Source organism: Ornithorhynchus anatinus, chromosome 4 (genome assembly GCF_004115215.2).
Source record: "Ornithorhynchus anatinus isolate Pmale09 chromosome 4, mOrnAna1.pri.v4, whole genome shotgun sequence".
Lineage (NCBI taxonomy): Eukaryota > Metazoa > Chordata > Mammalia > Monotremata > Ornithorhynchidae > Ornithorhynchus > Ornithorhynchus anatinus.
In genome coordinates, this window is record NC_041731.1 from 101,341,238 (window position 1) to 101,401,786 (window position 60,549).

General features: G+C 44.3%; 1 protein-coding gene across 1 annotated transcript; it reads right to left on the minus strand.

Annotated features, from left to right (window-relative positions):
* Positions 1 to 9,405: 9,405 nt before the first annotated feature.
* LOC103167695 (calcium-activated chloride channel regulator 1-like) lies at positions 9,406 to 59,411 on the minus strand. The gene is made up of 14 exons (XM_029063474.1): positions 59,256 to 59,411; positions 55,220 to 55,360; positions 52,984 to 53,131; positions 52,002 to 52,110; positions 46,819 to 46,996; positions 41,144 to 41,362; positions 39,818 to 40,045; positions 35,742 to 35,919; positions 32,290 to 32,396; positions 26,914 to 27,135; positions 23,945 to 24,215; positions 19,113 to 19,283; positions 13,056 to 13,283; positions 9,406 to 9,838 (listed from the first exon to the last, which is right to left on the minus strand). Exons 1-14 carry the CDS (start codon positions 59,409 to 59,411, stop codon positions 9,453 to 9,455), a joined length of 2,742 nt encoding a protein of 913 aa, XP_028919307.1. The 3' UTR covers positions 9,406 to 9,452.
* Positions 59,412 to 60,549: the final 1,138 nt, after the last annotated feature.

Below are 60,549 nucleotides of genomic sequence, written 5' to 3' on the forward strand. Positions count from 1 at the left end.
AATTAGCAGACATGTTCCTTGTCCATAATGAGCTTACAGTTTAGAAGTACTCTACTAAGTGCTTGGGAGAGTACAATATAGCAGCCCTGGTAGACACATACGTTGCCCACAAGGAGCTTACAGTCCAGAGGATGTCTTTGGGGAACATAATCAACTTTGGAATAGAATAATAGTGGAAAACTTCAGTAAAAAGCAATCTAACCTTCTCACTGTACCTCGATCTCATCTATCTTGCTGCCGACCTCCCGCTCCCCTCCTACCACTGGCCTGGAATGTCTCCCTCCTCATATCAGACAGATAATTGCTCTTCCCCACTTCAAAGTCTTATGGGAGGCACATCTCCTCCAGGAAGCCTTCCTTGACTAAGTCCTCCTCTCCTCTTCTCCCACTCCTTTCTGTGTTACCCTGACTTGCTCCCTTCATTCATCCTCTCTCCCATCCCCACAACATATATATATGAATATATATGAATTCATATATGTGTGTGTATATAAATATCTGTAACATTCATTTATAGTCAAGTCTGTCTCCCCTTCTAGACTGTGAGCTTGTTGTGGGCAGGAAATGTGTCTGTTGTATGGTACTCTCCCACATGCTTAGTACAATGCTTTGTACACAGTAAATGCTCAAATATGATTGAATGAGGTGTCAAGAAATTAAAATTAGTGTCAAATATATAAAGTGTCAAGTACATAAAGACACTCCAGTAATTTCCCTTTACTCCATCTAATTATTAATAGGTTTCTGCATATATCATGGGGGGCTAGATTTACCTGGACTCATTCTGAAAATCAGGGGCTAAGGTTATTATCAATCAATCAAGGGTATTTACTGAGTGCTTATTTTGTGTAGAGCACTGTACTAGGCTCTCGGGAGCGTGCAGTACAACAGAACTAGGAGACATTCCCTGCCCATAATGAGCTTACAGTCTGGAGGGGGGAAACAAATGTTAATGCGAATAAGTAATATATAATTTAAAGATATGTGCATAATTTAAAGATGATTATCTTGACATAATTTGAGCATAATTACTCCTTCGGAAAGGGGGGTGATGCCACCTTTGACATCTACTATCCACTAAAATGATGATTTCTCCTTGGAATTAGGTGTGGGGTTTTCATTAACTGAAAAAACCCATGTTCTAGAGGTGCTGAAGAAATGGAATACTGTATTCATTGTCATATTTATTGAGTGCTTACTGTGTGCAGAGCACTGTACTAAGTGCTTGGAAAATACAACATAACAATAGAGACAATCCCTGCCCACACTGAGCTTAGAGTGTAAAGCGGGGGAGACAGACATCAAAACAAGTAAACAGGCATCAATATATATGAATAGAATTATAGATATAGACATATATTCATAAGTACTGTGGGGTTGGGGGGGAGAACAAAGGGAGTGAGTCGAGGTGATGCGGAGGGAGGGGGAGCTGAGGAAAAGGGGGCTTAGTCTGGGAAGGCCTCTTGGAGGAGGTGCAACTTCAGTAGGGCTTTGAAGGGCCGGGGGAAGAGTGATTGGCGGATTTAAGGAGGGAGGGCGTTCCAGGACAGAGGTAGGACATGAGCCAGAGGTCTTTGGTGAGATCGAGGGACAGTGAGAAGGTTAGCACCAGAGGAGAGAAATGTGCGGGCTGGGCTGTAGAAGGAGAGAAGGGAGGTGAGATAGGAGGGGGCCAGGTGATGGAGAGCTTTGAAGCCAGTGGTGAGGAGTTTTTGTTACAGAGGTGGATAGGCAACCCCTGGAAATTTTTGAGGAGGGGGATGACTTGCCCTGAATGTTTCTGTAGAAACATAATCTGGGCAGTGGAGTGAAGTATGGACTGAATGAAGAGAGGCAGGAGGTTGAGCGGTCAGAAAGAGCCCGATGCACTAATCCAGTCAGGGTAGGATAAGTGATTGTACTAGTGTGATAGCAGTTTGGATGGAGAGGAAAGAGTGAATCTTGGCAATGTTGTGAAGGTGAGACTGACAGGGTTTGGTGACAGATTGCATATGTGGGCTGAATGAGAGAGTGAAGTCAAGGATTCATTCATTCAATAGTATTTATTGAGTGCTTACTATGTGCAGAGTACTGTACTAAGCGCTTGAAATGTGGCCCTAAGGTTATGAGCTCGTGAGATGGGATGAATGGTTGTGCCATCTATGGTGATGGGAAAGTAAGGGAGAGGACAGAGTGTGGGAGGGGAGATGAAGAGCTCTGTCTTGGACTTGTTGAGTTTGAGGGGGCGGGAGGACATCCAAGTAGAGATGTCCTGAAGGCAGGAGGAGATGTGAGCCTGGAGGGAGGGAGACAGACCAAGGGAAAAGGTATAGATTTAAGTGTCATCCTCATAGAGATGATAGTTGAAGCCATGGGAGCAAATGTGTGCTCCAAGGGAGTGAGTGTAATAATAATAATAGTGTTGGTATTTGTTAAGCGCTTACTATGTGCAGAGCACTGTTCTAAGCGCTGGGGTAGATACAGGGTAATCAGGTTGTCCCATGTGAGGCTCACAATCTTCATCCCCATTTTACAGATGAGGGAACTGAGGCACAGAGAAGTGAAGTGACTTGCCCGCAGTCACCCAGCTGACAAGTGGCAGAGCTGGGATTCGAACTCATGATCTCTGACTTCCAAGCCCGGGCTCTTTTCCACTGAGCCAGCATGCTTGTGTACTCCAAGGGAGTGAGTGTAGACTGTGAGCCCCATCTGGGGCAGGGAGTGTGTCCAATCCGATTATCCTGTAACTCCCACAGTGCTTAGCACGTTCATTCAATCATTCAGTCATATTCACTGAGTGCTTACTCTGTGCAGAGCACTGTACTTAGCGCTTGGGAGATTACAGTACAACAATAAACAGTGACATTCCCTGCCCACAACAAGCTCACAGTCTAGAGTTGGGAAGACAGACATCAGTACAAATAAATAAAATTGATTTTATTTTTAAAAATACAATTGAGAAAATTGAGAATAGAAGGGGACTAAGAACTGAACCTCGAGGGACCCCTACAGTAAGAGGATGGGAGGGGGAGGAGGAGCCTGTCAAGGAGACTGAGAATAAATGACCAGAGAGATGAGAACTGAGTGCCTGGAGCACAGTAATAATTATAGCATTTGTTAAACACTTGCTTTTTCTCATCTTCCACTCCGTTCTGCATCACCCTGACTTGCTCCCTTTGCTCTTCCCCCCCGCCCCCAGCCCCAAAACACTTATGTACATATCTATAATTTTCTTTATATTGCTGTCTGTCTCCTCTACTCTAGACTGTGAGCTTGTTACTGATGCAATTGGATTAAAAAAACTCATTTCCAATTCACAGCGACTCCACGGATACATTTTATATAGAACGTCCTTTCTTCTGCCATAATCCGTAACCGCTCTTACAGTTCTCCCATTACCGTTGTTATGGTCTCGATCCATCTAGATGCTCAAGCTCTAATAAATTCCAGGGTTTGATAATGGGGGAGATAGGGCAAACACAACATGCAGATGTAATTGGATTAAAAAATTCAAGCTCTAGACTCAGAAGTTCTCTCTTTATGTAGGTAATAATAATAATGTGTGGTATTTAAGTATTTACTATGTGCCAGGCACTGTAGTAAGTGCCGGGTCGGACACAGTGCAATTAGGTACACACTAATTGGACACAGTCCCATTAGGTCTACACGAATTATGAATGGATGTAGATGCCGTGGAAGGTGGAATCGATTGTGTAACCAGTTTCTGGGGTGGGGCAAGCTAGAAAGGCTACGTGAAGGAAATGAGTTTTTCAGTAGATCGTTGAAGGAGGGAGCGGAGTGGTTTGGCACTGCAGTTGAGGGTTTGATTTCAGAGAGCCCGCCTGGACCGGGGTATAGAGTGAATCATTACTGGCCAGAGCAACAAGGTAAATTTAGGGGCCTGTTTCATAGAGCTTTCAACACCCTGCATCAGGTTGATGGCCATAGAACTGCATGTTACTACTGAGCCTCAGTGTAGCCAATCTTTTCTTGAATTCAAAAAAATCATATTTGATAAGCGCTTACAATGTGCCAGGCACAGGTCTAAGCACTGGGGTAATTACAACATCATCAGATTGGACACAGTTTCTGTCCCACATGGGGCTCACAATCTGATTCCCCATTTTACAGTTGAGGTAACTGAGGCACAGAGAAATTAAGTGACTTCCCCAAGGTCACATCATAGACAAATGGCAGAATCTGGATTAGAACCAAGGTCCTCTGGCTCTTAGGCTCACGCTCTTTCAACTAGACCACACTGGTCTTCTGCGAGTAGATTTCATTTTGGTTGGTCTTCTCCACTAAACTGCAGGGAGGAGGTTCTCTGTCTGCTACTTTCAACTTGACTTCCCTTAACGCCTCCTTCGGTTACTCAGTATAGCCTCACTGACTAAGCGAGACCAACGTTTCTGATCTACTAAGTGCAGAATAGGAGGAAACACATTTTCAAATGCAGCAAGGAAAACATAGGTAAGAAAAACAATGTCACATTATAGTGAACAGTGCTCCTCAAATCAATTTGTCGCTTCATCAGTGTCATGTAATTATCAAAGTTTACTAAGAAACTGCCCTAAATCCGTCTTATTTAGTATATGAGCAAAAATGGCATTGGGAGGCTGGTTTTGTGAGTAAACATTCCAGAGAGAAAGAGATGAATGGACACAGTCACACCCACATTGTGATTAAGACTGGGATTGTGTCTGAACTGATTGTTTTGTACCTACCCCAGTGCTCAGTGCAATGCTAGACATATAGTAAGCCTTCAACAAATGCAGTAATTATTGTCATTATTATTACCTGTAAACAAGTGCAGATTTGTTAAAGCAAATCTAAAGATAAAAGGATAGCCACATTTTCATTCCTATCAGGTTGAACACAGTCCCTGTCCCATAAGGGGCTCACAGTCTGATTCCCCATTTTACAGATGAGGTATGTAACAAATGGTATTCGTTAAGCACTAGTTATGTCAGGCACTGTACTAAGTGTAGGGGTGGATCCAAGCTGATAGGGTTGGACACAGTTCCTGTCCCTCGTGGGGCTCAAATCTTAATCCCCATTTTACAGATGAGGCAACTGAGGCACAGAGAAGTGAGATGCCTTGCTCAAGGTCACACAGCAGACAAGTGGCAGAACTGGGATTAGAACCGATGCCCTCTGACTCCTAGGCCTGTGCTGTATTCGAATGGAGATTATACATCTGTTGAAGTTAAACTATTCAAATAACTTATCTAAATATCATCATCATCGTCATTGGTATTCGTTGAGCACTTACTCATGTGCACAGCACCATACTAAACCCTTGATTTAGTAAGATAAAACAGAGATGAGACGCATTCCTTACCCATAATGAATTTACAGTCCATTGGGGGAGATGGACATTAATATAAATAATTTGTAATATATAATTTAAAGATATATAAGCATCTGTGGGGTTGAAGGTGTGGTGAACATCAAATGCCCAAAGGACACAGGTCCAAGTACACAGATGACGCAGAAGGTAGAGGGAGCTGGGGAAAAGAGGGCTTAATCTGAGAAGGTTTCTTGAAGGAGATGTGACCTTAATAATATTCTGAAGGTGGAGGGAGTGGTGGTCTGGTGTATATGTAGATTGGGGAGGGTTCCCATGGAAGTCTTTACCTTTATTTTAATTTCCAGTTGTTTTCATGGCATTATTGAAGTGAAGAATTGTTGAAGGAAGCAGAATGGCGTAGTGGATAGAGCACGGGCCTGGGAGTCAGAGGATGTGGGTTCTAATCCCGGCTCCACCACTTGTCTGCTGTGTGACCTAGGGAAGCCACTTCACTACTCTGGACCTCAGTTACCTCATCTGTAAAATGGGGATTGAGACTGCGAGCCCCGTGTGGGACAAGGGACTTGTGTCCAACCTGATTTTCTTGGATCCACCTCAGTGCTTAGTATTGTGCCTGACAAATAAGCGTTTAGTAAACGCTTAACAAATACCATAATTATTATTAAGTAGTGTACTCTGTATCCACTGCAGTAGGGAAGTGCAGTGTGGTAGAGAAGGCTTGGAGTTCAGTTTTAGCCTCAGTTCTGCTCCTTAATCTCTTATCTCAGCGTTTCTTCAGGGAATATTATGGGATAAGCATTTACCAGGTCCATTTTGGTTCATTTCATCCGGTAAGTGAACCATTTACTTTAAAACCAGATTTTAAGCTATTTATGGGGCTGGGAGCTTGTCTGCCAGCTCTGTTCTATTGTACTCTCTCCCTAGTGCTTAGTACAGTACTCTGCACTCAAGGAATGCTCAATACATACAGTTGATTTAAAAATACATGCTTCCCTCAGTATGAATTTTTATTTGGATTCATATTTATATTTCTTCATCCCTTAATTTATTTCCGAGTTAAATGATTCAACCCTATGGGTGCTGATCTTTGTGGTCAGGGAACGTATTTGTCAACTCTGTTACACTGTACTATCCCAATGGCTTAGGACAGCGCCCTGCACACAGTAAACACTCAATAAATATGATTGACTCTGTGGGAAATAAGTAACAAGACCATTTCTTTTGGTTCTAAGATCCCTATAGAGGTAGCTGTGGGTGGTCAGGTTGTGGGGCCAGGTTAGGCAGGGGAGAAGTCAAATCCTCATGGCTCTTGCTGGGTTGAGGTCATTCCCAAGCTTCCTGCAGTTTCCCTCCCCAACTCCATCTCTCTTTTCTCACTGTCACCCCCTTGTTCATGCCCTTTGCCTGGAGCTCTCTCCCCTTATCTGACAGATCACTACTCTCCCCATCCCCAAAGCTCTCTTCCTCTTCCTCCTTCTCTTCCTTCTCCTCTGCCTCTTCCTCTGCCTATCGCCCTTCCTTCCCTCCCCTTCCTCCAGGAAGCCTTCCCTGAATAACCTTTCGTCTCTCCACCCTATTCTCCCTCCTTTCTGCATCAGGAATGCAGATCTGCACTTAAATCTATACTCTCTAAGCACTTTGATACTAACACCACCCCCAAAGCCATAATACTTAGGTACATTTCTTTAGACTTGGTTACTTAACAAATACCATAATTATCATTATTATCAATTATTTTAAATAATTATTACTTTTATTTATTAATAGTAAGTAACGATAATGATAATTATGGTATTTGTTAAGTGATTACTATGTGCCAACCTCTGTTCTAAGTGCTGGGGTAGATACAGGGTAAGCAGGTTGTACCATGTGGGGCTCACAGTCTTGATCCCTATTTTACACATGAGGGAAGTGAGGCCCAGAGAAGTTAAGTGGCTGGCCCAAAGTCACGCAGCAGACAGGTGGTGAAGCTGGGATTAGAACCCATGACCTCTGGCTCCTAAGCTCCTGTGCTCTTTCGACTAAGCTATGGTACTAGGCATTGTTCTAGGGTTGGATTCAAGCTAATAAATTTGGACGCAGTCCTTGTCCCACATGGGGCTCACAGTCTCAATCCCTTTCTTACAGATGAGATACCTGAGGCACAGAAATATGAAATGACTTGCCCAAGGGCACACAGCAGAGAAGTGGTGGATCCAGGGTTAGAACCCATGACCTTCCGACTCCCAGACCCCTGTTCTACCCACTATGCCATGTTACTTCCTCATTACGTAATTTATTTTAATGTCGGTCTCCTCTGCTAGATTGTAAAACCCTTGAGGGAAGGACTATGTCTACCATCTCTATTGTATTTTCCCACACATTTAGTACAGTGTTTTGGTCTCAATAATACCAATGATTGATATTTACTGAGTGCTTACTGCGTGCAGAACACTGTAATAAGTCCTTGGGAAAGTTAGAGAAAACAGAATGAATAATAGGGGTGAGAGGAGTATACAAAGGTTGTAAACTTGTTGAAAGCAGGGAATGGGTCTGTTTATTCGAGAAGCAACATGGCCTAGTGGATAGAGCACGGGCTTGGGAGTCGGAAGGTCATGGGTTCTAATCCCCGCTCTGTCTTTTGTCTAGTGTGTGACCTTGGGTAAGTCACTTGATTTCTCTAGGCCTCAGTTACCTCTTCAAAAATGGGGATTAAGGCTGCGAGCCCTATGTGGGACAGGGACGTGACCAGCCTGATTATCTTGAATCCAACCCAGCGTTCAGAATACTGCCTGGAACATAGTAAGTGCTTAACAGGTACCATAATTATTATTGTTGTTGTATCGTACTCTCCCAAGCACTTAGTACAGTGCTCTGTACATAGTAAGTGCTCAGAAAATATGACTGAATGAATGAGGAGCTACAATATGTGTGGGGTTGAAACCTTGCTAGAACTGGAGAAGGCTTAGATTTCAAGACATGCTATCCATCAATTCTCCAGACTGGAAACTTCTTCATTCCTTCATTCAGTTACATTTATTGAATGCTTAATGTTCACAAAACACTGTACTAAGCACTTGTGAGAGTACAATATAACAATAAACAGACACATTCCCTGCACACAATAAGCCTGTGTCAGGGAACTTGTCTATCAACTTAGTTATACTGGACTCTTCCAAGTGCTTAGTACAGTGCTCTGCACACAGCAAGTGCTCAATAAATACGATGGATTGATTTGATTATGGTTTGACCAGATAGTATTCTCAACTTCCTTTGGTTTCATTTCATATCTGCTAAAGTTTCTTCCATCACTGACTCAAGCTCAGCATCAAAAAGATGAGGCTTGTGAACCTTTTTTCTTCTTAATTGATGCCAGTTATTATTTCACCTCAGATGTATTCAATTTTCAATACTTAATTCTTCTGTCCAGATTGCACCAATATGCTTTGCCATTTTGAATTCTAATTGTTTTTCAAAAGATAAACACCTTTTTTGTGCATAAGAAAATTTTTACTTCGATATTGAACAATGTGTAGACTATAAAAATGCAGCACAAGAAGAATTTATATAGATATAGATGTGTTATTAAGCAGTATTTCCCAGTCAATATAAAACAATATATCTTCTGTAAGGTAAATAAGAAAAACAGTGTTGCCTAGTGGAAAGAGTTCAGTTCTGGGAATCAGAGGATTTGGGTTCTAATTCCAGGTCTGCCATTTGTCTGCTGTGACCTGGGTCAAGTTACTTAACCTCTCTGTGTCTTATTTTCCTCGTCTGTAAAATGGAGATTTAAAATCTGATTTTTTGGGGATTTATTTTCTTTTAATGGCATTTGTAAAATACTTACTACGCACCAGGCACTGTTTCAAGTTTTGGGGTAGATATAAGATAATCAATTTGCACTCAATCCCTGTCCCACCTGGGGATCACAGTCTTAATCTCCGTTTCACAGGTGCGGTAACTGAGGCAGAGAATATCTCTGTCTCCTATTTAAACTGCAAGCTCTGTGAGGTTCAGGGACTGTGTCTGATGTGATTATCGTATATCTGCACATTGTGAAGTGCGGTGTTTGGCACAGAGCAAACGCTTAACGAATGCCACAGTTATATTAGTAATATGTTTCCAGGGTGTTAAAATCAAATTTAGGCCATTTATTTTCAAGTAACTTCCTTTATATCTAGTCTCAGTGTCTTTTCTTATTCAAAATGCAAAGAGTGGCACTTACAGAAATACAAATAACCACAACCGATCCAACAACAGCCATTACTATTGTTGAAATGCTAACACCAGAGTTACTGCTACCGGGAGGTATATCCTTTGGAGGAACAAATTTAGCAGCTTGGGCGATATTGGATACATCTGATATCAGATTGGCTTGATTTATGGTTTGGATTGCAATGAAGATGTTGGTGCCATTTTCTATTGTGATATTCTCTGGTTCAAACATGTAGGTTTCCAAGGAGTGGGCATCCTTCGGGGTCAGATCAGTAGTGTTCACTTGGTGGGCATCGTCAAATTGGTCTCTTAGATCAGCGATGTTTTGACTTATTCTGATTATGTACTCTTTAGCTAAAAAGTAGAAGACAATACATTTAATTTTAACCATTCATATCCTGCTTCAATTGCTCCCTCAGATAATTGTAGTTCCCCATTTCAAAGTCTTATTGAAGGCACATCTCCTCAATAAGCCCTCCTCTCCTCTTCCCCCACTCCCTTCTGCTATGCTCTTACTTGCTCCTTCATTCATCCTCCCTCCCCTCCCTACAACACATATGTATATATCTGTAATTTATTTATATTAATTTCTGTCTCTCCCTCTACACTGTGAGCTCATTGTGGGCAAGGAGTGTATTGGTTGTTATATTATACTCTCCCAAGCGCTTAGTACAGCACTTTGCATACAGTAAGCGCTCAATAAATATGATTGAATGAATTCATGAATGAATTCTCATCCTGACTCTGTCACTTGTCTGCTGTGTGACCTTGAGAAAGTCCCTTCACTTCAGTTACCTCATCTGTAAAATGGGGAGTAAGACTGTGATCCCCATGTGGGACATGGATTGCGTCCAACTTGGTAAGCTTGTATCTACCCTGGCATTTAGAACAGTGCTTGGCACATAGTAAGGCCTTACAAATACCACAAAACCTCTGAAGCCCACAGCCGTGACATTATCCTTGACTCTTATAATGTCTCTGGACCTCAGTTTCTTCGTTTGCAAAATGGGGATTCAATAAGCGTTGTCCCTCCTATGTAAACTAGGAGCCCCATGTTGGACCCGATTATCTTCTATCTACCCCAGTTTGTAAAGTGCATGGTACATACTAAACCCATAACAAATACCATAATAATACTATTTATACTACTACTACTAACACATTCTCACTTTCGGTATGACCCTAAATCTCGTTGATAATAATAATAATAATGAGGTTGGTATTTGTTAAGTGCTTACTACGGGCCGAGCACTGTTCTAAGTGCCAGGGTAGATACAGGGTAATCAGGTTGTCCCACGTGGGGCTCACAGTCTTCACCCCCATTTTCTAGATGAGGTAACTGAGGCATAGAGAAGTTAAGTGACTTGCCCCAGGTCACACAGCTGACAAGTGGCAGCTTTGTTAGTTTTTCCATCAAATAATTTCCCAGTTTCTCCCTTCTCACTCCATCCACAAGGGCACCACTATCCTCCAGCAACTCCTTCTATCCCAGTTACACTATTCTTTGCTACTCTCTTGGTTCCAGCTTCTCCCTTCGTTCCATACTTCACTCTGCTGCTGGTTCCTGAAAATGCCACTTCACTCTTCAACCATTTTTGGTGGCTACCCATTCCTGTCCACATCAAATGGAAACTTTTGACCACTGGCATTAAGACATTCCATCAGAATCTTTCCTTATCAAATCTCGGTTCTTCCCCTCTCCCTCTCCAGCCCAGGATGCACTCAGTTCTTCCAAAACACATCTCCTCCCTGTGGTGTTCAAGAATCTCCTGCCTCTTACTCCTTGCCTATGATGATGTTGGTATTTGTTAAGTGCTTACTATGTGCAGAGCACTGTTCTAACCGTTGGGGGATACAGGGTGATCAGGTGGTCCCACGTAGGGCTCACAGAGCACTGCAGTGTGGCTCAGTGGCAAGAGCCCGGGCTTGGGAGTCAGAGGTCATGGGTTCGAATCCCGACTCTGCCACTTGTCTGCTGTGTGACTGTGGGCAAGTCACTTCACTTCTCTGGGCCTCAATTACCTCCTCTGTAAAATGGGGATTAACTGTGAGCCTCACGTGGGACAACCCGATTACCCTGTATCTACCCCAGCACTTAGAACAGTGCTCCGCACATAGTAAGCGCTTAACAAATACCAACATTATTAATCCCCATTTTACAGGATGAGGTAACTGAGGCTCAGAGAAGTGAAGTGACTTGTCCACTTGTCACACAGCTGACAAGTGGCAGAGTCAGGATTCGAACTCATGACCTCTGACTCCCAATCCTGGGCTGTTCCCACTGAGCCACCCTGCTTCTCTAATCTCCCTGACAATATGTCTCCCAAGTTTCAAAATCCTTCTGAAATCCCACTTCCTCCATGATTGATTTTTCTCTTTTCCAAGACATGTCATTCCATTTACTACCTTAATACTACTTCAGAATTTAAGAATGCACAGCCCTTTTGTACGTATAGCAGCGTGGCTTACCATTCATTCAATAGTATTTATTGAGCCCTTACTATGTGCAGAGCACTGTACTAAGCGCTTGGAATGTACAAATTGGTAACACAGAGAGAGACAGTCCCTGCCCTCTGACGGGCTTACGGTCTAATCGGAAAAAGCACGGGCTTGGGAGGTTGTGGGTTCTAATACCGGCTCAGCCACTTGTCAGCTGTGTGACTTTGGGTAAGTCATAACTTCTCTGGGCCTCAATTCCCTCTGTCAAATGGGGATTAAGACTGTGAGCCCCGCGTGGGACAAGCTGACTACCTTGTATCTATCCTAGTGCTTAGAACAGTGCTTGGCACATAGTAAGTATTTAACAAATACCATCATCATTATTAATATTATTATGAATACTCTACTATTTAAGCAGTTTTTATCCACATATCCTTCTCTCCATCACCTTTTTTTTCCCCTCTTAGCTGTACATTTCTTTGACTCCCCCATTAGCTTGTAAATTCCTTGGGGGCAGAGATAACATCACTGCCTACTATTACAAGTACTTATTACAGTGTACCGCACACTGCAAACTTTCAGTACTTTATATTGATTAATAATGATGGTATTTGTTAAGCGCTTACTATGTGCAGAGCACTGTTCTAAGCGCTGGGGTAGACACAGGGGAATCAGGTTGTCCCACGTGGGGCTCACAGACTTCATCCCCATTTTACAGATGAGGTAACTGAGGCACAGAGAAGTGAAGCGACTTGCCCACAGTCACACAGCTAGCAAGTGGCAGAGCCGGGATTTGAACTCATGACCTCTGACTCCAAAGCCCGGGCTCTTTCCACTGAGCCACGCTGCTTCTCTGATTGATTGATAGGTTGCTTGCTATTCAGCCGTTCAAAGACCATTCTTCTAGTTCACATTCTTGGGAATATTTAAATAAGAACTGGATTTTGATCGGCCTTCCAGCTCATTCTCTGAATGGAGTTTTCTTCAAGTAATCTTGCCATAATTTAATTTCAAATTTCTCAGGTAGAACCCCCCTCCCATAACATCATCGAAACCCAGCCCAATCATTTCCCCATTCCTACTGTCTGTGGACCCCTTTTCCAGTATAATACGAAATGAGACTTAAATTTACCTCGTCCCTCATCGTACTCATCCCCTGGAGCTGTCCATGACAGACGAATGTGATTGTCTTCCATCTTGGCCTCCAGGTCACTAACTCTACAGGGTGGGAAGCTCTGAGTCACAGATGTACCCGTGGCCACAAATGACCCTCCAGAGGCCGTTCTGCTGAAACTCTCCAGCTTTGCTTGAAGTTCACTCTCTGGAATTTCAGGCCTTGGTGGGTGCACTGTAACTTTACCTAAAAAAAAAAAAGAAAGCAAAACTCTCTCTTGTTTTCCAAGCATTTCTGCACCACAGATTTTACTTATTTTCTCTCATCCTGAATGTTTTTTTTTCCAGCGATTCCCATCTTAAGTTCCCTTAGCTCTGAATTATGCGGTCCATTTCCTACTAACATTACGAATGAAAATGTGAGTCGAGATGGTGGGAAAGGAAGAAATGAAGGAAATTCTACCCACAAATATTTCGTGGCGTTTCAAATACAACTTTATCGCCAACGTTATGCAACATGCTGTACTCATTTCTCTGGGGGATGACAAGAGAAATAGAAAATCAAACAATACTAACACCTATTAAGTAGTTCATCCTCCTCAGAGAATAAGGTCAAGGTGGTAAACCGGTTGTTAGTAGGGAAAGTGTCTACCAACACTGTTGTATTGTACTCTCCCAAGGGCTTACTACAGTGCTCTGCACACAGTAAGTCTCAATAAATACCATTGACTGATAGATTGTGAACAGGGGAAGTGTCTCATACTCTGGGCTACTTTCCCAAGGAATTAGTACAGTACACTGTAGTCAATGGGCACACAATAAATGACATTACTGCTGCTGTAACATACAATGTATTCTCGTTGTGGGCAGGGAACGAGCCTATCAACTCCGTTGCATTGTTCTCTCCCAAGTGCTTAGTATAGTGGTCTGCACCCAGTAAGTACTCAATAAATACCTTGAGTGATTAGAGTGAGTAAAACACTGTTTTAAACAAGAAGAATTCGTGGAGCTTAATTCAGACTGGTCCCTGGCCCATATGGGACTCAATCCACAAAGGGAGGAGAGACGAGACACAGTGGGAAAATTAGGAAGCCAAAATGAAAGAGCGGAAAGACCAACAGCAAAATGTCATATTTAATACCTCAACTCCTCACTGCTACAGGGCTGGCTACCATGTTCCAAACTGGCACAGTCTCCCTAACATCCTAAATGTTGGGATGAGACTTGGTTCCCATGACACTGGGAGAAAGTATGGGAACAATTCTGAACTTCAGGCTGCTCCCTGCTGATTTCAGAGCCCCACGGTAGGGAAAGGATGGACCTGGTTGCATAAGTCTAGGTCAGCCTGGCCTCTTGGGAAGACCACGGGCCTGGACGTCAGGGGACTTGGGTTCTAATCCTGCCCCCACCACTTACCTGCTGTGTGTGACCTTGGGAAAGTCACTTAACTTTTTGTACCTCAGCTTCTTCATCTGGAAAATGGGGATTCGATACTTGTTCTCCTTTCTACTTAAACTGGGAATCCCATGTGGGATGGGGACTGTATCCTGATTATCTTGTATTTACTCCCATGAGTAGTTCAGTGCTTAACAAATGTCACTATTGTTATAATTATTATTATTAGAGGCTCCTAAACATAAAGCACAATAAACAAATAATTACATTCTAGATTGCAAACTCAGTTGTGGCCAGGGGACGCGTTTGCCAACTCTTTTGTATTGTACTCTTCCAAGTATTTAGTACAGTATTCTTCACACAGTAAGCACTCAATAAAAGTCATGGATTGACTGATTACAGGAATGTTTGGAAATGCTGAGGAAGCTGAATCGGGGGTTATAGAAGTGGTGGATTTTTAGTAGATTTTTGAAAGAAGAAACAAGACAGAATGGAGTGGGGAGTAGATTTCTAGTTGGCGTTCGTGGTGTAAAAATTGGCTCAGAGATAGGAGAGTTGAGTTCTGGGAACAGTTAGGAGATTTTCTTGTGCAAAATAAAATTATGAGCTGGGATATGGTTTGAGTAGATCCTGGGGAACCAATTTCCATTATTGTTGGAAAGTAATTAAGAACTACTATAGGTTTCTGATGGAGTTATGGGATTCAACTAAAGTTTCAGAAAAATATTTTGTGCTGCAGCCCGAAGGATGGAAAGAAGAGGGATGAGACTAGAGGCAGGGAGATCAGCAGCTTGACTCCCACAGAAGCCAAAATGAAGTGATGAACTGGGGTAGAGACTATGATGGTGGAGTGGATTTGGTAAATATAAGAAGATATGAAATAGAAGATCGGCAGGATTTGGTGGAGGGGATGAGAAGGCAGAACATGGTGGCCTCAGACAGAACCTGGAAACTTCTAGAATGTCGGTGAACATCGGATTTACCCTCTCCACCTAACAGGCTTAGTCTCTGCTGGGCATGGAGTCCTGGCTCTTGTCCCCATGACAGTGGCAGGAACCTCAGCCCCAGCAGGGGACTTTCTCAATCCCCATCTCTGCCATGTCACGGTCTTTTCTTTGCCCCCAATCCTAGCTCATCAACTTAGCTGTGTCCTATATGGAGAAGTGGCCCTCTGGGACACCCAGGTTCACCCCCAAGTCTGGACATGGAAAAAAACTCAGAAGCAGTGTTGCCTAGTGGATAGAGCATGGGCCTGGGAGTCAGAAGGACCTGGGTTCTAATCCAACTCCATTCCTTGTCTGCTGGGTGACCTTGTGCAAGTCATTTCACTTCTCTATGCCTCAGGTACCTCATCTTTAAATTGAGGATTATGGCTGTGAGCCCTGTGGGAGACAGGGATTGTGTCCAACCTGATTGGTTTATCTACCCCAGGTCTTAATATGGGACCTAGCACATAGTAAGGGCTTAATGAATGCCATTAAAGAAAATGTTTCCAGAAAGGTAGTTGCTCCATCCTGGCTGACCACTTCCGGTTGCATGATTGGACCAAGCAGACTCAGATCCTCCCCTTCTCCCCTGGGGGGTGGGGGAGGAAGGAGCATAGTCCAGTGCCTGTGTGTGTGCTAAGGAGAGAATAGTAATAATAATAAAAAATAATTATGATCCTTGCTATGTCCCTGTCCCGCATGGGATCACACTCTTAATCTCCATTTTACAGATGAGGTAACTGAAGCACAGGAAGTGAAATGACTTGCCCAAGCTGACATAGCAGACAAGTGACTGAGCCAGGATTAGAACCCAACTCCCTTTGGACTTCCAGGCCCGGGTTGTATCCACTAGGTCACGCTGCTTCTCTGGTCCTGACTCGCAGATTAGGGGGGTTTATCTGGCTCCTGGTTGTCAACTGGAAGTGGCGGCTCCTTTCTGTCTTCATACATTACTAGGAGCTCACTAAATACCACTGTTACGTCTGTCTTGGCCTACCTCTTGGTGGCTCCCCTTGCCTCTTCCCTCTACATTTCCTCTCTCCTCTGCCCTCTTACCTTTTTTATTAATAATAATAATTATGGTATTAAGCAATTATTATGTACCAGGCACTGTACTAAACGCTGGGGAGGATACAGGCAAATCGGGTTGGACACAGTCCCTATCCCACGTGGGGCTCATAGTCTCAAGTCCCCCTTTTACAGATGAGGCAACTGAGGCACAGAGGAGTTAAATCACTTGTCCAAGGTCACACAGCAGACAAGTGGCAGAGCCCAGATTAGAACCCATGACCTTTTGATTCCCAGGCCCATTATCTATCCACTATGCCATGCTGCTTCACAAGCCCTTACTTCCCGCAAGCCTTGCTTCCTCCATCAAAATGGAAAGTTGGCACCACGATCAATCAGTGAATCAATCTGTTTTTTAATACGGTATTTGTTAAGCACTGTGCTAAGCATTGGTCTAAGCACTGGGGTTGATACAAGTTAATCAGATGGGACACAGTTCCTGTCTCACATGGGCTCACAGTCAAGTAAAAGGGAGAACAGGTACTGAATCCCCATTTTAGAATTGAGGAAACTGAGGCACAGAGAAATGAAGTGAGCGTAGCTCAGGGGAAGGAGCACGGGCTTGGGAGTCAGAGGTCATGGGTTTGAATCCCAGCCCTGCCACTTGTCAGCTGTGCGACTGTGGGCAAGTCACTTCACTTCTCTGGGCCTCAGTTACCTCATCTGTAAAATGGGGATTAACTGTGATCCTCACGTGGGACAACCTGATTACCCTGTATCTACCCCAGCGCTTAGAGCAGGGCTCGGCACATAGTAAGCGCTTAACAGATACCAACATTATTATTATTATTATTAACGTCATACAGTTGGCAAATGGCGGAACCAGGATTAGAACCCAGGTCCTCTGGCTCCCAGACCCGTGCTTTATCCATTAGGTCACGCTGCTTCCCCAGTTGTATTGAGCATTTACTGTGTGAAAAAATATTCGACTAGGAACTTTGAAGAGCGCGTATAACATTCTCAGCTCATAATGGGCTACCTTTGTCTGGAGCTCTACGAACCACTTGACACTTGTTCTCCATCTCGTCACCACCTCAGCACTTCTGTACTTTTGTATCTATCTGCTCTCATACTCTGCTACTTAAGCACTTCCTCTTATCTGTAAATGATCGTTTTTGTCTTCGTCCTCCCCCAGCCCCTCCACCGTTTGGACTGTGGAGTCTTTTGGGACAGGAGTCGGGTCTCTTTCATCTGCTGTACTCTCTCAAGAGCTTAGAACAATGCTCTGCCCACAGTAAGCACTCAATCCAACCTCTTAATTAATATACTGTATTCATGCAGCTCACTCTGCTGCCTGGATCATTTTTCTACAGAAACATTCAGGCCTTGTTTCCCCTCTCTTCAGGAACCTCTCGCGGTTGCCCATCCACCTCTATATCAAGGAGAAACTCTCTCAGCATTGGCTTTCAAACATTGTCACCTTGCCCTCTCGTAATTCCCCTCACTACTCTCCTACTACAACCAGCCTGCACGCTTGGCTCCTCTAACATTAATCTTCTCACTGGGCCTCCACCTCATCTCTTGTCGCTGACCTCTCGCCCGCGTTCTGCCTCTAGCCTGGAATGTCCTCCCTCCTCAAATCCCACAGTCGGTTAATCTCTCCTGGTTCAAAGCCTTATTGAAGGCTCATCTCCTTCAAGAGGCCTTCCCTGACTAAATCCTCCTTTTCTCTTCTCATTCTCCCTTCTGCATCTCCGGGACTTGCTCCCTTCATTCACCGCCCCCTCCTACCCCTACAGCACTTAAGTACGTAGCTGTCATTTATTTATTTATAGTAATGTCTGTCTCCCCCCTCTAGACTGTAAGCTCGTTGTGGGCAGGGAATGTGTCTGTTATATTGTTTGTACTCTACCAAGCGCTTAGTACAGGGCTTACAGCAAGTGCTCAGTAAATACCTTTGAATGAATGAATGAAGAAAATCAAGCCACATTTCTGTAAATTCTGCCAGACCGTTTGGCTTATTTTACTAGAGTTCCAAGATTTCTCTTTTCAACATGTTCTCTAAAGTACATTTCCCATCAGTATTGCAAGAAAGCAGCACCAGGTCTCTTCTGCTTTGATTATGTTAATGGTTTTGTCCCCCATCTTCCTTTCAGAGGCCAGTGATTTGTGGATTGGAATAAAAGTGCTGACCTCTTTGATATGTGACCCTCATAATAATAATTATGATGTTTGTTGAACAACTGCTATGTGCCAAACACTGTACTAAGTGCTGGGTAGATACAAGCAAATCGGATTGGACGTGATCCCTGTCCCACCTAGGGCCTACAGTCTTCATCCCCATTTTACAGATGAGATAACTGAGGCACAGAGAAGTGAAGTGACTTGCCCAAGATCACACAACAGACAAGTGACAGAGCCGAGATTAGAACCCATGACCTTCTCACTTTCAGGCCCGTGCTCTGTCCACTATGCCCCGCTCTTAAACTATGACAGCCTATCAACTGACCCTTCCAATCTGGCCCTCAGTATACATAAATAATCAGAATTTCTGAATTTCATGTCTGATGAAGATATCCATAACTGCATGATTCTCACATGAGAAATAAGGAAGTATTACAATTGTGAAGACACTTCTTGAATGTAAAAAAATCTCATTTTCCCCATACAAACCCAACATTTCTTACCATTTTTGACGTAGCCTGGTATGTATAGGGCATGGCCTTGCTGGCGTCTTAAACTGAGCTTTGCAGTGCTTTTCTTTGCCTTGGCCTGTACTTTTAGGCTGTATCTGCCATCTCCATTGTTCACTTTAAAATACCTCGAATAGATGCCGTCATTCTTGAAAACATCGGCGCCTTGGAAAAGAAATGTAATAATGAATGGGTGAGACACTTAATGTGAGAAATTAAAAGCAAAAAGCCATATAAAGTAAATGGTCATTTGACAAGTGACGTGGCCTAGTGGAAAGAGCAAGGACCTCAGAGTCGAAAGGACCTACTTTCTAATCCCGGCTTCACCATTCGTCTGCCGTGTGACCATGGGCAAATCACTTCACTTCTCTATGCCTCGGTTACCTCAATTGTAAAATGAAGATTAAGACTGTGAGCCCCTTGCGGGGACTGTTTCCAACCTGATTATCTTGTATCTGTCTCAGTACTTGGTAAAGTGCTTGACACATAAATGTTTAAAAAAATACCATTAAATGGTAACAACAAAAAACCCCTGCTACAATAAGAACCTAAGAAAATGCCTCCATTTAATTTGGTTGTTAATAGATGCTATCCTTAGCCTCTAGTCCCTGCCTCTGTAGTACTGAACACCTTATTTTGATGATATAGGGATAATGATCCCTTCAACGCTCCATCCTACCCTCTAGATGCCTCAAGATGCCATAATCCTTATTCACAAGTAGCTCTCCCCTGGAGAGGGTCGCCTATTCTGAGATATAGGGAGTCCGCTCTCACTCCAACTTCTACTTCAGTGCTCTGCAGATAGTAGTCACTCAAATGAATGAATTTTCAGCATTTATTGTCTCCTACTGCAGTCTACTGCTTTTAGGGGGTTAGGGCAAGAGAGTGAGGAGTAACAAGTTACTCTTCCAGGAAGTCTTCCCTGACTAACTTCTCCTTTCCCTATTCTATTCTCCATGCCTTTTTAAGCACATACTATACTATACAGTCCCAGCCCAATGTGAGGCTCACAGTCTTAATCTCCATTTTGCGGATGAGGGAACTGTGCCTTAGAGAAAGTAAGTGCTTTGTTTTATTTTTAAGATGGCATTTTGTAAGCACTTATTCTGTTCTAGACATTGTACTAAGCACTGGAGTAGGTAATAATAACGTTGGTATTTGTTAAGCGCTTACTATGTGCACCGCACTGTTCTAAGCGCTGGGGGTGATACAGGGTAATCAGGTCGTCCCCTGTGAGGCTCACAGTCTTAATCCCCATTTTACAGATGCGGTCACTGAGGCACAGAGAAGTTAAGTGACTTGCCCGCAGTCACACAGCAAAGTGGCAGAGCCGGGATTCGAACCCATGACCTCTGAGTCCCAAGCCCAGGCTCTTTCCACAGAGCCACGCTACTAGTTAATCAGGTTGGACACAGTCTGTATCCCATGTGGGGCTAACAGTCTTAATCCCCGTTTTACAGATGAGGGAACCGAAGCACAGAAAAGCTAAAATGACTTGCCCAGGGTCACGTAGACAAGTGACAGAGTCAGTACTAGAACCCAGGTCCTCTGACCCCCAGGCCTGTGCTTTTTCCACTACGTTTCCCTGTCTAGATTGCAAGCTCATTATAGGCAGGGAGTGTACCTGCCAATCTGTTGTATTATACTCTCCCATATGCTTAATAGCGTGGCTCAGTGGAAAGAGCACGGGCTTGGGAGTCAGAGGTCATGAGTTCGAATCCCAGCTCTGCCACCTGTCAGCTGTGTGACTGTGGGCAAGTCACTTCACTTCTCTGTGCCTCAGTTCCCTCATCTGTAAAAGGGGGATTAACTGTGAGCCTCACGTGGGACAACCTGATTCCCCCGTATCTACCCCAGCGCTTAGAACAGAGCTCGGCACATAGTAAGCGCTTAACATATACCAACGTTATTACTGAGCACTTAGTAAAAACTCAACAAATACAATTGATTGATCAATTGATTGGGCCATTCTGCTTCTCAATGCCTTCTATGCCTTCTGCATCGGCTTTACACTTGCATTCAAATCCCCGGGAACTTTGATATTCATCAGAGAACCATATTTACTGAGCACCTACTGTGTGCAGAGCACTGTTCTAGGCACTTGGGAGAATACAATATAACAGATTTGGTAGACGTGTTCTCTGTCCACATCCCTCCCTCCAAATCCTCAGGGCACTTAGAGTCATATCCTTTCAGTCTGTCGCTATCCATTTTTGTAATGTATTTATTATGTCTCCAGCTAAACTGTAAGCTGCTTGCGGGTAGGGAACATAATTACCAATCGTACTGTACTCTTCCTAGTGCATAGTGCAGTGTGCTACACACAGAAAATGCTCAATAAATACCACTGACGGATTGATGCAATCTATCAGCGGAGACAGACACTGAAATTACAGAAATAATAGAGTTTATAAGATGTGTAAGTGCTGTGGGTAGTTGTGAGTACCCCCTGTGCTTATGTGGCATGAAAAGACTGGAATGGCAGTCAGGGAAGATAGCGTGGGTTAATGAGAGATTTATTAGGGAAGTCCTCCTGGGAGTTATGTGATTTCGGAAGGCCTATGTGTCATCAGATAGGAAGGAGGAATTCCACACCAAAGAAAGGGCGGGAGCAAGAGGTCAGCAGAAGGACAAGGCTTAAAGTAAACTTCAACTGTTCCTGAACTTGGCTCCATATAAGACAAATTCCCTAAATGGGTGTCTTGGGTTGGCAGGGGCAAGCAGAAGAGTGTCTTTCCCCTCGTGGGGCTGGCACTGAGAGGGGCTTCACGGTCAGCCCCCAACCCCTGCTGTCTGCCGTAAGCCCAGAGTGAGCGGGGAATGTGTTTATTGTTGCACTGAACGCTCCCGAGCGCTTAGTACAGTGCTCGGCACACAGTAAGCGCTCAGTAAATACGATTGAATGAATGAGTAAATTCTGTGTCTTTGCCTATCCTCAGCTGTGGTCTTGCCTCTCCCTCTTCACTCTGTCTCAGGCCCAGGGTTAACATTCCTGGTGTTTTCTTCCTCCTCCTGCTAAGCTTGCTCATTTCCCATTGTGGCCTTACTCACCTCAGTCTTCACTGGTATTTATGGAGTGATTACTGCCTGCAGGGGACTGTATTAAATGCTTGGGAGGGTACAGTGTAACAGAGTTGGTAGACAGGTTCCCTGCCTGCAAGGAGCCCTTCCCCTCTAATCATGCTGGACTGCTGGGGGGCAGGGGCACAGAGGCTACCAGTATTCTGGTTAGAGGATCTTTTACTTTCACCTCTCCGCAGCTAAACCCTCTTCTCCTCCCTTTCCCTCTCCTCCTCCGCCTCTCCCGTCCCACCCCCTCAGCACTGTACTCGTCCGCTCGACTGTATATATCTTCATCACCCTATTTATTTTGTTTAATGAGATGTACATCACCCTGAATCTATTCATTTGCCATTGTTTTTATTAGATGTTCTTCCCCTTGACTCTAATTGCCATTGTTCTTGTCTGCCCGTCTCCCCCGATTAGACCGTAAGCCCGTCAAAGGGCAGGGACTGTCTCTATCTGTTGCCGATTTGTACATTCCAAGCGTTTAGTACAGTGCTCTGCACATAGTAAGTGCTCAGTAAATACTATTGAATGAATGAATTGTACTTACTGAGTGCTTACTGTGTGCAGAGCACTGTACTAAGTGCTCGGGAAAGTACAATATGGCAATAAAAAGAGACACTTTCCAACAGTCTACCCCTTTAGTTCACATTATATCTTTTACCTCAGAGAATTCTAATAATGATATTTATAATAATTATGGTACTGTTAAACGCTTACTGTGTGCCAAGCACAGTACTCAGCGTTGGGGTAGATACAAGTTAATCAGGTTGGACACAGTCCCTGTCCCACAAGGGGCTCATGCTCTTAATCCCCATTTTACAGATGAGGTAAGTGAGGCCCAGAGAAGTGAAGTTACTTGCCCAAAGTCACAAAACAGACATGTAGCAGAGTCAGAATCAGAACCCAGGTCTTTCTGACTCCCAGGCCTGGGCTCTAACTACTAAAGCAAGCTATCTATCAGTCATTTGCTACTCCAGCTGCTTGGCCCACCCTGTCCTTTAGTCTGTGAACATGGGTCTGTACCCTTTAAGCACTTGATAATCACCCCACCCTCAGCCCTACAGCACTTATGAATTTATCCAGAATTTATTTTCATTTATTTTCTGCCCCTCTGGACTGTAAACTCTTTGTGGGCAGGGAATGTGACATCAACTCTGTTGTATTCTCCCAAGACTGTAAGCTCACTACGGGCAGGGAATGTTTCTGTTTACCGTTGTGCTGTTCCAAACACTTAGTACAATGCTCTTTAAGCACTCAAATACTATCGACGGACTAGTAGAGTGCTCCGCACACAGTAAGGATTCAATCAATGCCATCTATCGATTTTCAGCCCTTAAGCAGGAGAAATGAGAGGATGCAGAATAGGTTAGTTTAAGAAAATAAAAGCGCAAGCTGGAGTGTTGTAGAAATAATAAAACCTAGATTTTTTTTTTTACTACATTAAACAGACTCTTGATAGTTTGTTGCTTTGGCTAGTTCTTTACTTTATAAAATAATACAGCCTGTGACTCGTGATGGCCGTCTTTTTGTGTTCACACCGTTATGATAGGAGCATTGGCTAATTTCTTAATTACTCTGATGCAGAACTCTATAAATACCTCAAGAGTAATAAATGATTTCAAGTTTTCGGAATGTAATTACAAATCATTATTTCTGAAAAGGTTACTCGCTGCCACAGATGATCAACCCAACCTCTCTAAGCAAAGGTTTCAAGATAAAGTTGCAACTGAACAGTTTCTAAGCAAATTTTTCAGTACCTGCGCCATTATCCAGAAGTTGCAAGTTGGTTACGATTCCCTTCTCAGATTCAATAATCGCAGTCACGTTGGCCTGAAGGACGGGCAGAAACCCTTGACTCACTTCCGCATAAACCACCATAGGCTTGGAGGGATCGTTCTTGTCATTATTCATGTGGGCAGTTACCGTCACTGGGGGCACATTGGAATTTGCTGCCCTGGACGTCACAGTCATTGTTAGGACCTGAGGTGAACTTTCTGAATTTTTAAGTTGGTAGGTCCAAATTCCCACCTGAAAATCAAATGCAAAGGCAGATGATATTTTTCAAGATAGGTGACATTAATATTCTAACAGGAAAAATGGAAAATGTACAGAATTTACCCCCAGATTTGAATTTTTAAGATGTTTTAAGTGGGAACTTCTTACAAATTGACTATAAGATAGGGACAGCATCCCCGCCCCAGACAAATTATCTGTCCTTTGCTTTTGAGTTGGGGAACTGGCTCCGTTTGACTGCTCCAGTGGCTTAAATCCCTCCAAATCAGATTTCCAGGGTGTTGTCAACTCCCAACAGCGGCGTGGCTCAGTGGAAAGAGCACGAGCTTGGGAGTCAGAGGTCATGGGTTCTATTCCCGGCTCCGCCACTTGTCAGCTGTGTGACTGTGGGCAAGTCACTTAACTTCTCTGTGCCTCACTTACCTCATCTGTAAAATGGGGGTGAAGACTGTGAGTCCCACGTGGGACGGCCTGATTACCCTGTATCCACCCCAGCGCTTAGAACAGTGCTCGGCACATAGTAAGCGCTTAACAAATACCATTATTATTATTATTATTACTGTGCACTTAATTTGTGCAGAGCACTATACCGAGCGCTTGGGAGAATGTGATACATCAGTAAGGTATCATTCAAAAATAAGATACATCAATAAATAGACACATTCTCTGCCCATAACGAGTTTACTGTCTAGGATCTGTATCGCCCTGCTCTCTCTAGATGGGAGAGTGGAAAAGTCACCTAAGTGGAGAGTTGGAGCTACCACTTATATATAGTGGCTTTAATAGAGCTTTGGATGTGTATAATGCCTTCATTTTTCCTCAGCACTTCTATAGCAGTGATTTCACTTTCCCCTGACAACGGCCCTGTGAAGTTGTTCCAGAAGCATCTCATTTCATAATGGAGAAAAGAGGCACAGTACGTTGGACAAAAACACACATGCTAATGGTGGAATGAGGTCTTCTGAATTATCTTGTCCAGTGGAATACCCTGTCTCCTAAATACATCTTTTCACATCCAATTCCTTCTCTCAACCTACTTCATTCCCCCCAAACTCACCCTCTTCACTCTCATTTCAACCCATATCTTATCTTATTCTTAACAAGTTCGGGCCTGGGAGGCAGAGGACCTGGGTTCCAGTCCCGGCTCCTCCGCTTGCCCGCTGGGTGAAGTTGGGCAAGTCACAACTTTTCCTTGCCTCAGGTTACTCATCTGCAAAATGGGAATTCAATGTCCACCCTCTTAGACCGTGAACCCCATGTGGGATGATGATGATGGTGGTATTTGTTAAGTGCTTACTATGAGCCAAGCACTGTTCTAAGCGCTGGGGTAGATACGAGGTTATCAGGTTGTCCCATGTGGGGTTCACCGTCTTAATCCCCATGTTACAGATGAGGTAACCGAGGCATAGAGAAGTTGTGACTTGCCCGAAGTCACACAGCTGGCAAGTAGCAGACCTAGGATTTGAACCCATGACCTCTGACTCCCAAGCCCGTGCTCTTTCCACTGTGTCCTACCTGATGAACTTGTATCTGCCCCAGTGCTTAGGACAGTGCTTGACACACGGTAAACATTTAACAAATACCGTCACTATTACATGACACGCAGTAAACATTTAACAAATACCATCACTATTACTTGACACAGTAAACATTTAACAGATACCATCACTATTACTATGATTTTTTTAACTGTTTTAGGGAATCGGCTCTGCTTAGTGGAAAGAGCCCGGGCTTGGGAGTCAGAGGTCGTGGGTTCTAATCCCGGCTCCGTCGCTTGTCAGCTGTGTGACTTTGGGCAAGTCACTTAACTTCTTTGTGCCTCAGTTCCCTCAACTGTAAAATGGGGATTAAGACTTTGAGTCCCACGTGGGACAGCCTGATCACCTTGTATCCCTCCAATGCTTAGAACAGTGCTTTGCACATAGTAAGCGCTTAACTAATACCATTATTATTATTATTATTGTTATTACGAGCCTGGGAGACAGAGGACCATTGCATCCAATCCAGGGTGTGCCCCTTGTCTTCTTTGTGACCTTGGGCACGTAACTAATTTCTGGTGTCTGTTTCCTCTCTTAATGGGAATTAAATTACCAGTTAATAATAATTCTGGAATTTGTTAAAGACTTTCTATGTGCTAAGCAATGAACTACATACTGACTCAGTTCTGATTCCTAATTAGATTTTGAGCCCCATATGGGACAGGGACTGTGTCCAGCCTGATTATTTTATATCGACCACAGCCCTTCATACGGTGTCCGGCATATGATAAGGGTTTAACGCCACAATTATTATTCACCTTACTTTCTCCCTTGATCCATTCTTCTGTGCCATCCTGCCTTCCTAGGATGGCTAGACATCTCATGGCCATCCTATAAACCTCCCCATTCTCCAGTTCCCTCAAATTCTGCCTTCAAAGAAATCTTTATTTTTAAAGGGTCGGTAGCAGGGACGACCGTAGACTAACTGATCCTGGGTGTTCCTGGTGTCTTGGTAGAATCGATGCTCAGAATGAATTCTGAATTCTGTTGACTATTCTGTCACAATTTAGATTTTAAGTTTAATGTACAAGAACTCTGAGGTTATTATTAACCTCTGTCGGTTGCTGGCACTCAATAGATGAAACAGTAAAATAATAATACACAAAATGAAGTCCTCTTTACCTCGTTTCGGAGCGAATGCATTTGGAGTCGGCGGGCAAAGTTTTCATTCTTACCTCTGCAGTGCCTGGAAGCTGGAGGCGAGCCGTTTTGACATCAGTAGCCATTGAAAAATTGTTATTTTCATATTGTTTTCCTTTGGGATCCCAAAGAAAGATGCTTGGTGCTTTTAATTCCCATGTGACCACAAAGAAGGTGTCATTTCCCACTGTGCTGTCAATAGTCACTGTGCCATTGAGCCACTGGCTAGCTGAGACTTTTAAACCGGTACTTTCAAGCTGAGTGCAAAAAGAAAGGAAATATTTAGTCCCAGTAGAGGAGATTGAACAATCACCTGGACCCCACCTACCTCACCTCGCTACTCTCCTACTACAACCCAGCTCGCACACTTCATTCCTCTAATGCTAACCTTCTCACTGTATCACTTTCTCGTCTGTTTCACCTTCTACCTCTCACCCACGTCCTGCTTCTGGCTTAGAATGCCTTCCCTCCTCCTATCAGACAGATAATTGTCCTTCCCCCACACTTGAAAGTCTTATTCAAGGCACATCTCCTCCCAGAAGACTTCCCCGACTAAGCCCTCCTCTCCTCCCACTCCCTTCTGGGTCAACCTGACTTGCTCCCTTCATCTGTCCTCCCTCCCGTCCCAGCAGCAGCACACACACACACACACATATATATATAATTTATTTATCTTCATAAATGTCTATCTCCCCCTCCAGACAGAGCTCGCTGTGGCCAGGGAATGTGTCTGTTGTTGTATCGTACTCTCCCAAGTGCTTAATACAGTGCTTTGCACACAGTAAGCGCTCAATAAATACAGTTGAATGAGTGAATGATTGAATGGAATGCCCTCCCTCTTCAAATCCGACAATCACCCTCCCCCTCTTCAAAGCCTTACTGAAGGCCTATCTCCTCCAAGAGGCCTTCCCTGACTGCGCCCTCTTCGCCTTCTCTTCCACTTACTTTTACATCACCCTGACTTGCTCCCTTTATTCATCCCCCTTCCCAGCCCCGCAACACTTATGCACATATCTCTCATTTATTTATAGTAATGCCTGTCTCCCCCTCTAAACAGAGAAGCAGCGTGGCTCAGTGGAAAGAGCACGGGCTTTGGAGTCGGAGGTCATGGGTTCGAATCCCAGCTCTGCCACCTGTCAGCTGTGTGACCGTGGGCAAGTCGCTTCACTTCTCTGGGCCTCAGTTACCTCATCTGCAAAATGGGGATTAAGACTGTGAGCCCCACGTGGGACAGCCTGATTCCCCTGTGTCTACCCCAGCGCTTAGAACAGTGCTCTGCACATAGTAAGCGCTTAACAAATACCAACATTATTATTATTATTATTATTAAACTGTAAGCTCACTGCGGACAGGGAATGTGTCTGTTATATTGTTTTACTGTACTCTCATTCATTCAATAGTATTTATTGAGCGCTTACTATGTGCAGAGCACTGTACTAAGCGCTTGGAATGTACAGTGCTCTGTACACAATAAGTGATCAATAAATAAAGTTGACTGATTGACTTTCTTTTCAAGTCTTCCGAGTCACCCTGATTTGCTCCCTTTATAATAATGTTGGTATTTGTTAAGCGCTTACTATGTGCAGAGCACTGTTCTAAGCGCTAGGGTAGATACAGGCTAATCAGGTTGTCCCACGTGAGGCTCGCAGTTAATCCCCATTTTCCAGATGAGGTAACTGAGGCACAGAGAAGTGAAGTGACTCGCCCATTGTCACACAGCTGACAAGTGGCTGAGCTGGGATTCGAACCCATGACCTTTGACTCCCAAGCCCGGCTCTTTACACTGAGCCACGCTGCTTTTTTCTCCCCTTCCTCAGCCCCAAAGCTCTTATGTACATAACCATAATTTATTTATATTAATGTCCTTCTCCCCTTCTAGAGTGTGAGGGAAGAGAAGCAGCGTGGCTCAGTGGAAAGAGCCCGGGCTTGGGAGGCCGAGGTCAGGGGTTCGAATCCCCGCTCTGCCACTTGTCAGCTGCGTGACTGTGGGCAAGTCACTTCATTTCTCTGGGCCTCAGTTACCTCATCTGGAAAATGGGGATGAAGACTGAGCCTCATGTGGGACGACCCGATTACCCCGTATCTCCCCCATCGCTTAGAACAGTGGTCTGCACATAGTAAGCGCCTAACAAATACCAACATTGTTGTGCCTAGCAACCCTGTTGGTACTGTACTCTCCCAAGCGTTTAGTACAGTCCTCTGCACACAGTGAGTGCTCAATAAATACCATCGATGGATTGACTCAAGACTGACCACACTGATCTTGGATGCGTGGAAGTAGGAGATGAGATTTGGGATTGAGGGGGCAATGACTGTTTCAGTGTTGACCTGCGCTTGCGTGGTTCTATGTTGGCTGATTTCCAGGACTTCTGAGATGGGCGGCAGGGAGTCGGTGGGTGGGACGCTTATAAATAAATAAATATCTTAAATGCCCCGATGTGAATTGTTCTCTACATATCTCTTGAGTGCTTACTGTGTGCAAAACACTGTACTAAATGCTTGGGAGAATACAACAATAAACAGACACATTCACTGCCCACAGTGAGCTTACAGTCTAGGGGACTGCAAGCTTTACCAAGATGAAGTTTAGGAACTAAGAGGGCACCAGATTGTAAGCTTGCTCTGGGCAGGGAACGTGCCTACCAATTCTGTTGTACTGTACTCTCCCAAGTGCTTAGTACAGTGCTCCGTACTCAGTCCGCGGTCAATAAATGCGATTGATATGAAAGTGATTACGGGAGGAGTATGAGGGGTTGGGGGAATCCCTGGTAGAATAGAAAGCCCTGGGAGTCAGAAGGACCAGGGTTCTAATCCTGGCTCTGCCACCTGCCTACTGTGGGTGACCTTGGGCAAGTCACTTCAGTTCTCTGGGCCTTGGTTACCTGATCTGTGAAATGGAGCTTAAGAGGGTGAGCCCCATGTAGGACAGGGACTGTGTCCAACCTTACTATCCATTCATTCAATCGTATTTATTGAGCGCTTACCGTGTGCCTAGCACTGTACTGTACTAAGCGCTTGCAAAGTACAATTTTGCAATGGATAGAGACAATCCCTACCCAACAATGGGCTCACAAGGGGAAGCAGCGTGACTCAGTGGAAAGAGCCTGGGCGTCGGAGTCAGAGGTCATGGGTTCGACTCCCAGCTCTGCCACTTGTCGGCTGTGTGACTGTGGGCAAGTCACTTCACTTCTCTGTGCCTCAGTTATCTCATCTGTAAAATGGGGATTAACTGTGAGCCTCCGTGGGACGACCTGATGACCCTGTATCTCCCCCAGCGCTTAGGACAGTGCTCGGCACGTAGTAAGCGCTTAACAAATACCAACATTATTATTAGAAGGGGGAGACAGACAACAAAACAAAATAAGTAGACAGGCACCAATGCCATCAAAATAGATAAATAGAATTATAGCTATATACACATCATTAATAAAATAGAATAATAGATACGTACAAATATACACAAGTGCTGTGGGGAGGGGAAGGGGGTAGAGTAGAGGGAGGGAGCAGGGGCAATGGGGAGGGGAGGAAGAGCAGAGGGAAAGGGAGGGCTAATTTGTACCTACCCCAGTACAGTTCTTGGCATGTAGTAAGTGCTTAACAAGTACCGCCATTATTGTTATTATATTATAATTATATAATAATTACAATTATATATTATAATAAGTATATAAGAAGCAGCATGGCCCAGTGGCAAGAGCACAGGCTTGGGAGTCAGAGGTCATGGGTTCATATCCCATAGCCACCACTTGTCTGCTGTGTGACTTTGGACAAGTCACTTAACTTCTCTGGGCCTGTTACCTCATCTGTAAAATGGGGATTGAGACTGCTTGGCACATAATACCATAATAATAATAATAATATGGTTATATATTATAATAAGTACCATTGATTAATTGCTAAACCTCTCCTGATCTCATCTGGACAAGTGGGTTTGTCTACTGAGGATTCCCAGGAGAAGTTAGTCCTTCTGGCGATATTTCACAAGGCACACGGCCAGGGGTGTGCAAACGCCTTGAGGGGTAGGCCTCTGTCTACCTATTTTATCGTACTCTTCCCACACACTGAATACATTGCTTTGCACAAAGCAAGCGCTCAATAAATTGATTGCTTACCTGGGTACTGGAAATATTGGAAAACCTTGTAATACCAAAGATTTGAGGGAGATTTGGAGGAAGGGAAGAGACCCAGGGAGTTAGCCGGGGCTGGATGTTCTTTCAAGGTTATTTTTTGGTAGGCTTATTGACAATGGGAAGCAAGTCTCTTTTAGGTGGGTGAGAAACCTAGTGAGGGTAGACCTTCATGCTGAGTTATAGTCAGTCAATCAAGTATTGAGCACTTACTGTGTGCAGAACACTGTGCTAGGCTCTTGGGAAATACAATATACTAATGAATATACACATTCCCTGCCCAAAACGATCTTAAACTCTAGAGGAAGAGCCACTTGTCCCAGACTCCCGGGAGGAGGTCCAATTCCTGTGTTTTCAACGACCATTAGGATAGTGACCACGTCTTCGAAATCAATCCATCAGTTGTGTTTTTGAGCACCTACTGTGTGCAGAGCACTATACTAAGAGAAAGAGTGTAATACAACAGAGTTGGTAGGCACGTTTGCTTCCCACAGTGAGCTTACAGTCTAGACGGGGAGACAGACAATAAAAATCCATAAATTAAGGATATTTTCATAAGTGCTGTGGGGCTGGTGGGGGGTGTGTGTGAATAAAGTGAGCAAATCTAATTTCAAAGGAGATGCAGAAGGGAGTGGGAGAAGAGAAAATGAGGGTTTAGTAAGGGAAGGCCTCTTGGAGGATCTTGACGAAGGGGAGAGTAATTATTTGTCAGATATGAAGAGGGAGGGTATGACAGGTCAGGGGCAGAATGCGGATGAGAGGTTGGCAGTGAGATGGATGAGACTGAGCTACAGTGAGTAGGTTGGCATTAGAGGAGTGAAGTGTGCAGGCTGGGTTGTAAGAAATTGGGGAGGTAAGGTAGGCCAGAGTAAGGTGACGGAGTGTTTTAAGGCCAATGCTAACAAGATTCTATCTGATGCAGAGGTGAATGGGCAATCACTGAAGGTTCTTGAGGAGTGGGGAAATATGGACTGAATGTTTTCATAGAAAAACGATCTGGGCAGCCGAGTGAACTACGGACTGGAGTGGGAAGAGGGCAGGGACTGTCTCCATCTGTTACCGATTTGTACGTTCCAAGCGCTTAGTACAGTGCTCTGCACATAGTAAGTGCTCAATAAATACTATTGAATGAAAGAGACGGGAAGCAGGGAGGTCAGCAAGGAGGCTGATAACAGTAATCAAGGCAGGATAGAGAGGATTAACGTGCAGCCAGAGAGGAGGATGATAGGGGAACAAAATTAAACTATGGGAAACCAAATGAGATATGAAAAAACAAACTCAGACCTGGATAGATTGTTGGGAGATGTTTCCGCTTCCTGAAGAAATTTTACTGAAAGCATCAATAAGGCCATTGCTGTCCAGCTTATCTGTAGCAGAAAACTGCAATCCACCTGAAATGGGAATTATCGGAGAATCAAATTATGATTTCTATAAAGTAGATATCTGCTCATTTATAAATGTATCCTCTCACTAGACCTGCTGAGTTTTTGGTCTTCATTCATTCATTCAGTCGTATTTATTAAGTGCTTACTGTGTGCAGAGCACTGTACTAAGCGCTTGGAATGTACAATTCGGCAACAAATGGAGACAATCTCTACCCAATAATGAACTGGTTTCTCTCTAATTCCTTTTTGAGAGTATATCGGGTTGGTTTGTGAGCCACTCGTGGAGAGGGATGAAGGACAAGGAAGGAAGGGACACTTACTGAAGTTTATTGCTTTTCCCCGCATGCTTCCTTTCCTGTGAGTGAATGAATGCTTGTACAACACAAAGTAATTATTCTATTGTGGTACATCAAATTTTGGATCGATCATTTTTGGCTTTGGAGCAATAAAATACTAATTTGCAGTAGAGAGCGAGTTCTGTAGCTTTAGTAAGCAATCTTCATTTGTCCCTTTCTCTCCCACCATCTACCATGTTTGAGTGCAGGGCCACTTTTTCATTATTATTTATTATTCATTATTGTTTTCTCCATCTAAACTGTAAGTGCATTGTGGACAGGGAAAGTGTCAATCGATGCTATTATATTTTACTTTCCCAAGCACTCAGTACTGCGCTCTGCCCACAGTAAATACTCAATAAATACAATTGATTTAATTGATCTACTGGATCTAGTCAAAGGGCAGACCTGAGAGGAGACATAGTGAAGATAGTTCTGTGGAGCATTTGCAGGGGTAGAACAACATTTTTCATTTTTCTCTGGCCTTATAAATTACATTCATGAGCCATAAAGTATAGATTATAAATTATTTCTTCATATTACTGTCTGTCTCCCTTTCTAGACTGTAAACTCATTGTGGACAGGGAACCTATCTACCAGCTCTGTTTCATTGTACTCTCCCAAATGCTTAGTACAGTGCTCTGCACAGAGTAAGTGCTCAGTAAATACCATTGATGGTGATGATGATGGTCTTGATGTGTGTGCGTTTGTGTGTTTGTACTCATGTGTACACACACTAAGTTGTCCTCGGTACTCAGAGAAGATGCCACCAATACCAAAGGTCACCCTTGAGTGTGTGTGTGTGTTACTGAAAACTTCAGTCACTTCAGCACGGTGCACCCCAAAATCACGCTTTCATGTTTGATTTTTAAGGCTGGTGCTGCTTTCACTTTTGCTTACTTGTCTATCGATCCTGACAAGGCTTGGTTCAAAGGGAGTGGCTCTTTGGATTTCAGTACATCGTGCTGGTCTATCCACAGCAATTAATTCCCGTATTTTTAGTTGGGATGCTCTCTATATAAGGACTACATCCTTGAAATATTTCCCATGTCTTTGCTTTCCCTATCCCAGTTTCAGTTCACTTTGCAGCAGCTGTTTGGGTTTCTGCTGCTTATTCTCCTCATGCGAACCTGGTAGCATCTTTGCGATTGGCCGCTTGTTTGTCTTCACCAGGCATCCCGCTTTAAGTGGGTGTGACATATCTTTCTGGGTTCTATCCCATCACCTGAAAGGCCTCTGGAGAAATCCAGAAGCAGCAACAACTAGTGGGTAGAACCCAGGCCTGGGAGACCGAAGGACCTGGTTCCCTGCTCCGCCACTTCAGCAGTTCACTTCACTTCTCTGTGACTCAGTTCCCTCATCTCTAAAATGGGGATTACGACTGTGAGTCCCATTTGGAACATGGCCTAGTGGATCGAGCACAGGCCTGGGAGTCAGAAGGATCCATGTTCTAATCTCGGCTTCACCACTTGTCTGCCATGTGACCTTGGACAAGTCACTTCACTTCTCTGTGCTTCAGTTACCTCGTCTGTACAGTGGGGATTAAGGCTGTGAGCCTCATGAGGGAAATGGACTGATATAGCTTATCTCTACCCCAGTGCTTAGAACAGTGCCCGGCACAGGGTAAATGCTTAACAGATGCCATTTAAAAAAAAAAAAAAGAAACCTGATTAGCTTGTAGCTCCCCCAATGCTTAATAATAGTAATAATAATTGTGGTATTTGTTCAGCACTTACTATGTGCCAAACACTGTTTTCAGCGTTGGGATAGATACAAGGTAATCAGGTCAGACACAATCCCTGTCCCAAGTGGGGTTCATAGCCTCAATTCCCATTTTACAGAGGAGGTAACTGAGGCACAGAGAAGTGAAGTGACTTGCTCAAGGTCACACAGCAAACAAGTGGCAGAAACAGGATTAGAACCCACAACATCTGACTTCCAGGCCCATACTCTTTCCACTAGGCCAAGCTACAACCCCAGTGCAGTGGCACATAGGCCTGTGCTCTTTCCACTAGGCCAGGCTGCTTCTGCTAAGCCACTCTGCTTCTCTCACACTCTCTCTGTCCCCTCCATTTCCTCTTCCCCCACAACCCATTCTCCCACCATTTCTATAATAATAATGATAATGTTGGTATTTGTTAAGCGCTTACTATGTGCAGAGCACTGTTCTAAGCGCTGGGGTAGACACAGGGGAATCAGGTTGTCCCCCACGTGGGACATTTTACAGATGAGGTAACCGAGGCACCGAGAAGTGAAGTGACTTGCCCAAAGTCACACAGCTGACAAGTGGCAGAGCTGGGATTCGAATCCATGACCTCTGACTCCAAAGCCCGTGCTCTTTCCACTGAGCCACGCTGCTTCTCACTCTCTCTTCTCTAGTCTCTCCCCCTTTCCTGTCTTTTCAACCCTGCTTCTTGGAGGCCATACATCACCCCCTTTTCCACCCCAAGTCCCCAACCACCCCCCACCCCCAATCAGAACTGGTCATTATATACACGGAAACCACCACAGTGGGGAGAACTATCACTTTCAGCTAAAGGTCAAATGAAGAATTGTAGGGTGGAAAAAAGGTTTGTCTTTTCTCAGCCCTAAATGGTGCATCAAGAGTCCTTGTGGGCCCACAGAAATTAACTGACTCCAGTTCAATCCTTGACACCTATTAGAGTAAGATATCTTGACTGTTGTTCGAGTATGGCTCAGTGGAAAGAGCCTGGGCTTCGGAGTCAGAGGTCACGGGTTCGACTCCCGGCTCTGCCACCTGTCAGCTGTGTGACCGTGGGCAAGTCACTTCACTTCTCTGTGCCTCAGTTACCTCATCTGTAAAACGGGAATTAACCGTGAGCCTCACGTGGGACGACCTGATGACCCTGTATCTACCCCAGCGCTTAGAACAGTGCTCGGCATGTAGTAAGCGCTTAACAAATGCCAACATTATTATAGCAACCATATTGATTTGGGATTCCGCTCTTAGGGTGCTGGTTTAAGATTGCATTCTAAAAGAGGGGATGTGTTTTACCTGTTAGGTTTGACAGCTTCTCTAACTCTTTGGCAGCTGAAGGTCCCAAAGCAATGGTGTGAATGATAGCTCCACTTTCTATCACTTCAGAAATGCAAGTGCCTATCTTGCCGTCCTCCCCGTCAGTTAATAGTACAATTTCGGAGCCGTAGGTGTTTGGCATTACTCGCTTAATCGCCTGTCAATAAAAAGAACCCAGATCACCAACTTCTCAGGTTCAAAATCAGCATGTACTACGATTGCTATCAAAACAATTTAAAAATAAAATTTCAACTCCGTAATCCTGATTTGCACCTTTCAGTGAATTACTTTTATTGGCCTAAATTTGAAAACGGAGGGTTCACCTATAATCATTTTAGGGGGAATAAAAATCAAAAGCAAAGTTAAAAAAACAACCAAGAATCGTGGTATTGTGATCATGAGAATTATGTTAGGCCGCAAAGAGAGAAAGAGAAGTAACTGGCCAGATGGACAGAGTTTGGGCCCTGGAGTCTGAAGTACCTGAGTTCTAATCCCAGCTCTGTCACTTGTCTACTGTGTGAATTTGGGCAAGTCACTTAACTTCTCTGTGCCTCGGTTACCTCATCTGTAAAATGGGTATTAAGACGGTGAGCCTCAAGTGGGACAGGGACTGTGCCCTACTGATAAACTTGTAAACAGCTTGGCTCAGTGGAAAGAGCACGGGCTTGGGAGTCAGAGGTTATGGGTTCGAATCCCAGCTCTGCCACTTGTCAGCTGTGTGACTGTGGGCAAGTCACTTCACTTCTCTGGGCCTCAGTTACCTCATCTGTGAAATGGGGATTAAGACTGTGAGCCTCACGAGGGACAACCCGATTACCCTGTATCTACCCCAGCGCTTAGAACAGTACTCTGCACATAGTAAGCGCTTAACAAATACCAACAGTATTATTATTATTACCCCTGGGCTTAGAAAAGTGCCTGGAACGTAGTAAGTGCTTAACAAATATCATACAAAAAAGAGGGTGGGTTTATGAGTGAAATGTGACTTCAGTAAATGTGTGGCGTGTGAGAATTGTGTGTGTGTGTGTGTGTGTGTTTAATCAGTTAATCAATTGATCAGTGGCACTTGAGTTTACCGAGTTGGTCAGGCACTGTACTAAGCACTTGGGAGGGCGCAACAAATGAAAGGCACATATTCTCTCTTCCAAGAGATTGTTTTACACTATTTTGATACACTCGATCTCTATTTATCTGTTACCAAATTGTACATTCCAAGTGCTTAGTACAGTGCTCTGCACATAGTAAATGCTCAATAAATACTATTGAATGAATGAATAAACACGTAGTATGGTATTAAAGTATGTACTGTTTCAACTACAACGATAAAAATGAATATAAATAAGAGAGAAAAGATCAGTTTAGAATGGTTCTCCTTATTTCTCCCCGAAATAATCATCTTTAAATGCCATTTTCACCGATCACAAGCAATCCTAAGAACACGTTTATCAATGTACATTTTCATTAATACTGATTGAGAGCCAGAGAGACACATGGCATTCTAGGTGTCTGTCACCTGTCTAGTCTGGAATTGCTCTTTTTGCTCTAATAATAATAATAATAATGTTGGTATTTGTTAAGCGCTTACTATGTGCAGGGCACTGTTCTAAGCGCTGGGGTATACAAGGTAATCAGGATATCCCACATGAGGCTCACAATCTTCATCCCCATTTTACAGCTGAGGTAACTGAGGCCCAGAGAAGTGAAGTGACTTGCCCACGGTCACACAGCTAACAAGTGGCAGAGCTGGGATTCGAACCCATGACCTCTGGGTCCCAAGCCCAAGCTCTTTCCACTGAGCCACGCTGCTTCCCAGTCTCTACTGAAACTGCTTTAGTAATTTGCCCAACCATTTCCTCCTGATTAATTTCAATGGTCTTTGCCCTAATCCTCGTTTTCCGTTCAGTCTGTTTCAACACTGAGGAACAACTCCCTTTTCTTAGAAACCCTCTTCTAAGCCTTTTCCTGGTTCAGTGTTCTGCACACAGTAAGGATGTAATAAATGCCATTCCTATTGACTTTCTCATCACTGTCAACACCACCTCATCCTCCTTAAGCCTCAAGCTCACGGCTTTGATGTTACGTTTTGTTCCTGTGGTTTGCCTTCCTCATTCCTGTCGTGAGTCTCTTCTGTTATTCCCGAAGGGAATGACACTGTCATCAAAACTCTCCAGTTCTTCCTCTTCCTTTACAGCTCTGCCCCTTCGCCTCCTCCCTTCTAGCAGTGCGACCTAGTGGCCCGGGGTTCTAATCCCGGCTCTGCCATTTACCTGCTGTGTGATGTCAGGCAAGTCACTTCATTTCTCTGGGCCTCAGTTACCTCATCTGTAAAATGGGGATTCAATACCTCTTGCCCCTCCTACTTAGGCTGTGAGCCCTGTGTGGGACAGGGACTGTGTCAGACGTGATTATCCTGTATCTTCTCCAGTGTTTAGAACGGTATTTGACACGTAGTAAGCGCTTAACAAACACAATTATTATTATTATTTCAAAGCAGTGGAGTTGAAAGATATCTATGTAAATGCAGGAGGATTGAGAAGGAGTGTTCAACAAGGCCTTTCTTTGGCCACCTTTTGACCACTGGAATTTCGGGGATTCTTCCAGTTTCACGGTGAGTCAGGCTTTGCCTTGGTGTTTGCGTGAAATGGGCTCTGAGCTGTGGCCTACGTATAATGCTTAAAAGTGTAAACCTATCTGCAGTAGCAATAGTAGTAACCTCCTACCATCCCCCTTGCCAAAGACTGTCCCTCCCAACCTTTCCCCTGCTCCTTCCTTAGCATGGCTTAGTGGATAAAGCCATGGTCATGGGTTCGAATCCTCGCTGGGCCAGTTGTCAGCTGTGTGACCGTGGGCAAGTCACTTAACTTCTCTGTGCCTCAGTTCCCTCATCTTTAAAATGGGGATTAACCGTGAGCCTCACGAGGGACAACCTGATGACCCTGTATCTACGCCAGCGCTTAGAACAGTGCTCTGCGCATAGCGAGCGCTTAACAAATACCAACATTATTATACAGCATGGGCCTGGGAGTCAGAAGGACCTGGGTTCTAATTCTGGTTCCACCACATGTCTGCTGTGTGATTTTAGGCAAGTCACTTCACTGCTCTGGGCTCAGTTACCTCATCTGTAAAATGGGGATTAGGAATTTGTGCCCCATGGGGGGACAGGGACTCTGTCCCACCTGATTAACTTGTAACTACTTCAGGGCTTAGAACTAGTGCTTGGCACATAGTGTTTCATAATTATTATTATTATTCCTCTAGACTGAGCTCATTATGGGCAGGTCTGTTGTGTCGCACTCTCCCAGATGCTTAGCTTTGCACACACGGTAAGCGCTCAATAAATACCGTTGATTGATTGATTGATTCTGCCCAGGCATCTACAGCTCCAGGGTTTCAGAGGCTCCCGGACCCTTCTACATCCTCTGGCCCCCGATTTTCTCCCCATCCTGCCTTTCCCTGCTCATTGGCAAGAACATCCCCAAGGCAGGACAGGGTAATGAGTAGAAGGAGAAAAGCCACACAGCTCCAGTGCTCCGCCAGAAGGGCTGATTTCTGCTTGTACTGTACTCTCCCAAGTGTTCTGCACATAGTAAGCACTCAGTACGCAGCAGCAGTGAGCACTCAGTAAGAGAAGCAGCATAGTGTAGTGAATAGAATATGGGAAGTCAGAAGGTCATGGATTCTAGTCCGGGCTCTGCCACCTGACTGCTGCGTGACCTTGGGCAAGTCACTTTACTTCTCTGGGCCTCAGTGACCTCATCTGTAAAACGGGGATTAAGACTGTGAGCCCCACATGGGACAGGGACTGTGTCCAGCCTGATTTGCTTGTATCCACCCCACAGCTTAGTATAGTTCCTGGCACAAAGTAAACACTTAATCATAACAATTGTGGTATTTGTTACTATTATTAATAAATATAACTGATTGTTTTTGTGATTGGAACATGTCCTGCTCTCCCCTCTCCTCAGCAGCCTGCCGGGCACCTGGTTGTGTCAGGGAGAGAAAAAGGTCTGATCCGGCTCTAGATAAGACTGAATTGCAAAGGTCATTTTTGGTACCGCAAATCCTTCTCTGACTCCACTGCAGATTGAAGTTCCGCCGCTAGATTTCTTGGGCAGTTTTGTGGTTAGCGTTACTCGATCATCGTGAACCGTTATTTGTTTCAGAGGATGTTGGATTTTTGCAGTAGTGTCAAATGTGACAATCCCCACTGACGATCCAATTTCAACAATTTGAAGGAGGAATACTTCTGCAGCCTGGTTCATTCGACTGAGGCGATTGCTCCCCTAAAGGTGCAAAAAAAAAAAAAAAAGACCAAACATTTTTAAAGGGCTTAAAACCAACAGCCAAGCCTTTTCAGGTGTCAAAACAGGAGAAGCAGTGTTGCCCGATGGAAAGTGCACAACCCTGGGAGTCAAAGGACCTGGGTTCTAATCCTGGTTCCACCATTTGTCTGCTGTGTGACCTTGGGCAAGCCACTTAAACTGTGCCTCAGTTTCTTCATCTGTAAAATGGGAATTAAACCCTACTCCCTCTTACTTAGCCTGTGAGCCCCATGTAGGACATGGACTGTTTCTTATATCTACTCTAGCGCTTACTACAGTGCTTGGCCCTTGGTAAGATAATCATTCATTTAATCATATTTATTGAGTGCTTACTGGCTACAGAACAATGTACTCAGTGCTTGGGAGATTCCAATACAACAATAAACAGTGACATTCCCTGCCCAAAGTGAGCATATATGTGACTAGAAGCTATGATTATCTGCTTTCCTTCCTGGTTGCATTTCCATACTCTTATTTTTCCTCCTGATTTTCTTCCTTTTAAAACTCTGGAAATTTTCACAGGAGACACAGAAACTAATGTCTACTTGTATTTTGAAGTTAACATCTTCATTGTATCTCTAGGTTTGCAAATTTAAACAATCAATTGTTCTCTTTGACTGTCTCTATCTGTTACCGATTTGTACATTCCAAGTGCTTAGTACAGTGCTCTGCACATCGTAAGCGCTCAATAAATACTACTGAATGAATGAATGAATGAATCTCAGGCTTCAAATACCTCACGAAGCCTCTATGGGCAGGGATTAAGTATAGTCCACGCTACTCTCCTGTACAATATTGTACTCTCTGAAGTGCTCCGCACAGAATAAGGACTCAAGAATTACTATTGATTCGTTATTATTCGTTTGGGTTTTTTTCCCGTTACGGTTTGGTGTTCTAAGCAGCTGTACCTCTTTTGATATCTCCCTCTCCCACCTCCCACCCGCCTTATCCTACTCTCCCATCACATTCCTTGAAAAAAAGGCCCAAAGATATTCCTTTACTCTTATTCCACTGGGTTAATATTTTGCAAGTGAAAAGTTATAAAGCATTCAATCTTACCCCCATGCTTTGAGATTTGTCAAGAACTAAGCAGACCACTCTATCTCTGGCCTGTAGCAATGAGAAGGTAGGTAGAGGTGGCTTCTCTTTCATGGGACTAGTGTTCTGAAAGTCGGTAGAGTTCATGATAATATCCCAGGTGCTTCTGTATTTGCATATCTTATTTTGCATATTTGGAGCTTCAGTGTTATGGGTTTTACTGTTACAGAATCCAACCACCTAAAACAAACAAATAAAATCAGTGACAACAGAAAAATAGATGTTGCGGAGCAGAAATAGGAAGGGAAAGCTGCCAACTGGGCAACTAATATCTTGGAGTTGGAAGGACCTGGGTTCTAATCCCAGCTCTGCCACTTGTCTGCTGTGTGACTGTGGGCAAGTCACTGAACTCTTCTGTGCCTCAGTTACCTCATCTGTAAAAAATGGGGATTAAAAAACTGTGAGCCCACGTGGGACAACCTGATCACCCTGGATCTACCCCAGCGCTTAGAACAGTGCTCTGCACATAGTAAGCGCTTAACAAATACCAACATTATTATTATTATTACAATGCAGAAAACAGACACATTCCCTGCCCTCAATGGGTTTACAGTCTAGAGGGACGGTGTCCAACCTGATTTGCTTGTATCTACTCCAGCGATCGGAACAGTGCTTGACACATAGTAAGCACTAACAAATACCATCCTTATTATTCATTCATTCACTCAGTCATAGTTAATGAGCGCTTATTCATTCATTCAATAGTATTTATTGAGCACTTACTATGTGCAGAGCACTGTACTAAGCGCTTGGAATGTACAATTTGGATTACTGTGTGCAGAGGACCGTACTAAGCGCTTGGAAAGTACAATTCAGCAACAGAGAGAGACAATCCCTGCCCACAACAGGCTCACAGTCTACAAGGGGGGAGACAGACATCCAAACAAACAGGCATCAATAACATCAATATAAATGGATAGAATTATAAATATATACACATTAAAAGAAGTAAACAGGCAATTATTATTAATGATGGCAGAACAAACTTTAAAGGAATTACAAGTTCTGTCCTCACAAACATCACTTCAAAAGAGTCTCATTAATATTTCATTCACTCTGTTTAACAAGAATGGTGTCTATATTGATTAACTGATTAACCTTCATGACTGTAAGGGTACAGTATCTACCAACTCTATGGTATTGTACTCTTCCAAGAGCACAGTGTAGTACAAACACTTAGTACAAGAGCTCAATAAATACTATTGATTTATTAATCGATTAATAATAATAATAATGTTGGTATTTGTTAAGCGCTTAATATGTGCAGAGCACTGTTCTCAGCCCTGGGGTAGACACAGGGGAATCAGGTTGTCCCACGTGGGGCTCATAGTCTTAATCCCCATTTTACAGATGAGGTAACTGAGGCACAGAGAAGCGAAGTGACTTGCCCACAGTCACACAGCTGACAAGTGGCAGAGCTGGGATTCGAACCCATAACATCTGACTCCAAAGCCCGGGCTCTTTCCACTGAGCCACGATTACATTTCTAGAATGAGGGACTAGTTTCTCCTACTGCAGAAACATGGGGAGGAAGGGAAGAAAGATAAAAGATAAAGATTCACTCATTCAATTGTATTTATTTAGCGCTTACTGTGTGCAGAGCACTGTACTAAGTGTTTGGAAAGTACAATTTGGCAACAGAGACAATCTCTACCCAACAACTGGCTCACAGTCTAGAAGATGATCCAGTAGTGGCTGTTCTCAGAGTATCTACCAACTCTATTGCATTGTACTCTCCCAAGCGTTTAGTGCAATAATAATAATAATGTTGGTATTTGTTAAGCTCTTATTATGTGCCGAGCACTGTTCTAAGCACTGGAGTAGATACAAGGTAATCAGGTGTCCCACGTGAGGCTCATAGTCTTAATTCCCATTTTACAGATGAGGTAACTGAGGCACCAAGAAGTCAAGTGACTTTTCCAAAGTCACACAGCTGACAGGTGGCAGAGCCGGGATTAGAACCCATGACTGGAGAAGATGTTTGCCTCAGTTAACCTCAACTGTAAAATGGGGATTAAGACTGTGAGCCCCATGTGGGACAGAGACTCTGTCCAACCTGATTAACTTGTATTAGCTGTGCTCCATCTACTAGGCCATGCTGCTTCTCTTAAATTCTCTAAATCTCAAATGAGAGCATTTCTCATCATTGCAAACTCACTTGGGCACTCCCAGCTTGCCATTTTGAATCTGGAAGCACGTTCCTGCGTTGTATCCTTCAGGATTTACCTCAGTGTTTAGAACAGTGCTTGGCACTGTTAGAGAAGCAGCGTGGCTTAGTGGAAAGAGCAGGGGCTTGGGAGTCAGAGGTCGTGGGTTCTCATCCCTACTCTGCTACTTGTCAGCTGTGTGACTTGGGGCAAGTCACTTAAGTTCTCTGTGCCTCAGCTACCTCATCTGTAAAATGGGGATGAAGACTATGAGACCCTCGTGGGACAATCCGATTACCTTGTATCTACCCCAGTGCTTAGAACAGTGCTTGGTACATAGTAAATGCTTAACAAATACCATTATTATGATTATTATTATTGGCACAGAGTAAGCACTTAGCATATGACATTACTATTACTACTATTACTGTGTTATATTCTCCCAAGGGTTTCGTTCCGTGCTCTCTACCCAAAAAGTATGCAATAAATTACAACTGATAGATGGATTAATAAGTACTATTGCCAGTACTAGTTCTAGAGAATCAGCGTGGCTCAGTGGAAAGAGCACAGGCTTGGGAGTCAGAGGTCATGGGTTCTAATCCCGTCTCCGCCACTTGTCAGCTGTGTGACTTTGGGCAAGTCCCTTCACTTCTCTGGCCCTTAGTTCCCTCATCTGTAAAATGGGGATTAAGACTGTGAGCCCCATGTAGAACAACCTGATTACCTCAGTGCTTAGAATAGTGCTTGGCACATAGTAAGCTCCTAACAAATACCATCATTATTATTATTATTACTATTACTATTACTTTTGGCAGAGGACTGAACTAGTCATCTGCATTTATTGAGCAATTACTGTGTACAGAGCAATGTACTGAGTGGTTGGAAGAGTACAATACAACAGTAAACAGACACATTCCCTGCCCACAGTGAGCTTACAGTTTAGAGGATGCAGTGAGGAACTAATGCAAGAAGAGTAAGGTGTGTTGGTTTTTTTTTCCTCTCAGGGAATCTAATGAGACAAAACACATCCAGAGAGGGAAGGATAAAACTCAGGAAAATGCTTCCAGATTCAAAATGGCAAGCTGGGAGTGCCCAAGTGAGTTTGCAGTCATGAGAAATGCCCTCATTTGAGATTTAAAGAATTTAAGAGAAGCAGCATGGCCTAGTAGATAGAGCACAGGCCTGGGAGTCAGAAGGATCTGGGTTCTAATTCCCGCTCTTCCACTTGTCTGCGGTGTGACTTTGGGCAAGTCACTTCACTTTCCTATGCCTCAATTACCTCATCTGAAAAATGGAGAATAAGACTCTGAGCCCCATGAGGGACATGGTTGGACTGGGTCCAACCTGATTAGCTTGTATCTATCTCAGCGCTTAGTAGAATGCCTGGCATGTAGTAGATCTCTCTACCCCACTTCCCCTTCCCATTATCGTCCTATTTCCCTCCTACCCTTCCTTTCCAAACTCCTAAAACGAGTCATCTATACTCGCTGCCTTGAATTCCTCAACTCCAACTCTCTCCTGGACCCCCTCCAATCTGGCTTCTGTCCCCTCCACTTCACTGAAACTGCCCTCTCAAAGGTCACCCATGACCTCCTTCTTGCCAAATCCAATGGCTTCTACTCTATCCTAATCCTCCTCGACCTCTCAGCTGCCTTTGACACTGTCGATCATCCCCTTCTCCTCCACTTTTTATCTCACTTTGGCTTCCCGGACTCCTCTTCACGGACTCTGGTTCTCCTTATCTTTCTGGCCATTCATTCTCGGTCCCCTTCGTGGGCTCCTCCTCCCCCTTCCCCTCCCATCCACTAACTGTAGGGGTTCCTCAAGGGTCAGTTTGTGGCCCTCTGCTGTTCTCCATTTACACTCACTCCCTTGGTGAACTCATTAGCTCCCACGGCTTCGACTTCATCTCTATGAAGATGACACCCAAATCTATATCTCCCCCGCCGTTCTCTCCTCCTCCCTCCAGGCTCATATCTCCTCCTGCCTCCAGGACGTATCCACCTGGATGTCTGCCTGGCACTTAAAACTCAACATGTCTAAAACTGAGCTCCTTATCTTCCCTCTCAAACCCTGACCTCCCAGACTTCTCTGTCACTGTGGATGGCACGACTATCCTTTCCGTCACACAGGCCCACAACCTTGGTGTCATCCTTGACTCAGCTCTCTCATTCACCCCACACATCCAATCCATCACCAACACGAGCCAGTCGCCCTTTCCTCTCCATCTAAATGGCTATCATTCTGGTACAAGCTCTCATAATATCCCGACTGGATTATTGTGTCAGCCTCCTCTCGGATCTCCTTCCTCCTGTCTCTCCCCACTCCAGTCTATTTTTCATTCCGCTGCCCGGATCATCTTCCTACAGAAACGCTCTGGGCCTGTCACTCCCCTCCTCAAAACCCTCCAGTGGTTGCCTATCAACCTTTGCACGAAATAAAAACTCCTCACTCTTGGCTTCAAAGCTCTCCATCACCTTGCCCCCTCCTACCTCACCTCCCTTCTCTCTTTCTAGTGCCCACTCAGTACACTCCGCTCCTCTGCCGCTCACCTCCTCACTGTCCCCCGTTCACGCCTATCCCGCCGTCTACCTCTGGCCCACGTCCTACCACTGTCCTGGAATGCCCTCCCTCCTCATCTCCGCCAAACTAACTCTCTTCCCCTCTTCAAAGCCCTACTGAGAGCTCACCTCCTCCAAGAGGCCTGCCCAGATTGAGCCTCCCCTTTCCCTCTGCTCCCCCTCCCCTCTATCCCCACTCTGTGCTCCTCCCCCTTCCCCTCCCCTCAGCACTGTGCTCATTTGTATATATTATTTATTACCCTATTTATTTTGTTAATGACGTGTACATCCCCTTGATTCTATTTATCTTGATGATGTCTTGTTTTTGTTTTGTTCTGTTTTGCTTTGCTGCTGTCTGCCTCCTCCATTTAGACTGTGAGCCCACCACTGGGCAGGGATTGTCTCTATCTGTTGCTGAATTGTATATTCCGAGCACTTAGTACAGTGCTCTGCACATAGTAAGCACTCAATAAATATTACTGAATGAATGAAATACCTTAAAAACAAAACACAAACAAAAAACTCTATACAAGTGACACACACAGGTGCTGAAATTGGCAACTTGATCAAGATTACTGGGAGATTAACTGGAGTAAGAATAGAAGGAAAGTGATTTTCTATCCATCCATAGCCGCTCAGAGGAGCCAGGACTTTGACTTGGCACTGGTGCCCTTGTCCAGAAGAATCAGGCCCAGTATCTTTTAATATTTTATACTTGAATAATATATTTTTTCACATGGAAAAACTGATACTTCTAGAATCTAAATGAGGTATTCAACACCTTAGAATGAACCAGTGGGAGAGGTGACTTTGATCTCGGAGCGAATAGAAAAAAATTTAACACATCGTCAAAGGGGGGTGGGGGAAAGACAAATTATCCCTAGTTTTCACCATTATTTGAAAAGTTTGAGTTTTAAAAGTTACTTACAGAATCTAAACTCTGCATAAACATAAGAGATGACTTCTCCTCCTGGTCCTGTTTTGGTATAAATACACATTTTGCCTCATACAGGCCTGTCTGATCATCTGATCTGCAGAGTCTTTCTATATAGCTACCTCCTTGGTTCACAATCACCCTTGCAACGCCCTCGATACCAATTGAACACCTGAAAAAGAAGGGGACAAAATTAAAAAATGCTTTTAATTATTTCAGCTATTTCAACAAAGAAACCCAAATATGTCTCATTTAATCATGAATAACATTAAACAATTGAACAATTAAAAAAAAAGTTCAAGCCCTTTTTTTGAGAACTTACAGTAAATCGGGAAAGGGAATAATGAAGAAGAGCAGGAGGCGGACACGGGGGTGGAAAAAGGGGGAGGAAGGAGGAGGCGGAGAACAGAGCGATGGAAGGAGGAGCAGGAAGATAGAAATACCAGTAAGAGGAAGGAACACACAGTGGTGGGAGGAGGAGCAAGAAGAGCACATAGTGATAAAAAGAGGAGCACCCAGTGGTAGACGTTGAGCAGCATGGCCTGGGAGTCAGAAGGACTCGGGTTCTAATTCCCACTCGGCCACTTGTGACCTCGGGCTGCTCACTTAACTTCTCTGTGCTTCAGATACCTCATCTGTTAAATGGGGATTAAGACTGTGAGCCCCATCTGAGACGATTTACTTATACCCACCCCAGCACTTAGTACAGTTCGTGGCACACAATAAGCACTTAACAAATACCGCTATTATTATTGTTATTATTACGAAGGAGCACACAACATTGAACGGAAGAGCACACGGCGTTGGAAGGAGGAGTACACAGTGGGGAAAGCAGGAGCACGTTTCAGTAAATTCAAACCTCAGTGAATGTAGTCAAGCCAAGTTCCTCACTTACACGTCCCTCAAATTCCACACTGTTCAGTAAAGTGCCTCTCCAGGCTGCTGCTGCTTCCCTCCTTTTTCCTCTGAGGGCAATCCACCAATAATATTCATTCAATCGTATTTATTGAGTGCTTACTGTGTGCAGAGGACGGTACTAAGCACTTGAAAAGTACAATTTGGCAACGAATAAAGACAATCCCTTACTTGCCATTTCACATACTCAGCCTTTCCCTTCCCCTATATGAAGGAAGGAAAGGGTCTTTCCGATGAACAGGGGAAGCTGCCAGCAGACTAGATAGAGGAGCGACACGGCCTAGTGACAAGAGCGTGGTCTTGGCAGTCAGAGGTTGTGGGTTCTAATCCTGCCTCCGCCACTTGTCTGCTGTGTGACCTTGGACAAGTCGCTTCAATTCTCCGTGCCTCAGTTACCTCATCTGGAAATGGGGATTAAGACTGTGAGCCCCACGTGGGGCAACCTGATTACTTTGTATCTATCTCAGTGCTTAGAACAGTACTTGGCACATAGTAAGCACTTAACAAATGCCATTAAAGAAATAGAAAAGAGATTCAGTATTTAGTCTGCGAGCCCCATTTGGAACAGGGACTTTGTACCTACTCAAGCGCTTAGTACAGTAGTACAGTGTACTTAGCACAGCACACATAGTGAGTACTTAATAAATATTATGACTCTGAAAGGCCCTAGATTCTGGATTTGGCCTTTGCCGGGGGGTACAGCAATCCACTTGCATTTTCTCCTGAAGCGTGGGGTGGACATCATAGTGTACTTTTTTTCAAATTTTTTTTTAAGTGCTTACTCTGTACTAGGCACTGTACTAGACACGGGGGTAAATATAAGCTAATAAGATTGGACACAGTCCACGTCCCACATGGGACTCACAGTCTTAATCCTCATTTTACAAATGAGGTAACTGAGGTACAGAGAAGTTAAGTGGCTTGCTCAAGGTCCCACAGTAGAAAAGTGTGGATTATTGCGTCATCCTTCTCTCTGATCTCCCTTCCTCCTGTTTCTCCCCACTCCAGTCTATTCTTCACTCCGCTGCCCGGTTCATCTTCCCGCAGAAACTCTCTGGGCATGTCACTCCCCTTCTTAAAAACCTCCAGTGGTTGCCTAACGACCTCCGCACGAAACAAAAACTTCTCACTCTGGGCTTCGAGGCTCTCCATCACCTTGCCCCCTCCTAACTCTCCTCCCTTCTCTCTTTCCACCGCCCACCCGGCACGCTCCGCTCCTCCGCCGCCCACCTCCTCACCGTCCCCCGTTCTCACCTATCCCGCCGTCGACCCCCGGGCCACGTCCTCCCGCGGTCCTGGAACTCCCTCCCTCCTCACCTCTGCCAAACTAATTCTCTTCCCCTCTTCAAAACCCTACTTAAAGCTCACCTCCTCCAAGAGGCTTTCCCAGACTGAGCTTCCCCTTTTCCCTCTGCTCCCTCTGCTCCCCCTGCCTCCCCCCTCACCTCCCGTTAGCTAAGCCCTCTTTTCCCCCTTTGCCTCTGCTCCTCCCCCTCTCCCATCCCCTCCCCTCAGCACTGTACTCATCTGCTCAACTGTATATATTTTCATTACCCCATTTATTTTGTTAATGAGATGTACATCACTTTAATTCTATTTATTTGCTATTGTTTTAATGAGATGTTCATCCCCTCGATTCTATTTATTGCTATTGTTTTTGTCTGTCAGTGTCCCCCGATTGGACCGTAAGCCCATCAAAGGGCAGGGACTGTCTCTATGTGTTACTGATTTGTACATTCCAAGCACTTAGTACAGTGCTCTGCACATAGTAAGCGCTCAATAAATACTATTGAATGAATGAATGAATGAAAAGTGGAAGTACCTGGATTAGACCCTAGCTCCTTTTAACCAGCAGGCCCTTGCTCTTTCCACTAAGTCATGCTGCTTCCCGCTTAGGGGAGAGTTCTTATTATACTGAACCAAAATGGAGAGTGCACTTTGCACCTTCATTCATTCATTCATTCATTCATTCAATAGTATTTATTGAGCGCTTACTATGTGCAGAGCACTGTACTAAGCGCTTGGGATGAACAAGTCAGCAACAGATAGAGACAGTCCCTGCCGTTTGATGGGCTTACAATCTAATCGGGGGAGACGGACAGACAAGAACGATGGCACTAAACAGCGTCAAGGGGAAGAACATCTCGTAAAAACCGATGGCAACTAAATAGAATCAAGGCGATGTACGATTCATTAACAAAATAAATAGGGTAACGAAAATATATACAGTTGAGCGGACAAGTACGGTGCTGTGGGGATGGGAAGGGAGAGGTGGAGGAGCAGAGGGAAAAGGAGAAAGTGAGGCTTTAGCTGCGGAGAGGTAAAGGGGGGATGGCAGAGGGAGTAGAGAGGGAAGAGGAGCTCAGTCTGGGAACGCCTCTTGGAGGAGGTGATTTTTAAGTAAGGTTTTGAAGAGGGAAAGAGAATCAGTTTGGCGGAGGTGAGGAGGGAGGGCGTTCCGGGACCGCGGGAGGACGTGACCCGGGGGTCGACGGCGGGATAGGCGAGACCGAGGGATGGTGAGGAGGTGGGCGGCAGAGGAGCGGAGCGTGCGGGGTGGGCGGTAGAAAGAGAGAAGGGAGGAGAGGTAGGAAGGGGCAAGGTGATGGAGAGCCTTGAAGCCTAGAGTGAGGAGTTTTTGTTTGGAGTGGAGGTCGATAGGCAACCACTGGAGTTGTTTAAGAAGGGGGGTGACATGCCCAGATCGTTTCTGCGGGAAGATGAGCCGGGCAGCGGAGTGAAGAATAGACCGGAGCGGGGCGAGAGAGGAGGAAGGGAGGTCAGAGAGAAGGCTGACACAGTAGTCTAGCCGGGATATAACGAGAGCCCGTCATAGTAAGGTAGCCGTTTGGGTGGAGAGGAAAGGGCGGATCTTGGCGATATTGTAGAGGTGAAACCGGCAGGTCTTGGTAACGGATAGGATGTGTGGGGTGAATGAGAGGGACGAGTCAAGGATGACACCGAGATTGTGGGCCTGCGGGATGGGAAGGATGGTCGTGCCATCCACGGTGATAGAGAAGTCTGGGAGCGGACCGGGTTTGGGAGGGAAGATGAGGAGCTCAGTCTTGCTCATGTTGAGTTTTAGGTGGCGGGCCGACATCCAGGTGGAGACGTCCCGGAGGCGGGAGGAGATGCGAGCCTGAAGGGAGGGGGAGAGGACAGGGGCGGAGATGTAGATCTGCGTGTCATCTGCGTAGAGACGGTAGTCGAAGCCGTGAGAGCGGATGAGTTCACCGAGGGAGTGAGTGTAAATGGAGAACAGAAGAGGGCCAAGAACTGACCCTTGAGGAACTCCAACGGTTAAAGGATGGGAGGGGGAGGAGGCGCCAACGAAGGAGGCCGAGAATGACCGGCCAGAGAGATGAGAAGAGAACCGGGAGAGGACGGAGTCCGTGAAGCCGAGGTGAGATAAGGTACGGAGGAGGAGGGGATGGTCGACAGTGTCAAAGGCAGCAGAGAGGTCAAGGAGGATCAGAATGGAGTAGGAGCCATTGGATTTGGCAAGAAGGAGGTCACGGGTGACCTCAGAGAGAGCAGTCTCGGTAGAGTGGAGGGGACGGAAGCCAGATCGGAGGGGGTCTAGGAGAGAATGGGAGTTAAGGAATTCTAAGCATCGATTGTAGACGACTCGTTCTAGGAGCTTGGAAAGGAAGGGTAGTAGGGAGATAGGGCGATAACTGGAGGGGGAAGTGGGGTCGAGAGCGGGTTTTTTTAGGATGGGGGAGACGTGGGCATGTTTGAAGGCAGAGGGGAAGGAGCCCTTGGAGATTGAGTGGTTAAAAATAGAAGTTAAGGAAGGGAGGAGGGCAGGGGCGATGGTTTTAAGAAGGTGAGAGGGAATGGGGTCCGAGGCGCAGGTGGAGGGGGTGGCACTTGCGAGGAGGGAGGAGATCTCCTCTGAGGATACTGCAGGGAAGGATGGGAAAGTAGGGGAGGGGGTTGGTGGGGGGAGGGGAGAGGCAGAGGGGTGACTTTATTGTAGACAGCTTGAGGAATTCATAACCAACCTAATCTTTCATCAGTTAATGCTATGCTAACATCAAGGTGAAGGAGAACTTTCATTTAGATAATCAGTTGAAAAATGGGTAAATTTTATGGCTCAAATTCTTTTGATTTTGAAGATACGTTTATGTGGAGTCTCATTTTGACCCTTCAACTTTTATGACACCTTGTGCTCGGTTATAAGTTAACATCTAAAAGATTCTAACAATCCAAGGGAAAACACCACTGGTTCAGGGAAATTAAAAAAGAAAAATGAATACCTTGTGGCCTCAATAGTTTTTTGGCTGGAAAAATAGAAAGGATTATTCATATCATATTCATCAAACACTCCCCATCGAAAATGCGCCCATTCGTGGACAAACACTCGACCTGTAAATTATAAAAGTTATGATTAATAAACTTCCTGAGTATGATATAGCAATGTGAGTGATGTTTGCAGTAGATTGGAAAATCGTACAACGCAGGGAAAATAACTAACTCTTTTTTTGTTGTAGTTCTAATGGTATTTACTAAGTCCTGACTATATGTGACACACTGTACTAAGTGCTGGGGTAGATAAAAGCTAATCAGGTGGTCACAGTTCATGTCCCACAAAGATCTCACAGTCTTAATCCCCATTTGACAGATGAGGTAAATGAGGCACAGAGAAGTTAAGTGACTCGTCCAGATTCACAGAGCAGACAAGTGGCGGAGCCGGGATTAGATTTTCAGGTCCCTCTATCTCCCAAGTCCAAGCTCTATCAACTAGGCCACGCTGCTTCTCTTGTTGTTTAGCGTCTACTACATTCTGCACAGATAAATGGTTACTATCAATAAATCAATGGAATTTACTGAGCTCTTACTTTGTGCAGAGCACCATACTTAGTGCTTGGAAAAATACAATACAGTAGAGGTGGTAGACATGATCCCTGTCTATAGGAGCTCACAGTTCACAAGGGGATGTGGTTTGCCGCTGATCATAATAATGATAACTGGCAAAAATATCCTATATCTATTTAGATAATAATGCCAGTACATTCACTGCTGCCTTTTCCTGTTCCCTTTTGGAATCACTGCTTCTCATTCTCAGTAGATTTACTTGTAGTTGTCACTTCTTTCCTTATTACATACGAAGGGGGCCAGTTTTCCACTTCAGGTTGAGAGGATTAATGAGTGATGCTTTCCTTTATTCCCTTCCTGAAGGCACATCTCCTCCTGCCATGGATTTTGAAGCTGATGATTAGGACATGACACTGGTTTTACCTCGTGGTCCATACTGATCCAAGGATTTATCTGAGAAGAAGTTAGGAGTGAAATGGATATATCTTCCCATTGTTCCACAGTCGCCAAACTGCAGGGTATAGGGATCATCTCCGTATTTCACAAAAGGATCCGCCACTATGACATCTGCCTAAATATTTTTAAATGACAGTTAAAAACGAGCAGGAGGATTATAACGATGGCTATCTTTAACCTGGAAATGGAAGCTGTATTTCATAATCTTCAGGGAATAGATTTTTCTTTTAATGGTATTTGTTAAGCACTTACTATGTGTCAAACGTTGTTCTAAAGCACTGGGGTAGATAACACTCTAATTAGGTTGGAACCAGTCCCTGTCCCTCGTGGGACTCACAGCCTAAATAGGAGCGAGAACAGGGAAGTTAAGTGACTTAACCAAGGTCACGCAGCAAGCAACTGGCAGAGGCAAGAGTAGAACTCAGGTCCTCTGTCTCCCAGGCCCATGTTCTTTCCACAAAGCCACACTACTTCTCTTGGCCCTAGGCTATTTGCCAACAATCTGTGAGACTCCACCAATATTATTTTGTATTGTTTTCTGGTGGATTTTACAAATAATGCAGATGTCTTCATCATCCAAATTAAATGGCAGTGACTTTGCAATAAAGGCTACCACTGATAGTTCCAACCAGCATGACACAAGTCTTTTTGGGAGCCTCTCTTAATTAATATATGACATAGCCAGGTTTGGGATTATCACAGTATGTTTTTAAGTATACAGAGATACAGTATGCCTTAATTGTTGATTGATCGATTGGTAAACTCTGTACTACATCAGAGAACTGCGGGGAAATCAATCACCAACCGAAGGCAGGTGTCTCTACTCTAACTGAAAGCAGCAGGAATTCACTGGGAAGTAGAAAGGACTCAGCCCAGGTAAAAAGGCTTCCCTTCTTCCTCATCCTGATTGCAGGTCACTTCTGTCTACAGAAACTCCAGGCTCTTGGCGGCAGAGGACAAGGTTGCCACCAAGACTTTGATTTGAGGGTTAAAAAACCTTCCATCAATTTTTGAGAAAGCAGATGGATTTTTAAAAATGATTAAAGAAGACCCTAATAGAGATGTTCAGAGTTGTTCAGAGGCATGAGGACTTAGCCTAATATAGGTGCTTCATGAAGAAAAACACATGCTTCATGAAGAGAAACAGCATGGCTTAGTGGAAAGCGCAAGGCCTGGGAGTCAGAGGTCCTGGGTCCTAATCTCAGCTCTGCCATTTATCTGTTCTGTGACCTTGGGCAAGTCAATTTAACTTCTCTGTGCCTCAGTTAGCTCATCTCTAAAATGGAGATTAAAATCGGGAACCCTATGTGGGACAGGGGACTGTGTCCAACCTGATTAGCTTATAACTACCCCAGTGCTTAATACAGTGCCTGGCACATAGCAAGTGCTTAACAAATACAATTTTTTTAAAAAAGAAAAGGAGGTGATTAACCTAAATTGGACAAATTTTCCCGCTAGGGTTGAAAAACCAGTGCTAGAGTCAGCAGAGCAAGATTCTTCTTCCGTAGTTTCTGCAAAGACTAATAGTCATAGAGCAACTCTTTATTTCATAATGATAATAATAATGTTGGTATTTGTTAAGCGCTTACTATGTGCAGAGCACTGTTCTAAACGCTGGGGTAGATAAAGGGTAATCAGGTTGTCCCTCGTGAGGCTCACAGTCTTAATCCCCATTTTACAGATGAAGTAACTGAGGCACAGAGAAGTTAAGTGACTTGCCCATAGTCACACAGCTGATAAGTGGCAGAGTGGGGGATTCGAACCCATGACCTCTGACTCCCAAGCCCATGCTCTTTCCAATGAGCCATGCTGCTTCTCATGGTGTACTTTGAATTGCTTTACTAGAGAATAAATCATCGTTTAGTGATGTTTTAATGTTACAGATATTGCATGTAAGGAAATTTTCTTTTATTTTTCATATCTTATAGAACAGATTCAAATTTGTTTTGTCTGTGGGAAAATGTACTCCATAACGCAGCTGTTCTGGATACATCCTTGTTCTCGAGGAACATATTTATTACTATATTGTAGGGAATGTCCCGATTGTACTTTCTAATATTCACCATCCAACTTCTGGAAGTTTCCTTACCAGCAAAGAAGTTATTTTGCTAAAAATATATATTTTTTTAATTTTAATTAAGAAAAACACAAAATGAACAACAAAGACCAAATCATTTTTTTTTGTGAATGTTGATAGTCTTACCTTGTCATACGACTCTAGTTTTGGTATTAAGTAGCTTGCCTCAGACTGCCATGTAGTAGGAATTAAAATAGATACATTCCCAAAATAAAATCTTTTTTCCGTGGCTTGGAACAAGTACATGGATGCCTCTGAAACCATTTCCTGTCAAAGAAAAATCATAGAGTGACTCAAAAGAAAAAAGAATAAATATTTAATTTACAAATTTATACAAGCATCAACAATAAAGAAGAAAGCTTAAAGAAAAGCCAAATCAATCAATGACATTATTGAGCGCCTACCGCATTTAGAGCACTGTAGAGTGCTTGGGATCGTACAATACAGTTGAGGTGGTAGACAAGTTCCCTGCCCAACATGAGCTTATAATCTAATGAGCGATGATTTGTAACTCAATATTAAGGAATTATTACTGTAAAATCCAAAAAACTAAATGTTGAAAATTACAATATTTTATGTCATTTCTGACAATGATCATGGTGTCCATTCAGCACTATGTGCTAAGCTCTTAGGTAGATACAAGATTAATCAGATCAGACGCAATTTTGTGCCCTGTGCCCTTTCCTCCCCAGGTCCTCCGCACTCCTCCTGAGCTATCTCCTTCTCAGTCATCTCTAAAAAGGAGATCTTGTGCCTGATTCTAAAATCTACCCCCTTTACCTCTGTCTCCCATCCGATTTCTTCTCAACTTCTAAAAACACCCTTCTTTCTTTATGATATTTCTGAAGTACTTAGTATGTGTCAGGCATAGTACTAAGAGCTGGGGGAAATATAAGCTAATCATTTGGACAGAGACCCTGTCCCACATGGCTCACAGTCTTACTCCACATTTTATAGTTGAGGTAATTGAGGCACAGTGAAGTGAAGCGACTTACTCAAGGTCACACAGCAGACAAGTGGCGGACCCAGGATTAGAATCCAGGCCCTTTTGAATTCCAGGCCTGTGTTCTATCCTGACTCCCATCACCTCATTCTGATGGCTTCTTCCCCTCTGCCTTCTAACATGGCTAACATGGTCAAGTCTCTAGTATTCTAAAAGAGCTCCTCCATAGCCTCTTCTCCCTCCAGATATCTCCCCATTTCCCATTTTTCAACTAAAAATAATGATAACTGTAGTTGTTAAGCAGTTACAATATGTCGAGCACTGTACTAAGTGCTGGGGTTTACACACGATAATCAGGTCCTGTATAAGGCTCACAGTTTAGGTAGGAGAACAGCCATTTTGTCCCCACTTTACAGATAAAGAAACCGAGGCACAGAAAAAGTAAGTTACTTGCCCAAGGGAGTGAGCAGACAGGTGGATCTGGGATTAGGACCCAGGTCCTCTGACTCCCAGACGTGTGTTTCTTTCCACTAGCCTAGCTGGACTCATTTTCCCGACAAATTTACTCCTCCACTTAATTTTTCCACCCCAGCTGGCAATACCACCACTTCCTTGTCTCTACAAGCTACAATCTTGGTATTATCCTTGAATTCTCGCTCTCTTTCATTGTTTGCAGATAGTCTTCTGTTAAAACCTGTAAGTTTCTTTTTCGCAGTATTTCCCAGATCCACCCCTTCATTTACTTCCAAAAGGCCAACACAATATTCCAGAAACTGATTCCTGCTAGATTACTATTAGATTACTATTGCATCTACTCATATAATTTTTCCAACCCCATGAAATGGGAGGAGCTATTATGTGGGAAACTTAGCGAGAAGGGAACCGAGAGCAAAGAATTTGAGAAGAAAAAGAGGAGACAGAGAGGAAGGGGGAAGTAGAGATAGTTACATGCTCTTTATAGCACTTGCTGAAATTCTGCCTACAATGGGCATTCAGGGATTTACGGCAACATCTTTCCCTCATTCTTACTCCAGTTTCCGTGCACATGTTTCAAAACCAAATGAAATCTTTGAGACTCAAGCCCATTTACTCTTGACATTAGCTTTCTTCCTAGTCAGTCGAATTTATTGAGCACTTACTTTGTGCAGAGTACAGTAGAAGAATAAATAGACTCATTCCCTGCCCACAGTGAGCTCACAGTCTAGAGGGGGAAATAGATATTAATATAAATAGACTACAGAATGTAATGTGTGCTGTGGGGCGGAATGGATGAATAAAGGGAGAAAGTCAGGGTGACATGGAAGAGAGCTGAAGAAAAGAAAAAGAGGGCTAAGTCAGGGAAGGCCCTACCTTTCTGAGCATTGCCTTCACTGCTGAAATGAAAGTCTTTCATTTCCACCTCAAAAATCAGGAGTGGGGGAAATTCTGTGGTGGAGGCAGTTACATGAGTAAACATGGCATATCAGCCTCCAAACTAATTCATTCATTCAATAGTATTTATTGAGTGCTTACTATGTGCAGAGCACTGTACTAAGCGCTTGGAATGTACAAATCGGTAACAGATAGAGACAGTCCCTGCCCTTTGACGGGCTTACAGTCTGATCGGGGGAGACGGACAGAAAAGAACAATAGCAATAAATAGAATCGAGGGGATGAACATCTCATTAAAACAATAGCAAATGAATAGAATCAAGGTGATGTACATCTCATTAACAAAATAAATAGGGTAATGAAAATTTATACAGTCGAGCGGACGAGTACAGTGCTGAGGGGAGGGGTAGGGAAGGGGGAGGAGCAGAGGGAAAGGGGGGAAAAACGGGCTTAGCTGAGGAGAGGTGAAGGGGGGGTAGCTGGGGAACAGAGGGAACAGAGGGAAAAGGGGACGTCAGTCTGGGAAGGCTTCTTGGAGGAGGTGAGCTTTAAGTAGACTTTTGAATTGGGGAAGAGAATGAGTTTGGCGGAGGTGAGGAGGGAGGGCGTTCCGGGACCACGGGAGGATGTGGCCCAGGGGTCGACGGCGGGATAGGCGAGAACGGGGAACGGTGAGGAGGTGGGCGGCAGAGGAGCGGAGCGTGCGGGGTGGGCGGCGGAAAGAGAGAAAGAAAGAAAGGAGAGGTAGGAAGGGGCAAGGTGATGGAGAGCCTCGAAGCCTAGAGTGAGAAGTTTTTGTTTTGTGCGGAGGTCGATAGGCAACCGCTGGAGGTTTTTAAGAAGGGGAGTGACATGCCCAGAGCGTTTCTGCAGGAAGATGAGCCGGGCAGCGGACTAATGTCCTTGCTTCCAGTCTTTCATCTGTTCTGTTCTGTCATTCTGTTGCCCAAATCATTTTTCTAAAATGTTCCACACAGGCCTCAGCTTTCCTCAAAAATCTCCAGTGCTTACCTATTTCTAGTCCATGGTCAAATGCTGCAAAGCATTGGCTTCAATGCACACCGAGAGCTCTCTCCGTCTAAGCAAATCTTTCCCCCGCCTTCCCCCTTACTATACCCTAATTTGTGCTCTTCATTCCTTCCAGACTCCCTTTCTTCACTGTGCCTAATTCTCATTTCTCCCATCTGACTCCTTGTGCCCACCTCTCATTCTGCCTGGAATCCCCTTCCACTTCAAATCCACCCGATTGCAGGTCTTTCAATTGACAAGCCTCTAAGTCCTCTAGGTAGTAAATACTGGGAGAATAAAAACAAGACACATTCCCAGAGGAACTGACATGTGAATGGGGAAGACAGGTGAAAAAATAGTGCAAATGGGATAGGAGGAACAATAAGGATAAAGCAGAAAGCAGAACACATACTATCAACCAATTGCTGGTATTTATTGAAGCGCTTACTGTGTGTAGAGCACTGTGCTAAGGGCTTGGGAGAATACAATGTAACAGAGATGGTGGACGCGTTAGGTGCCCAGAGCCAGCTTACAATCTAGAAGGAGAGACAGAATGTATGGATATGCACACACATACACACACATAAATGTATTATATGTATATGGTGTATATTCTGTTTATATATAATGTATATGGCAGATTTACATTGTCTCTCTATTTCTCTCACTCTTTGCAAATATTAGTCTTTCCTAGCTCCTCAAAAGTAGCAGGGCTGTATCCATTGAGGATACATTTTTCAAAATTGAGCAACTTCACAATGAATTGTAAACAGGCGCTTCAGACTGATAGCTTAGAAGTAAAGTGCCGGTCAGTTTCTAAGAAAATAATTGATCTCTTACCTTTATTTTGTCAATGATTTTCTCATCTTCTGGGACATCAGGGTTAATGGCGATAACCAGATTTTCATACCTGTTGCTGTTCAAGTGGATCATTGAGGTTGTGCCCTGCTGCAGCAGCAGGGAAAAGGCTAAGACTAGAAACAAATTTGATGCCATCATCCTCTTTTGCGATCCTTTCTTTGGAAAATGCACAGCCGGGGGCTGGCTTTATATGTGATGTTCTTTTTGTTATCTATCTGAGGTTACACTGTTGGACTTTGGTCCTAAGAATTCTGATGCAAACCCGGAAACGCCTTTGCGAAATTTTGGGTCACCGATATAAAAGTTCTGTGGAGATTCTGGGAGTGTTTGAGGGTCTCTTGAGATATCGGTTTTAGTAGTTACCTTCGTGTAAGAATTTGTCATATAATACACACACACACACACACACCCACCTACTTGGCCCTTATAGTTAAAGATTAAGCATCGTGGACTGTTGGAGAGAGAACAGGCCTGGGACTGAGGGCATATGGGTTCTAATCCTAGCTGCCCCACTTGTCTGCTGAGTGACCTTGGGCAAGTCACATAACCTCTCTGTGTTTCAGTATTATTATCTGTGAAACGGGGTAAGAGTATCTGTTTGCCCTTCCCAGTAGACTGTGGGCTCTATGTGGGACAGGGCCTGTGTCCCATCTAAAATCTCTCTACCCCAGGGGTTAGTACAGTGTTTGGCACCTAGTAAGCACTTAACGAATAGAACAATAACAGACATTATTTTGAAGCCAATAATTGTGAAACCCTATCTTATAGAAGTGAATGAGAAGGCTGATGAGGGATTGACACTCCACTGCCATTGTGTAGCAGTGCAGCCTAGGGGAAAGAGCCTCAGCCTGGGAATCAGATGAACTGGGTTCAAATCCTGGCTCCACCCCTCATCTGCCATGTATCTTTGAGCAAGTCATTTAACTTCTCTGTGCCTCAGTTTCCTCATCGGTAAAATCTGGATTAAATCCTGTTCTTCCTCCCTCTTAGACTGTGAACCCCACTTGGGACAAGTTCTGTGTCTTATCTGCTCATCTTGTATCTACCCCAGTGCTTAGTACAGAGCTTGACACATAATAAGTGCTTAACACTTATCATTATTATCAGCATTATTAGTATCGTTAGTAATGGTACTAATAATAATCATGATTGCATTGCAAGGTTAAAGCATACCAGGTATAATGCTCTGGTGAACTGGAGTTGATGAGGCTACAGTGTTGAAAGAAAGAACCTTCTGTAGCTCCCACCCATTTGGGGAATGAGCAATGTGCCC

Excerpts from the sequence above, each read along its gene's own strand:
- LOC103167695 (XM_029063474.1), bottom strand. The coding sequence starts at position 59,411 with ATGGCATCAAATTTGTTTCTAGTCTTAGCCTTTTCCCTGCTGCTGCAG. Across the intron at positions 55,361-59,255 it reads AAATCATTGACAAAATAAAG|GAAATGGTTTCAGAGGCATC; the intron begins GTAAGAGATCAA and ends TTTCTTTGACAG. Across the intron at positions 53,132-55,219 it reads AACTAGAGTCGTATGACAAG|GCAGATGTCATAGTGGCGGA; the intron begins GTAAGACTATCA and ends AAAAATATTTAG.